Genomic DNA, 64,803 nt, shown 5'->3' on the forward strand with positions numbered 1-64,803 from the left:
GAATTGTAACAATCTGGATAACACCTAGACAGCAGTAAAGTGATAAAAAGATCTTGTAAACCTAGTGATATGTGAACCTAGACATATGATTCCATCATGGGACATACTCAGATTGTAATGGCCCTATTGATACAACTTGCTAAACCAAAATAAATCACATTACAGCTTAATGTCTGTGTGCTAAAACATGCTCTGGTTTTGGCTCAGCAATTTATAAGCCATGGTTCTGGGTGTTGTATGACACAGGCAGTTCTGCATATGTAGAATTACGACATCTGGGATTTAGTAAGGTAGCTATATCATCTGCTCTAGTGCAAGCCATTCCATCTATTGCCTGTGGATTCTCATGGACTAGGATACTGATAGCTGAGGCTGAACTTTGTAGCTTGGAGTCTGAAGGTAGCTAAATTCCCCATAACATTATGACTAGGCTATTTTCTTCCTTAAGTGCTTTGCTGATTCTGCTGTTGTCGGAATATTGCATTGTGACTGCAGTTCAGGGCAACTTCAGAGGCACTTTCTGTCCTGAAACACAAGAAGCTTACAACTATTATTTCTAGGAAATCTTTTAGTTGCATCACTCATCCCATGACAGATTTTGAAATAACTCATTTCCTAGCAGAGATTAAGCTCAGAAAGTTTACAAAATGTGTAAGTGAGAATTAAGCCACAATGCAATATGTGAAACCAGTTTTTGTGATTTATAAGCCAGAATATTGGCTTATATTGACCTCACGGCTATATGGATCCCTGGAAGCATTGGGTACAATCTCTGGAGAACCCCAGAAGTTGTGGGTTTTAATATACGGATACTGAAGAGCAATCATATTATATAGATTTTAATTACAGTGGAATATAAACAACAATTTCTTCTTCCCCCCGCTTTTTTGTTTTTGGCTCTGTGCAGTTTTTTTAGAGTGTAGTTCTTGGCCTGCCACTCAAAGGCCAAATATGGCCTTCTGTTCAGAAATGCTGCCAGTTCCTGGGTTTAGTATATTACCTGAACATAACTGTGATTTATTCAGTAAAAATAATTAAATAAGCATGAGCCATTTATGTAATTGTACTGAATTTTCATACCACCCAATAACAGTAATTCTCCAGGTGGGATGGACAAATGAGATATAGTCATGGATGGTGATTATGATTTTACCTGACTGCAAAGGAATTTAGGCCTAAGATTTATGACTTGTGAAATAAGGCTGTAGCCAGTAATAAGGAGATTGTGGACTTTCTTCTGAATAAATGTTCTGTTTAAATTAACCTATGGAGATATTGATGACAATTATTATTTTCTTCCTTTAAAGCCAAATTTAAAAATAGTAAACAATTGTAAAATACAACTGCAGGACTGTGCAAGTTTAGTCTACAGCTAAGAGGTTTAAATGCCATTTCTCTCTTCAGTGACTGAGGGTAATGAGCTTCCTGCACTTAGAAAAGTAGGTTATTAGGAGTTGCTATTTTCTGCGTAAAGTGCTTTACTACCTGAGTTCGGTAATTATACTGGCTGTCTCTGTCACATATTATATAAGCTGCCCTTAGATGCTGTCTAAGAGTAAATATTTGGAAGTGCCTAAGACCTAGCCATTTTAGAAGATTGATTATTTATTTTCTATCCTGTCTTTATTTTTTTTTAATAAATAAGTCAAGGCGGTGAACATACCAAATTTTCCCCACAACAACAACCGTGTGAGATGAGCTGGGCTGAACAAGAGTCACCCAAGGTCACCCAGCCAGCTTTCATGCCTAAGGCGGGACTAGAACTCTCAGTCTCCAGGTTTCTATCCCATTGCTTTAACCACTGGACCAAACTTGCTTGTTAGAAGCCAGCAGTGGAGGTTGCAAATGGTGATCATATGACCACGGGATGCTGCAACTGTCGTAATTGCAAGCCAGTTGCCAAGCATCTGAATCATGATCATGTGACTGGGGACGCTGCGATGGCTGCAACTATGAGGAACGGTCATAAGTGCCCTTGTTCAGTGCTCTTGTAACTTTGAACGGTCACTGAACGAGTGCTTGCTGAATGAGGACTACCTGTAATTAAATTATTGCTGACTTTTAATAACTTGTAATATCCTACTTGAATAAAAGTATATATTGATAATCAGCTCTCTCCCTTTTTTTAAACGAATGTGTGTGTGTACACACACACACACACACACACACACACACTGTGTGTCATTTGTCTAGCCATAGATTTGTTTGGAGGTAAGGCAACTATTTTAAGTTTGGTAACTTGGATTTTTCAGGCAATCAGTCTGCCATAAGAAGTTTTTATGGAATGTAGTTTTTAAAGCTGTCTGCTCTTGCATCAGAGCTCAGCATATGACAATTTTTCAACCTTGTCTGGGCCCAGAAGCTAAGCAAGGCCTAGATAGTAATTTTGATGGGAGACCACCAGGGAATTCCAGGGCTGCTGTAGCATACTGTATGTAGGAAGTTAGAAGTCCCAGAAGAAGTGAATGGTAAGCCACCTCTGTACTGTTGTCAAAAAAGCAAAACGTTATGTGTCCGGATAGTTTCATGAGGTAGCTTTTCTTGAGTGGGCCTTCACTTCTACCTTTCTTGCATCAGATCAGAACGCCCATAAAAACTTGCAAAGTTTTAAGGTGAATTAGAAATGTGCAATATTGGGAATAAACCAGTGTGAAAAGCCTGTTCCAGGTTCTATCAGTGAAATGAATGCCATCTTGCAGGACCTCGGAGATGTGCCTTGTCTGTGGCTGCTCCTGCCCTTTGGAACAACATTTCCTGTGAAGTCTGTATGGCCTTAAACCTCTGGTAGTTTTGAAAAGCCTTGAAGGTCTGTTTTTTTAAAACAGTCTTTGGGACAGTGTAGTTTGTAAACCCATTTGTTGATCTACATTTTATGGCCATAACCAGTTTTGTTATTTCCCCAACAATAAGATCATTTTAGCAAACATTGTTATATGCATGATTTCTCTTGCATGATTTATCTTGCCTTGTTGTTTAAATCATCTATGCTTTGTAAGGTGCCTAGAGTTGCTCTTGAGACTAAGGCAGCGTCTACATTGATTAAATAATTTTAATTTTTTATTTTTTATTCCGCCTTTATTATTTTTACAAATAACTCAAAGCAGGGAACATATCTAATACTTCTTCTTCCTCCTATTTTCCTCACAACAATAACCCTGTGAGGTGAGTTGGGTTGATAAAATAAATAAATAATGCTGTCAATCAGGAGTATAGAACTTATAACTCTCCAAATGTTGCTGCAGATTCCCAGTCTTGAATACGATGAAACCTATTTCATAAAAAGATAATTTGCTATCCTTTTAATTTAAGGGTTCATCTGACATTACAGTTCTGTATGTACTGTATGTATGTACCTGGTTTCACTTTAACCTTTGGATTTAGATACCTTCTACTGATGTATTCTCTTCTGTTCAATGTCTCCAGTTAATTTATTCTGTGTTTCAGTGTGCAATAATGGATCAAGGACAGAATTCAGCTATGCAAGAAAATGCAAATGCCAAAGCAATTGAAGATGAGTACAAGAAGGCTTTTGTGTTTGTTAATAAAGCTTTGAATGCAGATGAACTGGGTCAAATAGAAGAAGCAATAAATTATTACATGCAGGGGATTACTCACTTACACAAAGGAGTTAGCATTCCATCAGAAGGTCTTGAAGGCACCAAGACCCATTCAGTACCTGTTAGGCAAATGCAGCAAAAGATGAGAGAAACTTTAGAGAATGTTAATTCTCGTTTGAGACTTCTAGAGGAAAAATCCCAAGAAAATATCACTGCAGTCAGGTCCAGTATAGAGATGCCCAAGTTATACCCATCAATTCCATCCAAAGGAAAGACTGAGAGGCCTCCTGTGCCTAGTTCATTAACATCAGCACTTCAGCCACTTGCAAGCAATGGAAATACTGGATCTACAAGCCAAGGGCAAATGGCTGCAGTGAGTCCATCATCTTCAATGCCCAATGAAGCACCCCCTGCTTATACTCCAGAGGCCACTGATGGGCACTATACTGTGTCCTATGGGACAGAGTCTGGGGAGTTCTTATCTGTTGGAGATGATTACTATAGCAAATGCACTCAGCCACCTCCTGTTGAGAATTTTGGAGTAGATGCTGATGAATTAATCCTCATTCCCCATGGTGTGCAGATTTTCTATGTCACCCCCGATGGACAAGTTAGCGCTCCCTCATATCCTGGATATCTTCGCATTGTAAAGTTTTTGGATACAGATAGTGCAGCAGCCCAGAGTCGTCCTCCTGCTTTCCTTCAGGTAATGCCTGCTTTGCTTGTACTTTGATCATAGTCTTCCCAAGCCATTAGGCAGGATTTCTTGAGGAAGTGGCAGCAGTTGTTGGGAAGCCACAGCTGCTCTGCTTGTGCTTTAGGGAATAATTATTTTCCAACTGTGTTCATATGAAGACTTTTTGGAAGTTCCACATTGAGAAGTGTTTCCTAAGGTGTGTTTTTCAAGTAAGGCAGTAGTGAAGGCCAACAGGTCTGGCCAAAGCAAACTCAGTGTGCAAGCTACTATGCATTCCTGAGCCCCATACATGTAAATGAATTCATTGCATAATTCTTACACTGAGGTTTATCTTAATCTTGACTTGCTATTAAATCACCATTGATAAATTTGCCCTACTCTCTACTACCTGTGAAGACCTTCAGCATTTACATTTTGCTTTGAACTTCAGTCTTCATGCAGCTTTCTAAGACATGACAATTCTTTGGAAGCGGTGAAAAATCTTCACAGCTTGAGCTAGTTATAAGTACTGGATTCAGCTTTCAGTGTGTATTGAGGAAATGCTAGAAGGCTGCTGTTCAAGCAGACATGTCAACTCAAAGGCTACCTAATATGACTTGGTATGAATCAGACCACTATACTGTAACCCCAGACCATCTATATACAATTCACTGGCTTCAGCAAAAACCAATACAAAATACAATGATAGCTTCTTGTTAAGCCTCTGCTAGAAAAGCCTGTCTTTTAAATATCTTCTAATACACTTCAAGGCTGTATCAGTTGAATAGAAGATTAAATATATAATTGAAGAGCTGAAGGCCATATTTGGGGATAATATCTAGGATACAGTGAGGCATAATTGTAGCAGGTTAAATACATCGGGAGCGTTTCATACTCTGAAAACTTACATGTGTAGTTCTGAAAATAGCCTTGCAAATGTAATTCCTGGTCCCCTTCGACAGAGACCTACCAAAATATTAAAAAGCAGCTATGAAACTATCAGATTTGTTTACTATATTGGTTCTTTAATTAAACAGTGAAAATTTTTGTATTGTTCATTAAGAACTCAATCCATTTGGCTTTCTCTCTTCCAGGTTTGTGACTGGCTATATCCTCTTATGTGCAGCCAGTCACCTGTTCTCTCATGCAGCTCTGGAGTCTACATGTTCCCTGACATGATGTCACAGGTATCAGGATCCTATGTAGGCGTAGTGTTGTCTTCAGAACTTCCAATTGCTGACCGAGGACTATTTGAAGATCTGCTAAAACAAATGACTGACCTTAGAATACAGGTAAATGCTTGTCTCATGCAGTTGTTCCACAGAAGAATTTTAAACAGTGTACTAGAATTTCTTCTCATGCCATCTAGCATACATATTGTTGGACAGGTCTGTGTAAATCTCAGTTATGTAGTGGCCCAGTTGACAGGAACACGACAAAGGGATTTCTGAATGAATACAGTGAAATTGTAGAAGAGTATTGGTTCTATAATTCAACATTATTTTTAATCTATTGCAGTTTTTTAAATTATTGTCCTTTTATTGATTTCTGGTACAAGGTTTAATTATTGGCCTGAGTGATGAGTAAGCCACCAGAAGTGTAGTTATGCATTTTTTCTTAATTAAATTATTTTTCTTTTCCTCCACCCCCACCCAAAACCCCTCTTCAGGTAGATACAAGAAGATACAACTACAATAAATATGATGGGAATAGTCCAGTTGATCATAACAAAGCAAAGATTAAGCAAAATCTGTTGCAGATATTTTTAAAGATCTCTTTAAACCAGACATTTCTAGATAAGATTATGAAGATGTAACTTAATTTTCCCTTTCACTTCATGAATGGATTAAATATTAGAAGTGTTAGGATGGTAGGAAATCCAGCTGATGGTAAATGGAAGAGACAGTCTTCCAATATGTATATAAAAGCAGATCATTAATAGTGATTTTAACTTTATTGCCACGCACTATTGGTGAAAATAGTAAACTTTAAATAAGAAACCACATTCTCCTTTTAGTTATAGTCATTTGGAAATCCACTGTTTAATAGTAAACAACAATTGGTTTAATTACAGTTTATTTTTTACTTCACTATTTAACTTTTACTTGATTATTAGTCACCTTGGGTATTATTCTTTGGGTATTTAGTCACTTGCATGCTTTAAAAAGGATAATTTTGTATGGCAATAGTACACTGTTACTGTGAAAGAATGCAGAATAGATTCTTTGTTGAGCCTTCAAACTGTTGATGTCCTTGATATGGTACTGCAGGCTCCAAGATCCCGTGAGGGAGTAGGGTTTCCATCAGGATGCCAAAGATCTTACAAAGAGCTTTTTGAGGATTTGTTAAAACAGAAATCAGATCTTGGAACTAAGGTAAATTTGAGGGCTATGATTTAATGATGGTGGCAAAATTTTACAAATTGCCTTTGTTTTGCAATGTGCAGTATTTACTTACTGTAGAATACATATGTCACCAAAAAGTTATTTTGTGAGCCAACTTTATTGAACCAATAAATATTAGATATATCTAAAAGAAAAAATGAGGATTTGGAGAATGATGGTTTGGCAATCTGCGTAAATTTGCCATGTTTCAGGGAACCAGAGACTTGCTTAAGTAGCTCCATTGTTAAGGGGACTATTTTTATCCTCCCTCATTTAGGGTTTATATCTGTGGGTTTTCTATGATATTTATTATAGTTTTTTTATATTTTTATCTGCTACAATATTTATTGTTTTTATCTGATCGTTGTATGCTGCCCAGAGTCACCTCTGGTAAGATGGGTGGCTATATAAATTGGATTAATAAATAATTGTTTAGAAAAACACATGCTACTAGAAAAAGATGTCTGAGATAGTTCAACTCAACAACAATGGAATAGTTAAAAGAGTTGCATGACAGAAATTATGAGATGGACATAAATTGGTAGTAAGAACTCAGTAGAGACACTTTTCAGTGAATATAGACCCAAACTAGATCTATCTCTAAATACTAGGATACAGTTTAAGGACAGGTGGCACTGTTAAGTTTAACTGGTAAAATATTTTGCACAGTGTGTGAACCCAGTCATAAAAAACATTTTTTAACCTTGATTTGTTGAATAAGTCAGCTGCCAAGATCACAGAGTGCGCTGTGCTATAAATCATGTCTAGTTTGTCATGATATATGAACTGAGCTCATCAGTCCTTGTGCTTCTACAGTGTATAATACTGTAATCTTCTCTGACCTATCAGTGAAGTTTTATGTCTGCATCCTCCTCCATTCTCCACTGTTTAAGTGCGTGGATTAGGAGTCTAGTTCACACATTGTGTTAAATTTAAACGTAGCTTGTTTACTTTAGCATGTTGTGGGAATTTCTTAAACCAGTTCCTACAATGAGCCATATTTAAAAACTACTTCAATTTAAAAACCACTCAGAAAATGGATGAGCAGTTCTGTTTTGACAAGAGTTATGGGACAGTTCTAGAAAAATGTCCATTTTTATATTTTTAAGAATGATCTTGTAATTTTTAGCCATTAACAGTCCTGGTCAGATGGCTCGGTTTTTGAAATGTTTGTTATCAGATTCAATATTATATAATATTTCAGTTACTGTAATGTTTATAAAATAAAAAGAGAATGTTATGCCAGATCCTGTTAATTCTGAATGACCAACTAATAAAATATTTTCAAAATACAGTAAATATATCTTTTCAACTATATGGCATAATTAAATGTTGGTCTGGCTTACCCAGTATCTATTTCTGTTTCACAGTAATTCATTTGGTGAATTTACAGAGGATTAATCATTAATGTACACTACTTGCTTATGTTTGGGTCCTGTTGTCACCTAAAGGCCATTTTTAACCAATAAGCATATATGCTAACCAATAATCATCCATAGAGAAGGATGCCAATCCAGCATTATTAAGCAGCCATATTGTCATGAGCACTGATGGTGAGCAGGAGGGGGCCCCTATCCAGGGGGGAAAACGCATGCGTAGTAGTGAGGAGTTGAGCAGTCATTCAAAGAGACACAGAACAGACCTGCCTTGACTTTTGGGGTTTATCTGTATGGGTTTTGTCACACTTCTTCAGTTTGTTAGGATTTTCTGTCTAACGAAGCAGTAATAAAACACTAGAGACTTATTCCTCGTCTCAGCATGGTTCCTGACTGTTAGGACACATATTCTGTGAATGTGCAAATATTTAATGAATGTGCAAAATAAGTTTTCTATATAGAATTTACATTGTGATGTATATACTCATTAATGTTTTCTTGAGGAATAATGTCAAAATAATGTAGCATTTCTGGAGATTTAATTGATTATAGCATAGACAATGGTTCCACACTTTATCTCACATTCAGTATATTCAATACCTAAATAATTAGTCTTGAAATGAATTTGCCCAGACATTTGTTTGTTTGTTTGTTTGTCAAATTTTTATCACTGCCCATCTCCCCCCTAAGGAGATTATTGATATCTAGTTCTTTATCCAAAATGTACAGCTGATAATTTCTTTGACAAAAAGGGCCATCTAACTATCACATGATTGCATTTGTCCTATTCCTGGTTGTGCCAGTGTGAGAAAAACCCAGAATAAATAGAATGAATGCTTTTATTTTGATTGTGAAGGCAAAACACATAGAAGTTCATTCACCCTTCTTATTCTTGCTCCTGGGGGTGGGGTGGGGAAAAACCAGAATTTCATCTTCCAGTTGTGAACAGCTGAACAAAGGCTTGCGGTTTTAACAACAAATACAAGCACTGAATGAAATAACAAAGGGCTTTCTCCTTAATCTGAAAGAATACTTTCTATATAACCTTTCTATTATACATAATTAAGAAAGTATAAATAAATGTAAAGCAATTAGTAAACAAATACAAGATATACTCTGCTTTAGAAGCTCTCAATTAAAACTAATTAAAACAAAGATGGAGAGTACGTGGAGCTCCAGATGTTAACTGAAGTAGAACATCTGACAACCCCTCCCATTGACCATACTGAATGAGGTTGCTTGGAATTATTCTTCAGTGACATAGGTTCTTCACTTAGGGCAATCAGGACAAAACACATAGGTAGTAATAGGTAACTGAGTAACCTTCCACATCAAGGCTTCTAGAGGGAACCTCTTCATGTAGAATGATCTTCTCTGATCTGGTGATTATCAGATGTATTGGAATTGAATTCCAGAATTCGACTTTGATATTGATTCTAACAGTGAACATGTTATATAAAAATATTCTAAATAAAATTCCTGATCATGATAATTTAGAATTACGTGATCAAGAATGCAGTCTCACAATGTAACTGTCTAGCAACTCTGAGAAACATTACTTTTTGAAGAATATATAACCATGTTATCTGTGAGAAGATTACAAATTCTGTAAATTGTATTAAAGTATAATGATAATCAAATTATTAGGGAGGAAGATTTTTAAATCTGTAAGCGTATGATGCAATACTTTTGTCAAATTTGGTAGTATTCTAAAATGTGTAATTTTATATATTCCAAATCAGAAAACTTTATCGTCACAATGTAAATTCTCTGTAGGATGACATGATTTGTAGCTAATTTAATAGGAGGGCTAGGAGGGCCTTTGTGCAACTTTGTGTTGTGCGCCAGTTACGCCCCTTCCTGGAGCAAGAGGCCCTTCAAACGGTCGCTCATGCCCTGGTTATCTCCCATATAGACTACTGTAATGTGCTCTACATGGGGCTACCCTTGAAGAGTATCCGGAAGCTACAGCTGGTGCAAAATGCAGCCGTGTGGGCGATCTTGGGTTTCCCAAGATCAGCACACGTCACCTCTTTGCTCCACGAGCTGCATTGGTTGCCAGTATGCTTCCGGGTCCAATTCAAGGTGTTGGTTATCACCTTTAAAGCCCTATATGGCACGGGTCCAGGTTACCTAAGAGACCGTCTCTTCCCCATCACATCAACCTGTCCCACCCGGTCGTGCAGAGAGGGCATGCTACGGACCCTGTCTGCAAGAGAGTTCCATCTGGCGGGGCCCAGGAGACGGGCCTTCTCTGTAATAGCACCTGCCCTTTGGAATATCCTTCCCCCAGAAGTGAGATTGGCTCCCTCCCTCCTGGACTTTAGGAAACAGCTAAAGACCTGGGTCTGTAATTATGCCTGGGGCGGGAGAGAGAGTAGCCATTCCTGGGGATGGTTAGTTTCTTAGAAGGACCCAGCTCTGCCTGCTAATCATAAAGAACTTCCAGCCATCAATGTTTTTATTGTATTTATTGTATTATGTATTATAGTGTTTTACAGTTTTATATTTTTATTTATGTTTTATTGTAAACCACCCAGAGTCCATTTTGGGAGATGGGCGGTGAAAAATTTGATAAATAAATAAATGTTTTGCTTTGGTTTTCTGTTGTTTTATTTTTGTGGATACGTTGTGGATACTTTTGTGGATACTTATTTCATACTGTTAGCCTGCTGAGGCTTCAAGTGATGTGATCAACCTTGGTCAGACTGTACGTATTCAACCAGCGCCTGAAGAGAGGGACCGAGAATTACCTGACTGGAGTGAGAAAATAGCTCATGGCATCTTATCAGGTACTCTCAGACATAGAAGTAAACATCAGCCTTCAGATACTATATGTTGCAAATTTCCAAGTATGGCTGGGTATTTCTGGAGGTTGTAATTCCAGTGCATTTGTATGGTACTATGTTGAGTAAGTCTGCATTGATGCTTAGTTTAATCTCTTGCTATTATGCCAATATAAATTTTTAAAACCGTAATAGCTAATAAACAGTGGAGTGCATCCAAATTTTAGTAAAACCATGTTATATTCCTATAAACAGAAATTCCAGCCAAGCATGATTTGTGTTCATTATTAGTTCTATTAGATGAAAAGATGGTTTAAAAAAATCAATAGATACGTTTAAAAAAAGAACAGTTGGCTCCAGTCTTGCACTTCAATCCCAAAGTGCCGTCTTGTTGGTGGAAATATCTATCATTTGATATTAAGATTTATTTTAATAGATTTGTAAGCATGAGTTGTATTGAAACCTGCTCCTTTAGCTGCTTACAGGTTTGGCTGAAGAAAAATTAATGTGCAGTATGAATATCTTCCCTAAAAATTTTCTTGGTCTAATTTTCATTAGCTGAAACTCAAGTTTGATTCTAACATACCAGTGCGGCTCTGAGGCAGGAAAAAAGTTAGCATAGATAGTCCTCCCTTATTGTCCATTCATTCAGCGACTGTTCAGAGTTACGACAGCGCTGAATGATGGAACTTACGACTGGTCCTCGAAGTCCTGACCATTGCAGCACACCCACAGTCACATGAGCAAAATTTGGAGCCACTCGAGCCCACCCACATTTATGACCACCTTTTGGCTGCCTCCCTACCTGTTGCCACCAGCTGCCCCCACTGCCTGGCCCTGCCCACTGCACCACGTGCCACTACTGTACTGGCCAGGGGCTTCTTTCACACCAGTGCAGCTGGGTCTTCTCTTGTGCCCTGCCCAGGGCCTCTGTCTGCACCTCATGCAGGGCCTCCATTTGGGCCCCACCCAGGGCCTCCATTCATGCACAAGCCAGCTAGAAGTGTCCTCCTTTTGCGCACTGAGCTTCTTTTGCAAACAAGGCCCTGGCTGGGGCCCGAATGGAGGCCCTGGGCAGTATGCAAGAGAAAAAAAGGCCCTGGCTGGTGCAGTAGCAGCATGTGGTATAGCAGGCGCAGCAGCGGGCAGGGCTGGGTGTGAGGGCAGCTGGGGGCAGCGGGTAGGCAGGTGGCCAAAATGTCAGAGATGGGGGGAGGTAGGCAGGTGGGGGGAGTTTCATCATACGGAGTCCCTTACCAAGGCTTGGGGCTGGGAGGGACCAAGCCGGGAATGGCTTGGATTGGGGTGGGTCCTCGCCTAACGACTCCTGGGATTTGGTTAACAATGGCATCAGGGACTGCTGGAACTGCTATTGCTAAGCAATGTAGTCACATGATGTCATGCTTTACAACTGCATCACTTAGCAACATAAATTCCGGTCTCAATTACCATCGTTAGCCAAGGACTACCTGTACTGGTACACTTTTTGTTTTAAAATGTGCGTCTTAAAATGTTTTCAAATAGGTAATAAAAGTTCTTTTTAAAAGATGGCAAGAAAGCCAAAATAATTCCCTGACAGATCAATGACTAAAAATCAAATGGTAATCTAAAGCAAGATATATATCTAGAAGATGCTCAACTCTGTCAGACCTCTAGGAGTTACTGATAAAGAAATATACACCATGACTTAGAAACAATCGCATGCCTGTTTTCATTTTGCAGAGAGATTTCTTGGCTGACCTTGGGACCATGACATTTGGGGATGGAGGAGGGTTCTGGCTCTTTGGATCTCCCAGTGTTGTAATTTGAATAATAAAAGCTTTGATTTAACAGGAACAAAATGCTGTCCTAAGGACTAATTCTTGATAATGCTACTGCATAAATATTGTTTGATATGTTTTCATAAAGGAGCATCCTGGTTGAGCTGGGGTCTAGTCAAAGGAGCAGAATATACTGGAAAAGCAATCCATAAAGGAGCCTCTAAAATAAGAGAACACATTCAGCCAGAAGAAAAACCTCTGGAGGTCAACCCAGCTGTAGCAAAGGGACTACATGTAGCAAGGCAAGCTACAGGGGGAGCAGTCAAAGTCAGTCAGTTCTTGGGTAAGACATGAAAATCCAGTTTCCTTCAAAAAGTCATGAGTTGCTTAGCATGGTTTATATGTTTTCTATGCTTTATAGTTTCAGATTTTTTGTCTTTAACTTTTTTATAAATATTAAGAAAAAAATCTAGAGTTGAGAGCATTGGACCATCAAGTGACTATCATGTGAGCTTCCACTGAGAAACTAGACATGTTGAATCTCGTTAATTGTTTCAAACTATTTTATGCTTGCTTACACACCATTGACAACTGAAATGTCAATTTCAGTAGTGCTTTCTGTTTTAGTTGAAGGCCTTTGTTCAATAGCAAGTTGTGTTGGAAGAGAGTTAGCCCCTCATGTGAAGAAACATGGAAGCAAGCTGGTTCCAGAATCTCTTAAGAAAGACAAAGATGGAAAATCAACTTTGGATGGTGCTCTAGTTGTAGCAGCAAGCGGAGTTCAAGGTAACAAAATTAACATGGCTATTTGTCAATGCACTGTAAGTTAATTTTTTATATAGTAGTTATCATTTGGTTCTAATAACTTTATTTTTGCAGGGTTTTCAACAATATGGCAGGGTTTGGAATGTGCTGCAAAATGCATTGCTAAAAGTGTATCTAAAGAGACAGTTCAGACTATCAAGTACAAGTAAGTTAATTTTTTTTCCTGTTCTGCAATAGATATATATGAATGTTAGGGAATTACGATTGCATAAAAATGCTTTGTTGAACTTTAATTACTGATGATGGTGGTGCCATGTATTTAAATACATAGTTTTCCCAATTATATACAAATAAAAGACAAGTAAAAAGGCTTTGTCGCTGAAGAAGTCTTCTATTCAGTAGTCCTGTCCCCAAATACCTTTCTTCTGCTATGTGCTGCAATGCCAAAAGTAACATGGACTGAAACACAAATCCTTCAGTATAGCCTCTCTATGTAATATGCCGTAGATAAGGGGAGAATTTAGCCTTTTTATTTAAAATTGGACCACGTAACCCTTTTCTATATCATTAAAGTATTTTTAGTTACTAACCATGATACTATCTTTCATGTAAAAGTCATGGAAATAAAACAGGTAATGTCTAGTAATGCACTATGTTCTCCATGTAAACTGTTTCCACACTGAAAATATTTCCCTTCTTTATGAAGTTCACCCTATCACAATGAGAATTATTACCAGCCTTATTCCTTTTGACTACTGAATGTGTATCAAATCTATGGAGGAAAATGAAAGTGTGTTTAGCTTTAGCTTAGCTTTGACTACATGCTCTATCAATTTCCTTAAGTTCTAAAAGAAATGCAAGTGTTAGCCATAGCTGGTGTTTTTTAATTGAGCTTCTCACAAGTGGTAATAATTTATGAAATAGATTTCTGTGGTAAATACAGAATGGCTTGAAAAGAGATACTGTACAAAACATTAGGTCTAACTTCTGAATAGCCATTAACACAGCTTGCAGATTCTGTTGAATCTTATGTTTCATTGATTAGAGTTTGTGTCATGTGATGAGTCAAAAGAGGTGTAAACTGGGGCAGGGGGCTCCCTTTGAAGGTATATTATGCAAAATTAATAAGCTATATGATATGTGATGAAATTAAAACTTTTTTGGGGCTGCTCAAAAAGCAGAGTAGGCAAAAACAAATAAGCAGTCTTAGCCAAATCATAAAATAAGGGAACTGTAGTGGTGTCCATTAATTAATTGATTGATTGATTAATTAATTAATTTTACAAATTTATTCACGGCCCATCTCACCCCTACGGGGGGACTATTATATATAATAGGTGGAGGGGAAAGATATTTATAACATAAAAAAAGCAATTGTGCAGCCTTCTGGCTCATGTGTGACCAGCATTTTGAGACCATATGAAATAAAGTGGCAGTCACAATGGACGTAGTTGAAAACACTGGTTTACCGGATGGCTAATTGGTGAGGTTCTTCTTCCCACCTTTTCTAGCCTAAGATGCTACCCAAAAAATGTCTGTCTGGCTTATGTAAAATCTAAGTATGCTTGCAAATCAAGATGATTCTGAGGCAAGGGCTGCTTCATAACATACCAGCTTCCTTCTTAATTCTAGTTAAAATTAATTAAAACAGCAAGGGGGGTAGGGTCATGGTGGGTGCTGAGAGAGTTTTTGTGGACACATTGGTGCCCATGAATTGCACATTGGGGATAAAAAGAACAGAGATAACCTGAACCAGAAAGACAGCTGGAAATATTAAATGAAAACATATAGGACTGAAAGAAAACAAAGGAGGATACAGAGTTCTTGAGAGAGGCTTACATCTTTATTTCTGTGGTAGAAAACTTACCAAAGAAATCCAAGCAACTGGAGAGGATCCAGCAATCATTTATTATTTCCAAGGTCAGCAGGCTACAATGAGTCACTGGTCTCTTGCACTCAGATGAGCCAACAGCAAAGGCTACAAGGTTACATAGTTCTTATATAGGATGTTGATCAAAGAGAGTTTGAGCATGTACACACATTTAATAGATCCCAAATGAATAGGAGAACTTGCTTTACAACTGATAGGCAAATGAGATAACAAGGAGACACTGCAGCATTATCCTTTGAAAAACAGAGTTGCTGCTTTGATATACAAGAGTACCAAGTCTTTTACTATTATTCAACAGGCTGACACTGAAATAGTAGTAATAAGAGTGTGGTTAATCCAGCATTCCTGAGCATATTTCTATTCCCTGAGAGGCATAAATTTTGTAGGAATTTGGGATCATTGAAAATGTCGAAATACAGGTAGTCCTTGTTTAGTAATTGCCTCATTTATTTATTTTTTATTTTTATTTATTTATTCAATTTATATTGCCACCCATCTCAAACTAGTGACTCTGGGTGGCTAGTTTAGCGACTGTTCACAGTTATGACAGTGATGAAAAAGTAACTTTGAGACCAGTCCTTGCATTTACAACCTTTGCAGGTCTGTAAAGCAAAGGAGAGCTGAAATAAGATCATAAACTTGTGATGTTTCACTTAGTGACCACTCTGCTCAATGACCAAGTTGCTGTTCCCAATTGTGGTTGCTAAATGAGGACTACCTGTAAAGACAACAAGTATGTCATGGCATGAATATTAAAGAAATACACCATATAGAATACACAATAGCATATATATAGCTAATAAATAGAATCTTTGATTTCCTCCACAGTACAGTGGATTTTTTTTTTTAAATATAGTCTTAGAACAGGGCTTCTCAACCAGGGTTCCATAGAACCCTAGGGTTCTACAAGAGGTCAGTAGGGGTTCCCTGGGAGATCATGATTTATTTAAAAAAATATTTCAAATTCAGGCAACTTCACATTAAAGAGGTGTCATTCTTTATTTTTAGTTTAAGAACGCTGTTCATGCGTATACACGGGCCTATACATGAAATGAATATAATAATTTTGTAACTTGTGGCCTATATTTGAGCCTGAATGTGCAAGGGTTCCCTGAGGCCTGAAAAACATTTCAAGGGTTCCTCCAGGGTCAAACAGTTGAGAAAGGCTGTCTTAGAATGTTTTCCAAACTAGCTGGCTCTCTTCTGGGTTGAAGGCAATTTTTAAAAATGTGTGTAATTGACATGATAGTGAAATTGAGATAATTGAAAGAGTTACATTTGAAAATGCTATTTAATACAACTTGAGCTTCTAAAGTCCATTACATTTGTACTGTATCCTTTTGGGCCAAAATAATTGTATAGCCCAAAAGCATTCCTTGAGGGGCAGGGGGGAAGCTAAATAATATTTTGTTCATGTTAATTTTTGTTTTTATTTTAGATTTAAAAATAGCAAAAGTGGAGATGAGAGTTCAGTGGTCATTAGGAGCAAAAAGCAATAAGTAACTTGCAGTTATCTACAGAAATTCTTTTGGTAATCTTCTTTTAAGTATTCACACCTTCTCAATGAAATATATAAGCAATCCTTTTCAAATGGAGAGCCACATCAAAAATTTCTTTCATGCAAGAAAACTATGGCTTAATTAACTGGCATACAATATGACTAGTATTTTCCTTGTCATAATGTATGATGTTAGGAGTGTTTCTGTGGCCTCTCATATTCTATTTTGTGTTTCTATTAGCAATGGGTAGATTAGATTTTATTTTAGGTATATTTTATTTAGACAAGAAGTATGGCAGTTGTAAAAATGTATAGCATGATTTTCTGTGGATTTAAAATGTTCTGAAAATCTTGCAGCAGTAATGTGAACTAAGTAATAAAGTAGACTATAACAAGGTTAAGGTGTTTTTTAAAAGAAAGATTCCCTAAAGTCAAGCTGGACTCCTAATAACTACATGGACACATCCATGTCATTTTCTTAGCAACAATACAGAAATGGTTTGTCATTGCTTTCTGGGATATTTTTTGAACTTCCCAGTCTAACTTAGAGCCATGGGCTTTCCTGGTGGTCTCCCATCCAAGCACAATCATGTTCTGACTTGTCTAATTTTTGAAATCAGACAAGATCAGCCAGGTCCTTGCACTATCTTTAGTGAACATTAATCATGGGGTCTCTAGATGTTTCTCCCTCTTATTCTGCTTAACTGCAAACATCCTGTACAAAGTGCTGAGACATGAAAATGGCAGAGTATTCATCATGACCCAAACCCTGGGCTTTCATGCTGCACCCCAAAGTCAGATGCATGAATGTAAGTCACATGCTTAGCACTGCAATATGTTGCATCATTCCACCCCCTCCCCTGCTCCATGGACACCCATCATCTCAGGCTAGTGTCTTTCAAATGTACTTGAATTCAGTGCTGGTAATACTCCATCAGCATTAAAGTTGCATCATTTTGTAGGCATCAAACTGGAAAGGGCTACTTTAGTTCTTTGGATACTGTGGATTAACTGATATAGTTTATTAGCTCACTAGCTGCCCAGAGTCACTTGCTGAGATGGGCGGCTATAGAAATCAGTCAAACAAACAAACAAACATCTAATAGACTATGTGTGTAAAATATATGAGATATTCTCAATTGAAGCGAATATTTGTAGCTCAGGGTTGAACTGTGGAGTCCTTGGTGTTCTCTGAGCCTTGTTGTTTTCTTGCAGACGTTTCATTGCCAGACTAGGCAACATCTTCAGTGTGAACAGGGAGAGGGTCTTGCTCTCTGTTTATATACCATGGTTTGCCCTGCTTGTGTTGGTAGGGGTGTTGTTCTCTCCTTGGGAGTTCCTTGATTGGGCTGTTGTTTGCTGCTTGGTTGACTGAGTTAATAGTTCCTTGATTAGGGTGCATTGTTCCTGTGGTGTTAATCCTAGTGTTGATTTTTGCATATCTGGGTGCTGATTGCTGGCGAGGAGGTGTTCTGGTCCTTTGGCTTTTCTATTGTCTCTTTTGAATGGTATGTAAATGTTGTTTACCTCTATGTGTCTGTTGATGGCTACTTGGTCCAAGTGCCAGGCTTCCAGGAATTCTCTAGCAGTTTTGGATTTGGCTTGGTTTAGAATGCTCACAGTTTCCCAGTTGAAACTATGGTTGAGTCTGTCCATGTGTTGTGAGATTAAGGAGTTCTCATCGTGTCTCCTGACTGCTAGTTGGTGTTCATGGATGCGCTCTGCTAGTCTTCTGCCTGTCTGTCCTACATAGTGGCTGTTACAGTCTTTGCATTGTATGTTGTAAATAACTCCTGTTTTTTCTTCTTGGGCTATTGGGTCTTTTGGCTTGCTTAATAAGTTTTGAAGAGTTTTAGTTGGTTTATGTGCTACGGTGATGCCATGTGGTTGTAACAGTCTGTTGGTGGTTTCTGAGATGTTTCTGATGTATGGCAGTGTTATCCTTTTCATAGTTTCCATTGGTTGGGTTGTAGTGGGTTGGGTGGTGAGGCACTTTTTGATAAAGTTGAGCAGGTATCCATTTTGTCGGAAGATGCTGTACAGATGATCTTTTTCTTTTTCCTGGTGTTCTGGGTTGCTGCAGTGTGTAAGTGCTTGTCTGAATAATGTTCTTACACAGCTTCTCTTGTGGGAGGTTGGATTGTTACTTTGGTAGTGGAGCACTTGGTTGGTGTGGGTAGCTTTCCTGTAGACTTGTGTTTCTAACTTACCATCATTTCCTCTACTGATGAGGATGTCCAGGAATGGTAGTGAGTTGTTGTTTTCTTCCTCCCTTGTGAATTTTATTCTATTAAAGATGTTATTGATGGTTTTGTGGGTTTCTTCCAGTTGTTCCTTTTGTATTATGACAAAAGTGTCATCTACATACCAGATCCATACTTCGGGTTGTTTGTGTGGGAGTGCTATCCTTTCCAGACGCTGCATTACAATCACTGCTATAAGTCCTGAAATTGGTGATCCCATAGATATTCCTTTTTTCTGTTGGTATATTTCTCCATCAAACTGAACGTAGGTTGTAAGGCAGAGGTTGATGAGGTCCATTATCCTGGGTATTTCTATTTCTCTGTATTTGGCTAGGTCAGGTGTGTTGTGCAGAACTGCAGCCATGGATTCTTTCGCTAGTGCCGGGTCTGTGGATATTCTCATTTTCTCAATACAGGTAGGTCTTGATTACTGCGGTTAATGAATCCTATAAAATGGTTGCATTATTCGACTTTGCACTATTGTCAGGGCAGCCACGCTCTGAATAAGACACAGACTCACTTAGAAGTTCTAAGGATTTCTGGCTTTATTAGAACGGAGTGCGTGCAAAGAGAAAGACGGGAATCCTTATGTGGTGACAGGGTGCCCTGTTTATACTTTGCTGGCGGACGTTGTGCTTCTCTACCCTCGAGCCAGGACCAGATGGGTGCTTGGGACTGCGATGCGTCAGCTGATGGGCGATCCCGGCAATCTCCTTTGTCTCCCTGTCTTCGTCCGGACCGGGTGCGTCCCTTGGGGAAAATGGGAAGGTGTTTCCCCGATCTTCCGATAGGCGTTAAGTCCTGTCTGATGGGCGCTCCCATTATGTTGGATATTCCTCTGTGGACATGCGTGCCTGAGGGAGGTGTGAATGCATCCCCTGGGGGAATGGGAAGGCGTTCCCCCTATCTCTTTATGGGTGCCAAGTCTGGTCTGAGGGGCTTATCTATTGTGTTGGGGATTCCCTTCTGGATATGGGTGCTTGGGGGATGTATGAGTGATTTAGGGATTATGCTTATCCCTTCCTCTTACCTAAGGGATGCTTATCCCTTCCTCTTCCCCGTTGTGATGCACATATGCCTTGCAACGGGGGACATGACAACTATTCGACGTTATATTTCTATGGAAAATAGTGTTATTGGTTCCAGCCTGACCAAATAGGCAATGAAAACATTTAAACATAAATTTTTAGGTTTATTAATGAAATGGTAACAGTAAAAGATTAAAAGAATACTTACACCTTAAATTTATTTTTAACAAAGTCACAGAGCAGTTATAGAAAGCTAAAAAGAGTTCTAAATATCCTTCCTATCTATCCTCTAAATAGATAGATCTCATACGTATCTAAAATAAATAAGTGAGCAAGGGACAAGCTGGAGGATAACCGATATCCAAATTGTACCTGCTATCTCCTGTATTCTGCTGTAGTTCTTCAAAATGAGTTTTTTTTCCTGAGCTTTCCTCAAACGGAACCTCCCCTTTCTCCACTTTGCACACACGATGATTAGCGTCTAAAATCCCGAGGGTGACTGCGCAACTGCTAGCCTTAACTGCACGTGCGCTAGCCTCGAATTAACTGAATTTTGGCTCACATTAAACACAACTGGTTATCAATTTATAAATCACACTAAATTGAATATCGCACTATTTGCACTTGCACTAATCGCAACCTACCTGTAGTTTTAGCTATATGTATGAGAGTCCTAGTCCCGCCTTAGGCATGGAAGCCAGCTGGGTGACCTTGGGCCAGTCCATCTCTCTCAGCCCAGCTAACCTCACAGGGCTGTTATTGTGGGGAAAATAGGAGGAGGCAGGAGTATTAGGTCTGTTTGCTGCCTTGAGTTATTTATAAAAATAATAAAGGTGGGATAAAAATTAAATAAATAATAAAATAATAAACAGTAATGATACTTAAGACTCTTCTGAAACCCTGAATTTCTGGATTAATATCAGTTTACTTGTTGTTTGGCCCTGGTTCCATCTCATCTCCTTGAACTTTCTGCTGCTTGTAACTGTTCTTTCTTAAGCTGTGTCCATATCTTATGTTTTTGATCTTATTCTTTGTTTCAGAATAAGGCAAACCCTAATAACAGGGTGGTTGTTGTGGGGAAAGTAGGAGGAGGCAGGAGTATTAGGTATGTTCGCCCCCTTGAGTTATTTATAACAAATAATAAAGGTAGGATAGCAGAAAGAAGAAAAAGAAAGAACGAGTGTTACACAGATTAGTCTGTTGATTATTTAAAAACCTTGTATTAATTTTGGTTTCTTTTGATTGGTTTTATCATAAATTCTGAACACTTTCTGTATCTACACATATTAAATATAAATATTTTAAATTACATAAACTTCTACCCACTATAGTGGAATATATAGTTTTGAGATGGTGTGAATATGCTTTCCTTGGCTGTAGGTGAATCAATTCTTTTATAATGTTGGTGTTAATGGCTCATTTCAAGGTGAAATTAATACAACTAGGAATGATTTGCTATCTAATCAAGCTGATTAAATTTGTGTTGAACAAGAAGCTTTCGTCCTATCCCCAAGAATGGAATACCATCTTTAATTCCAATCCACTTTCTTCCATGTAGTTGTAAAATGTGTTCTGAAGAATTTAGTTGGGACTTGGATGTGTAAACTAGATCAGTGTTGTTTATGAACCCAACCATTATTGTTTATTCAATTAACTATGGCTTAATGAAATATGGAAAGCTACCTTAACCTTCCATGATGAATCCAAGAAGGTATTTTTCTAGCACATGGTCATTGTTATAGATGGATCACATTGATTGCAGTGATTGGAGAGAATTAAATGTGATTGTACAGCAATGAATTGAAAAACAAAAATTCATAATAACAAAGGAAATAGATCCACTATGAACCTGAATTGTAATGGCTGTATTATATACCTAGAGTGTTGATTAATTTAAGAAACCCTTATTTTTCATAGTAAAGCTTTTTTTTAAAAAAAAAATCCTTTAATTACTGTCCTTGAAACCTTAAATTCATTTTCATAAAGCATTTATTATGTCTAACAGCTTTAACAAAAATCCCACATCTAATTTAACTTCATTTTTCTGGATGGAATGAAGTTTTTCATCAGCTGTCTGTATAAGTAAAAACTTGGCCATTGTATTTAAAAACTATAAAAGTCCATGCTTGTGTAACACTTAAGGCCATGATTTAACTACTATCCAATAAGCCAAGTAACTGGGTTTGTATCTTAAGCCATAAATCCTGATTTACAAAGAACAGTTTCTGATTCCAGAATGTGTGTCAAAATCAAATAAACCACAACATGGTGTAGCATTAAATGTTAATCAGACCAAGTCATATACTTTCCTGAAGGAAGGAAATAGAAGTAATTAAAAATGGGATGCATTAGCACTTCTGGTGGAAAAACCATTTAATTGTTCTTTTCTACTTTCAAAAGTCTTCAAGAGGGTAATCAAGCCAATTCCTATATTCTTAAGAGTAGATTTTTCAATTAATGATGAGTGGTGTGTGGCTTATGGGAATACGTATAAAGCAGCTTTCCTTAATTGTACTGTACTAAAAATTAAGTCTTCCATGTTCCTTCTTACTTTAAGGTATGGGGATGATGCTGGCCATGCTACGAATAATGCTGTGAGTTCTGCCATCAATGTTGGTGTGACAGCTTTTAATATTGACAATATTGGAATCAAAGCTATAGTCAAGAAAACCGCAAAGGAAACAGGCCATGCAGTCCTGGATGAATATAAGATTACAGGAAAGGATGAAAATAAAGCTGTGGAAAAGAAAGAAAAAATGGATGAACACTAAATCCATGCAAATGAATTGCCAAAAGCCTTAATATATGCTTAAATGAAATGAACTAACAGACTTGGTATTTTTATAATCTTAAACTATCTGGACTTAATTTATCAAACTTGAAGTTTAACTCTCCTAAAAATTATTCTTTCTGTTTGCATAACTCCAGTACTGCAGGCTCCCCCAGCCCAGTGCTTTCCATACGTGAAACCAACTTCTAGCTAACATGGTAAAACTTGAAGGCCAGTACATCTGGAGGGCACCAGGTTGGAGAAAGCCACTTTAAACGAAAACTGAATTTGCAGTAGCGTTTAACTTGCACAAGAAAACACCGCTGCTTTTTAAGATGTAAAATGGAATATTAGAATTTAGTTTGATATATACTGTTTTAATAACTTCTACTTTATTTTTGTCTGAATCTTACTTCAGTAGTTAGTTAAACTGTACTGTTTGATTAGGTAGCTTTGAACTTCATTACACAAACAACTGATTAAGCTATCAAATTCTTGATAAGCTATCAAAATCAGTTCCACTTCTTCAGAAACCAAAGATTGATATTGCAACTATTAATGATAGTTTCAACAATAGTTTAAACCAGCTTTATGAAATCCTAAACTTAATTGGAAGAGATGGCAAAAGTCTTGACTACTTTTATTGGCAAAATTTGATTTTGATGTAACTGAATTCTGTGAAAAGGGTCCATTTAAGGATGAAGAAAAAGCTTTATATTCTATATTTATTGTAAGATCAGTTATTATAAATTGTTTTATTGAGAAGTCTGTATTATTCAGAAGTATACCCTGATGACTTGTAAGAGAATGAAATTAATTTTCTGTTAGGTATTTACATTTGCTTCTCTTTATCTAATATGAAAAAGCAGTTGCTATTAATGTAGAATCTTCCAACTCTTAGTGGTTGCTTCTGATTTTGACATTGAACTTAATAGTGCTGATCAAATGTATAGCAAAAATATAACACATCCACTGGTTAAGGAGCTAAGCACTTGAAATGACTTATGAATTTAAAATTATAAATAAACATAAGATGCATATTTTGGTTACCTGCATTTTTATTTACATAACCTATTCCTCATTTAGCAACCAAGTTCTGTTCCAACAATCAGGTCGTTAAGTGACATAGTAGCTAAATGAACATGTGACAGAGACGCTCCAAAGATCACTGGTTGCTGCCATCTAATTCAGATAAAGTTCTCTTGTACAGCTGTGCCAGCATTACTCTCACTGCAGCATGTGGTGTTGTCAGGCGCATGAACTTTGGTGGCAAATGTGCACACTGATCGCAAAATGATTTTTTAATTGCCATTTTTTACCATTGTGTTTGCGCATGGTCACTAACTGAGGTAGTCCCTAAATGAGGATTGGGTATAGAGAAATCAGTGATTGTAAGTTATTTAAACTGTAAGAATAAATTATATGCATTAATTGTCTATCACAAATTCCTCTAAGAGCCAAAGGGGGAGGAGGTAGAAGATGGACAACAGAAAAGCAGTATGATTCCTGTTAATTCTTGCAGATTTAAAAAAAAGGAGCAAAAACAATGAACATGTGCAAAGTATAAGTGCAAAATAGCAATAACCTTTGCATATTCAGTTTGCTTCAAATAGTGATCTTTAACAATTATTATACATTAATAATAAAGTGGCTAAAGCAGTGCTCGGATACAATCCAAAAAACGATAGAATGATCTCAATTCGAATTCAGGGCAAGCCATCTAACATCACAGTCATCCAAATATACGCCCCAACCACAGATGCTAAAGAAGCTGAAGTAGAGCAGTTCTATGAGGATCTGCAGCACCTACTGGACAACACGCCTAAAAGAGATGTTATTTTCATCACGGGAGACTGGAATGCTAAGGTGGGCAGTCAAATGACATCTGGAATTACAGGTAAGCATGGCCTGGGTGAACAAAATGAAGCAGGACATAGGCTGATAGAATTTGCCAAGACAACTCAATGTGCATAACAAACACTCTCTTCCAGCAACCTAAGAGACGGCTTTATACATGGACTTCCCCAGATGGACAACACCGAAACCAGATTGACTACATCCTTTGCAGCCAAAGGTGGCGGACATCTATACAGCCGGTAAAAACAAGACCTGGAGCTGACTGTAGTTCAGATCACGAACTACTTCTTGCACAATTGAGGATCAGACTAAAGAGATTAGGGAAGACCCACAGATCAGCTAGATAGGAGCTCACTAATATTCCTAAGGAATATGCAGTGGAGGTGAAGAATAGATTTAAGGGACTGGACTTAGTAGATAGGGTCCCAGAAGAACTATGGACAGAAGTCCGCAACATTGTTCAAGAGGCGGCAACAAAATACATTCCAAAGAAAGAGAAAACCAAGAAGGCAAAGTGGCAGTCTGCTGAGACACTAGAAGTAGCCCAAGAAAGAAGGAAAGCAAAAGGCAACAGTGATAGGGGGAGATATGCCCAATTAAATGCAAAATTCCAGAGGTTAGCCAGAAGAGATAAGGAATTATTTTTAAACAAGCAATGCGTGGAAGTGGAAGAAGACAATAGAATAGGAAGGACAAGAGACCTCTTCCAGAAAATTAGAAACACCGGAGGTAAATTCCAGGCAAAAATGGGTATGATCAAAAACAAAGATGGCAAGGACCTAACAGAAGAAGAGATCAAGAAAAGGTGGCAAGAATATATGGAAGACCTGTATAGGAAGGATAATGTCATGTTCCCCGTTGCAAGGCATATGTGCATCACAACGGGGAACATGCACATTAGGTAAGAGGAAGGGATAAGCATAATCCCTAAATCACCCAAGCACCCATAATCCAGAAGGGAACCCCCAACACGATAAGCCCTTCAGACCAAGCTTAGCACCCATCAAAAGGCAAGGGGAACGCCTTCCCATGTCCCCCGGGGATGCGTTCACACCTCCCTCAGGCACGCATATCCACAGAGTAATGCCCAGCATAATGGGAGCACACATCAGGCAGTAATTAACGCATATCAGAAGATCGGGGAAACACCTTCAGAGGACACACCCGGTCTGGATGAAGACAGGGAGACAAAGGAGATCGCCGGGATCGCCCATCAGCTGATGCATCAAGGTCTCAAGCACCCATCCGGTCCTGGCCCGAGGGTGGAGAAGCACGACGTCTGCCAGCAAAGTATAAACAGGGCACCCTGTCACCACCTAAGGATTCCTGTCTTTCTCTTTGCACGCACACCGTTCAAATAAAACCAGAAATACATAGACCTTCTAAGTGAGTCTGAGTCTTATTCTGAGCGTGGCTGCCCTGACACTTGGACTGCAAGAAGATCAAACCAGTCCATCCTCCAGGAAATAAAGCCAGACTTCTCACTTGAGGGAATGGTATTAAAGGCAAAAATGAAATACTTTGGCCGCATAATGAGAAGACAGGACACCCTGGAGAAGATGCTGATGCTAGGGAGAGTGGAAGGCAAAAGGAAGAGGGGCCGACCAAGGTCAAGGTGGATGGATGATATTCTAGAGGTGATGGACTCATCCCTGGGGGAGCTGGGGGTGTTGACGACTGACAGGAAGCTCTGGCGTGGGCTGGTCCATGAAGTCACGAAGAGTCGGAAGCGACTAAACGAATAAACAACAAAAAAAGATCAGATATTTGGATGTTGTTCATATCATCAATGACTGGTAATGAAAATGTTCTTATGCTTGTTTGATTGTTTTCACTGTCAAGACAGCTGTAGAAAAGACTTCTCCGCTTTTCTTTACACCAGGTTGGTGGGCAAGAATATGCTATAATATAGCCAAACGATCTGAATTCAGAAGTCCATCTTATTTCACAAGGAAGGATGGCTATTGCTGTCCTGTACTGTCTGCTCACACCTTCCTTTCCTGAGCTTATCAGAGCTAAGCAAGTATATCTGTGTCCCTGGAGAGGAGTTATCAGCAAGTGTATGTATATGTAGGCTTATAAAAAGGCAAAACTATATTTGAATTGATATCAACCCTTGGTGACTATCCATGCAGCCTTCTTGGTAGTGTTACATGATTTTTTTACTTAGACTGTTTGGCATTGCCACCTTCTGGGATGGTTTGTTTATTTCCTTATATGGCCAACTGAGGTGGAATTTCTGGGCAGACCCCCCTTCATGTACTAAGCAAGGGCAATCCTAGTTAATTTCTGATAGCCAACATCTTGATGTTGCTATCAATAATTTGGTAGCGCTTAACTGATCTTGGCTGATCTCAAAAAAAAGCTAAGCAAGGCCTCCCTAAGGAGTATGAATGGGAGACCACCAGAAGAGCCCACAGCTATCAGAACTTCAAACAGCATCCCGGCAAAAGACTTCTGCATTGTTGCCAGTAACACGCGGAAATGAAGTGGGTTGTGGTTCCAGACGTCCTTTTCTTTAGGGCGCTTTCTCCCTCTGTCCTTCCCGCGAGAAAGCAACTCTTCCACCCACCGTTTAAAACCACAGAAATAGATGCGAGTACTCAGCAAGCCGTCGAGAAATTTATTGCCCCCTCGGCAACGGGCACCCTCGAAGCGCCTCCACCTCGCAGCGTAAAACCAGCCCGCGCGTTCCCCCTTCCAAGAGACAGGAAGCGCGAAGGCGAGAACTCGGCTTTGTGCCGTCGTGGGAGAAGGGAGCGTTCGAAAATTCTTGCCACGTGACCGGCGCTGGCGCTCCACCCCGCCCTTTCTGGCGCCTCTCCCTCGCGCTCTCCAAGGCAATGAGGACGCGCGGGGGCAGCTGCGTGTAGGAAGCCATGGGGGAAGGAGGCGTTTCCGGCGAAGAGCTGGACTTCGAAGGCGTGGAGCTAGAGCTGACTCAAGAGAAGCAGATGAAGTGAGTCCTCTTGCCAGCAGCGCTGCGGACATCTGATGTGGATGACACATAAGCGCCCTGGGGTGCGGGGGGTTGATGCTAACCCAAAGGGGTGCCAGAGGAAACGGCGCTATTCAAATGGAAGGCGCTTTTTTATCGCCACGCCCTGTGCACCTTCATGTTCTGGAGTTCGCCTAGAGCTGCTATTACTTTACCTGTAGAGTAACGTTGTGTTGCTTTTTTAAAAACTTGATACAGTATTCTTAATATGTTGCAATAATAATTAAAAGTTGAGTTAGACCACTTTATAAAAGCTTCGTGTTTTATCTCAGTTACAAGAGCTCTGTAGGGAGAACGGTGGGCTAAGAATTGTTCTTGAAGCTATAGCAAAAGAGAGGTTTGAATTTGGGACTTTCCAAGTATATTTACCTGCATGTTTCTCCAGTACAGTATAGTGTGTCTGAGTGACAGGACTTAAGCTACACAATTATATTAAAATTATGGAAATATTAAAATAGTTGATTGGTAATTCTGGTATGGCTCTTAGCTATCCTACAATCTACAGGAGGCTGTTTCACAAGGTCATGTGAAGATGAGGCAAAATGCCATGGATAAGTAGCTATGTCTGGTCAGTCTTTTCATCTAATTTTGTCTTCACATAATCGGTGTCTTGCTAAGGTAATAGAGTGCAGGCCACATAGGGCCTTCAGCTGTGCTTGGGGAGTAGGGGGCATGCCATCTTCCCCTTTTCCCCATGCCCTGCTGATCAGCCTTCAGTTCATCAGTGGAGAGCAGGTTGCTTTCTTCCCTGCTACTAATGGCAACTGGCAAACAGGAATCGGGGACAGTTACATTACACCAAGAAAAAGGGCTGAGGCACCTTTATCTTCCACTAAATCTGCTCAGTGTCACAGCTATAATGTGTTTTTAATGTCACTTGGACTATGTGCCACCTGTGGCTCATTGTAGATTTTATCACTAAGTGATGTAACAATTATAATAATTGTGCAGTTGTGTATGGAAGTATTACTTTCCTTCTATCCTTAGCTGCTAAGTAACTAGTCCTAGCTACTTGGGCCCAAAATAAACATAGGAGAGCTATGTTCAATTAGATGCAGCCTAACATAGACCAGTTTTCTTCCCCAGATCATCTAACCAGATGCCAATAGGATGCACACAATTCAGTCCAGAGCACTACCTCAGAGAATGCTTTAAGATGTCTTTTATTATGCTGGCAGCACACTGGCAAGGTGGAAGTGCATGTGGAGAGATGTTTCCAGTGGCAGAGTTATTTTTTGTTTTCACAACTGTTGAAAGCAATGGGAAAGAATATGGTTAGATCAGATCCACGACTGATTTGAATATACCAGTATTTTGGAAGCCGTCACTGCAGCCTTGAGGGGGGAGAATCTGATTCATCCTTACAGTATAAGTCCCTTTGTCGCTGTCATGACAGGTGATTTCCTGTGATTTTTTTTTTGAGCCTTCCAAAAGCCTTCCTTAGCACACAAGAATAATGAGGGCATACAAATGAGTGGTCCTCAGCTTTTTTGCTTTGGACATCCATCAGATTCAGAACATTAAAGAGAAGTAATGAAAGGCCTTTTAAAAATGTTTTTAATAGCTCTGGCTAGGCATGGATATATTGTTAGCTCCACATTTCATTGTTAAATGTGTTTTAAAGACCATAATAGAACATGAGTAATACATTAGGACACAATTACAGAAAAAAACCTCTGCAACCCATTGTTTGGTCTCTTGCAGAGTCTTAAATGTCATTTTACATAGTAGCACCAGCTCAGATCATCCATCTGCCTAGCTAGCTTAATACCTGAATCTCTATATTCAGCAAATACTGGGGGAACAATATGTTTGTCATGACATCTGCTCCACAATTTTATAAACTGTTAATTATAGAGTTTTGAGAGAGTCCTGATGGTGCTTTTATAAGTATTCATAGAATCCTGCAGACATTATCTTGTAAAGAATTTATATTACAGACACGTCATTTTCATATACCGTTGGGATTTGTAATTGCCATACATGCTTTCTCTTTAATACAGAGAAATGTTAGAACTCTCCATATTTGAAATGAACAATACAGTAGCAGAACTAGAGAAAAGACTTAACAGAATTGATGATGAAGGTAAGAGATTATATTTAGCCTCAGCTGAAATGAGTCTTCGGGCCTTCTGTGAATTAAACTTTGGTGAATTAAAAGTAAAGGGCATGTAATAGGTGTTTATGTGGAATATCTGTCCTAACAAGCAGGAACCACGCCGAGATGAGGAATAAGTCTCTAGTGTTTTATTACTGCTACAGTAGACAGAAAATCCTACCAAACTGAAGAAGCGTGAGAAAACCCATACAGATAAACCCCAAAAGTCAAGGTGGGTCTGTTCTGTGTCTCTTTGAATGAGAGCTCAAATTCTCGCTACTACGCATGCGTTTTCCCCCCTGGATAGGGGCCCCCTCCTGCTCACCATCAGTGCTCATGACATTATCAACCCATATGTTTCTTCATGCTCTAGAGCACAGAAATATGGTCTGCTGGTATTTTTGTTTTTGTCTGGCAGGATTTCTGTGAGTAACCACACACAGTTTCAATAGCATTACTAGCTCTCTCTCCTGAAGGTTGGGGTGCTAATGAAAGGAGTGTTCTTTCTTGTCCATTTTTCTTTCTACTTCCCATGATAGCATAACAACTGAAAACTAGTTTCTTTGGGGAAACTTTGCCCATTAGTCAAAAGGCTCCAACTGTCCTAACAGTCAGGAATCACGCTGAGACGAGGAATAGGTCTCTAGTGTTTATTACTGCTACATAAGACAGAAAATCCTAACAAACTGAAGAAGCGTGGGAAAACCCAGACAGATAAACCCCAAAAGTTAAGGCGGGTCTGATCTGTGTCTCTTTGAATGGCTGCTTAATTCCTCAGTACTACGCATGCATTTTCCCCCCTGGATAGAGGCCCCCTCCTGCTCACCATCAGTACTCATGACATCAACTCTGATATCCTGGATCTAGTCAGCAAATCAGAAAACTTTCCAGTGGCTGAACTCATCTTCCTAATCAGTTTGAATGATAAAGACTGTGATCAATTTTCACCCATTGATTTATTGTACTACTCGTTAGCTCTGTATCCCACCTTTCATTCAGGTCCTCAGAGTGGTACTTTCCCATCATAATAACCCGTAAGGTAGTTTGGGCAGAGAGTGACTGGCTTTCTGTAGCTGAGGGTGGACCGACACTCCTCCCACTCCTACCCCAGCAGCTTAACCACTACACCACGTATATGATGTTATGCTAGAGGATTATAAGGGAGAGGACTTATTTGGCAAAGAAAGATGAATTGCCTTTACTCGGGCCTCTTTAGCTCTGATAAGACCAAAAACTAGATGGTTGTCTGAACAGGACACACAAGAAATAAAGACACAAGGGTTGGATTTGTACAAAATGCTAAGCTAAAATACAGCTCGCTAATTTGTGTCATGTGTTGTGTGACCCAATCAATGTTGTTTGCTTGGGTACCGATGTCATTTATCCTCAGTATAAGGTTTTTTTTAATAGAAACAACAGCTTCAGAGGAGAGAGAAACCAGTTTTTTGTACCATGGTAGTCCTTCAGGTTCAAAGAAGACATGCTGTTGTGCAGTTCATCTGTGAACATGGAGGTGGCTTTGCAGTCCTAGTCTAGAAGCACAGAGTCTAGCACTGAAAATTTGTTCAACTTCAACTGTAGATCACTGTCTTTGTGCGCCAGAGAGGGTTTCTTGAATGATTGTATGGAGGCATTTCATCTGTATGTTCAAGCGGCAAAGGTCAAAGAGAGAGCCAATCAGCACCTGATGTATACTCCCTCCTTTAGACCGTGGACAGCTCATGATAGCATGAAGCCAAGAATAGATTGAACAGGACTGGAGCTAGCACACAACCCTGCTTTACCCCATTGGAAATGGCAAATGCAGCTGATGTATCACTGTTGTAAAGGACCTCTCCTGTCATTCCATCATGGAGCAGCTGAATCAATTTCATGAATTTTCTTGGGCATCCATAATGTCTCAGTATGATCCAGAGAGCCTCCCTGTTTACAGTGTCAGATGCCTCTGTCAGGTCAATGAAGACAGAGTAAAGAGGCTTGTTCTGCTCCATGTACTTCTCCTGGACTTGCCTCATGGCAGATACCGTGTCTGCTGTACTCCGTTCTGGCCAAAACCCACACTGTGCCTCTGGTAGCTTCCTTTCCAAGACTGTGACAAGTCCATTCAGGAGAATGCAGGCAAAGATCTTGCCTGTGATGGACAGTGAGATACCCCTGTAGTTTCTGCAGTCTGATTTGCATCCCTTATTTTTATAGAGAGCCATGATGAGGGCATCATGGAAGTCATCAGGCATCTCCTCTGTGGACCAAATGTCTTCCAAAATGTCTTGGAATGCCTGTATGGCATTTGGGTCTAGTGCTTTGTACAGTAGATCTCAGCAGGAATGCCATCTTGCCCTGTTGCTTTATTTGAGTTCATCTGCAAGATTGCTTTCATGATCTCATCAGTAGAGGGAGGCAGGTCTAGGGCATCCAAGACTGGCAGCTGAGGAATCTGCTGTAAAACATCAGGATTAACTGTGGACGGCCTATTGATTAGGTTGGAAAAGTGTTTAAGAAAAGGTAAAGGTTTCCCTTGACGTAAAGTCCAGTCGTGTCCGACTCTAGGGGGCGGTGCTCATCTCCGTTTCAAAGCCTTGGAGCCGGCGTTGTCATAGACACTTCCGGGTCAAGTGGCCAGTATGACTCACGGAACGCCGTTACCTTCCCGCCGAAGCGGTACCAATTAATCTACTCACATTTGCATGTTTTCGAACTGCTTGGTGTGCAGAAGCTGGGACGAGCAACGGGAGCTCACCCCGCCGCGCGGTTTCGAACCGCCGACCTTCCGATCGACAGCTCAGCGGTTTAACCCGCAGCGCCACCGCGTCCCTGTCGGAAAAGTGTTTAGCCCAGCGTTTTTTCAGTTCTTCCTGGTCTTTGTTCAGGCTTGACCCATCAGATGACAGCAAGAGGGAGCATCCTGATTTAGAAGGACCAAAAATTGACTTTATGGTGCTGAAGAACTCTCTGGTGGCATGGATGTCTGCATAGCATTCCACCTGCTCAGCCTTTCTCTGGCACCACACGTCCTGCATTTCTCACAGTTCCACCTGCACTTTGGGCTGCAGGTGCTTAAACTTGTCTTTCTTTGGGACAGATGATGGATTGTTCTGCCAGTCTGCATAAGCGTTGTTCATGGCCTGGAGGGCTGCTGAAGTGGTTTTCATCAAACCAGTGTTGATGCGCCCAGGTTTTCCATCTTAGTACCATTGTTGCAGTCTGTGTAATGGTATCTTTAAACTGTGTACACTTTTCAGAACAGGTTCCTACAAGCAGTAAATTGCTGGGGAGTTTTTCATTAGGTACTTCTTGGAAGCATTGGACTTGGCCTGGGTCTTGCAGTCTGCTGATGTTGAATGACTTTCTGATAGTCCTTGGTTGCTTACGATGTAAAGGGGCTATGTGCAGATGTCCATGTTGAGGACTGACTGGACCAGCCTGTGATCTGTCCAGCACTCAGCATCTCACATGGCTTGTGTGATAGCGATGTCTTTAAGGTCACACTGATGTACTATGACAAATAGGTGCCAGTGTTTGGACCTGGGATGCATCCAGGCTGTTTTGTACTTGTTCACAAGTCTGAACTTCGTGTTAATGATGCACAGGCTGTGCTCAGAAGCAGCAGGCCATTACTGTTTAGTTTTCCCGCTCCATGTCTCCCAAGAACTTGGCCCCAGTTGTTGCTGTCTGTCCCCACCCTAATGCTGAAGTCACCCAGAATGACGAGTTTGTTGCTGGTGGGGGTTGTTCAAATAATCTGGTCCAGGTAATCATAGAAACCTTCCTTGTCTTTGACTCCAGGAAACTTCACAGTCCCCTCAAAGAACTCTGCAGGCCCACCCTCAAACAATTAAGACGACTTCCAACATCTGACACTAAGCAGTTGAATTTTATTATCCCTGTGGTCTTTGCATCCCCACACCTCAGAAATGCAAGCCTCAACTGTTTTGGACTTGGGGGCCTTTTCATGATGAGGCTATTGTAAGACAATTTGTCTTGCACACACAAGTGCTGGAAAGCCCTATGCAACTAGAGAAGATTGATGATAGATCCCCTCAATCTCAGAATAAATCATCACAAAAATTATTGCAACTGCATTTGACTGCTTCCTTGCATGTCCCAATTGCTTTGGAGAGAGACTGGTTACAAACACATAATCACAATATTCATTGGGACTATTTTACCCCTCTCAACATTGTAAACAGCACCTTTTGCAAACATTGGGCTATTTTCCAACTATACTTATCTCACAGCAGCTTGAACCTGCCACTTACTGCTTGAACAGGAGCTGAGTCTGGGAATACCCCCAAATTGTGCACCAATCCCAAAAAGGGCAGTGCAGTCCCATTCAGAACCAATGATGGAACCACTCCAGACTTGTGGGAGGTGGGGGTCCAAACATCACAACTACTAAGACTTGTCAGACTTAAGCCCAAGCCTGTTTTTCTTCATCTACACCCATACATCCTCCGACTACTGGGACAAGATCTTGATAGCATTACCTGGTTGGCCTGAGATTGAGATACATAACTGGGTATCACCAGCATACTGATGAGACCAGACCCTGAACTGATGGATGACCTCACCCAGAGGCATCATGCAGATGTTAATTAGAAGGAGTGAGAACATTGAGTTTGAGGCACTCCACATAAGAGGGCCTCTGATCAGTCTCTCCCAACCCCATCAATACCAGCTGGATCTGACCATAGAGAAAGGAAGAGAACCACCTTATCACTCATTCCCACAGGCAGTCCAGAAGGATACCATGCTGAATGGTATTGAAAGCTACCAAGAGATCAAGCAGAACTAGGATAGTAGTACCACCCCCATCCTGGTTTTCCAAAGTTCATTAACAAGCGTGTCCAATGCCATCTTGGTACTATGCCCCAGTCTGAAACCAGATTGAAAAGGATCTAGATTGATTGATTGATTCAATTTATATTGCCACCCATCTCAAACTAGTCACTCTGGGCGGCTAAGATAATCTGTATCTTCCAGGGCCCTCTGATGCTGCAGTCTGATCATCTTCTCAACAATATTTCCCAGAAAGGGAAGGTTGGAGACTGAATGAAAATTATCCAGAATAGTCAGGTTCAGTGAAAATGTCTTGAGGAGAGGGCATACCACCACCTCATTCAAAGCAGAAAACAACAACTCCTCCTCCTCCTCTTTCTCCGAGAAGCAGATATTACTGCATGGACCCAAGTGAATGTCACCTCATGGGGTGCATTTCACCAACCAGGAAGGGGATGGATCTAATACAGAAGTGGTTGGATTCATCAGTCTAAGGATCCTTTCTACTTTCTTAGGAGTCATAGGATCAAACTCATCCAGAATAACAAGACAAGACCACACTTCCCCCACCTCAGCAGGACTTGTCCAGTCAACTCCAAGCAGATCTGACATACTTGGTCTGCCAGACATTGGGCCAAGGCTATCCCTGCTAAGATGGCTTGCTTGCTGTAGTTGCTTCCTTTCCCTGCTGCACCACAAGACACATTTTCTCTGGGGTTTATTACTTTTACAACCATTCTAGTGGTAGTTGATCTGTTTACCAAGATGACTCATTTTATTCCATGTAAGAGGCTACCATCTGCTCTGGAAACTGCACAGCTGTTTTAGGCCACATTTTCCAGTACCGGGACTCAGTTAATCATGTGATCTCGGATTGCAGCTCTCAGTTTATATCCCTCTTCCACTTACTAGACATTCCTATCCATGTGATATTGTCTCATCATGAAGGGGATCAAATGGGCAGATGCAAAGAAGTAATGTGATATTAGAACAATATTTGTGCTGCTACATATTCTATAAACAGGACAATTGGCCTGATTTCTGCTATTTACAGAATTCGAGTTTATCAGCTTTCTGTGTTCCTCCATTGGCATATCTCCCTTCCAAGCTGTTTTTGGATATAATCCACACCATTTGCCCTCCGTCGTTTTTTGACCCTTTATAATTCTTCAAGCCTCAGATTTTCTCCAAGAGAGACAGATGGCACAGCTCCTCTTAAGGGCAACTGGCTTTGACCAAGGCTGCATATATTGACCTTTCTTAAATCATGTACAAGGTGACATGTAGAAGGAAAGCAAAGAAAAAAAAATTCTTGGCCTTTCTCCTTTTTAAAGATCACTACCACAAACACAATTCAAGTTATAGGAATAGGGATTTTATTTTTTAAATTTTATTTATTTTATATCCTGCCTTTATTATTTTTATGAATAATTCAAGGCTGCCAACATACCTAATACTCCTTCCTCCTCCTATTTTCCCCACAACAACAACTCTGTGAGGTGGGTTGGGCTGAGAGAGAGTGACTGGCCCAAGGCCCAAGGCCAGCTGGCTTTCATGCCTAAGGCAGGACTAGAACTCTCATTCTCCTGGTTTCTAGCCCAGCACCTTAACTAGACCAAACTGGAGCTATCTTATATTGGGGTGGGCCATTGGTATATTTAGCCTAGTATTATTAACCCTGACTGACAACAGATTTCCAACATTACCAGGGATTGTTTGTTTCCTGCATTACCAGGGATTGAACTGAGATTGTCAGCAGTCAAAATATGTGTTCTAACAGTGAGCTATAGCTATGTCAATGAAAATTCTTCTCAGTACTAGGAGAGAGTCAATTTATCCACTTATCAGTAGGAGAAGAAGTCTGTTCCTTCTTCAGGTGTTCCATCTTCTGTCATGATACAGATTTAGATAGAATTGTTAATTTTTAAGATACAGACAAGAAGTTTAGCAAATATTTTTAAATTATTTGGTGTGTTCAGATTTTATCATGAATACGTGCTTCTCGAGTTTAGATGCAAAAATTTCATGGTTACAATACTGGAGATATTTGGACATACTGAATTAATCAGCATTAAACACAAAAAAATATTTTTGTTTAAGACAATGAATGGAAAACCAGATATCAAACCCAAATAGAATTGAACAAACAGCTAGAAAGACAAATTGGATTCCTCCAAGGAAAGATGGAGCATCTTAGTGGCAACCCAACAGGTATGCTATTGTTATTGTTTATAGTCATGATAATTCTGACAAAGATTCTTAGTATTTGCATATTGTTTATCAAGGGCTTCTTTATTTTTCTTCTTTGTAGACAAATTGGCTTCTGTTCATTTGTTCGATCAAATGCATACGGTAAGTAATTTTACAGGTAAGCATAACTAAATGTTTCTTGGACCATATCATGATTTGAGGCTGGCAGGTCTCTGACCCATCTTAAGTTTTGGTTTGCACTACCTTCCCTCCCTCCCTCCCATTTATATTTTGCCAGCTTGCTACTATTTATTTAATTAATTGATTTATATCTTGTCAGCTGTGACTCTGGGCCAAACATAACAGTAAAAACCAAAACAAATGAAAGCAACAAAAAATAGCAAAATAATACATAGTGGTGCCTAAGGACAATCTAACCAAATTCATACAACAGTCATTTTAAAGATCACATTGACAGGCTCATCCAGGCTCCAAACCCAAGGAACATCTAGGTCTTCAAGGATTTACAAAATGCCAGCAGGGTCGGAGCCAAGTGAATGAATGTATAATGAAGTAATTATAATAATACCATAATAAGCATTCATCAAGGACCCGAAGGACCCATATTTACTATGTGTTTTCAAAGATGTTTCATTGCTCCTTATGATTTAGTGATTACTGTGGTCAGTATACTCAGTAAGCAACAGAATTGTCCCACCCCACTGATAGATAGTAAAGATAGTAAAAATGCTAAGAGAGGAATGGTTCAGAATATAAATTTGGCTGTTTGTATTCTTTAAAAATGAAGGCACATAGTTTTTTTTATGGTTGTTAAGGAGGGTTGTAGAGAAGTGCATGAGCCATGAAATGTTTTGCTTCATGCACAAAATAAACATGTAACAACTTGAAAGTTTGACCATACTATTTGAGATGGGGCACAGTTCTGTCAAACTGAAACCTGGAATATTTTGTTTGTTCTGGGTTTTGTCAAGAGGTATTCAGAGATGTCTTATGGATAAGTAGGGCTTATGCAGCAGCCCATCTACTAATCTTTCCAGTGACTTACCTACTTGCTGCCACATTTGAATTCACGCATGGCCTACCTGACTGATTCATCTACCCTTTCCCCATCTTCCAGGTCCCATCCTTCTTTGTAGCTGCTGCCAGTCCATGCATGCCTCCACTGATATTCCAAAAGCCTGCTTTCTGCATACCTCTGTTTAATCACTGTGACATTGCGTCACCCATGGCCTTGAGTTTTCTATGCTGTCTCTCACCCCAGAATACTTATACCCAGTACATCTGTATTGAGGCCCAAATCCAGACCAAACATGTATGTTTCAATCTGGACATGTACCACTGAATGCTGCCTGTTCCATGCATGGAATGTTTTATGCATCAATAGAGATTTGAATCAGAAACTTTCCCATAACTCACTGTTTAATTGGAGAATCAGAAAGTCTTTTCTAGACAGACAGCTGGCAAAAACAGCAATAAGAACTATTTTTATCGTCAATTGAAATAAAACACCCCAGGCTTGGTTAGATAAATTCTGAGGCTTTTTTGGGATTTTAGAACACCACTGGCTTTGATGTATAATCCCTTAAACAATCCTGAGTTGTGTTTATCTTGCTTCAGGATACATGGACACAAACATTTTAAGAGGAAAAAAACAAGCATTTTTCCTCTTAAAACTTTCAGAATTCTGAGAGTTCTTTAGGCTTACTTCTTGTGTGAGTAGTTTTCTAACTGAAGGCAGTTCTTTAATCACTAGTGATTATCATTCATACTTACACTAGAACCACCATATCAGAACAAACTTTCTACAAGAAATTGGTTTCCCCTCACATTTTGGTTTTTTCAAAAATTCCAAATATGTTGGATGTCTTCCCAGCAAGCTGGACTGGAACAGATAAACATGCATTCAAGTATACAGGACCTTCCTTCTGATTTATTATAGAAAAGTTAAGAAGCCATTACAAAAGAAATCCAGCAGTTGGTGTGTATCAAATGTGAGTTCTATTTATACTGCAAATGATATCAAGTTCTTAAGTTCTTTTTCCTACCCATTCTTTGTAAAAGGCTATAACTGACTCTTTTGTGGGAAAGAGACAGTTTCTACCTGTTCATTATTTTGGTAACAGCCAGGTCAAGTATCAGGTTGTTTGCTTTTGCAGTGTGACAACTTGCTCTCATAAAAACTATTTTGGATTTTCCCACAGATACTTTACCTGCAAAAGTCAATATTCTTGGGTTAAAGTAAAATTTGTGCATTTAGATATCACAGGGATAAGCATAATTGAATCAACATATAATCTTCAATGGTAATGAAAATTCTTGGATGATAAATAAATAAGGAAGCAGGTTGCAGACGGTCATTTTTGCTGTTTGCTGTATGAAAGCAACATCTTTCTGAGTATTTTTTTCTCTGTGTCTTAGATTGTTGATTTTTACCAAACTTACTTTTATTTCTAAGGACATCCTTTCAGCTTGTTTTCTTACAAAAGTGGTATTTATTTATTTAATTAATTTTTATCCCACCTTTATTATTTTTATAAATAACTCAAGGCGGCGAACAAACCTAATACTCCTTCCTCCTCCTATTTTATTTGGAGTAAGAATCTAGAAGCATGGTTCAAGTCAATGGAGAAGAACTGATAGGCATAATAGATGTGGAGAATCGGATCTGCCTGTTCAGGTTGGGTGGTGACATTGCTCTGTGCTAGTATCAATGGCAATTCAAGGACATCCTTGTTGTGAGCTAGATCTAATGGGAAAGTTATTTCATGCCCCATAAGTTTTATCTTATATTGGACTAATTATCAAGCAGTCACATTGCAATCTCTTGAAGCATGTTTTGTTGCATTACAAATGTTGTTATAATTAAGAAAGATTGCAGGAAATATATAAAATATTATTCAGAAATTAAATTTGTTCAATTGCAGGGGAAACTGATCTTTTTTTAACATGATATTGCTTATAATAAAACAACTTAATAGAGAAAGACTGGTATACAAACAAAGATGTGAGTATTGGATTGTTTCTATGGACACTATTTCAACAGCACCACCTTCAAAACATTCTTATGGGGAATAGCTGAAGAAGCTGGGTGCAAGGCATAAATATTATTATGGTAATTTACTGCTTTCTGTAAACCTAGATCTTATAAATCTCTTGTTATGGGATCTGGGTTTCAAGAAGGAGAATGACGGGGGTGATGGAACTAATAACCCCATATTTATTTGTCATATGGCAGTACATCATACATACTACAAATATATTTAAAAATTGGGAATATAAAAAGGTATATAGAAAATATACATTGGTCATAGGGCAATTATAACTAAAGCCTTTTTTTTTTCTAATAACCTGAAATATAAGGTTGTGTTTTCTTTGTACATACATACACAAATCACTTTATTTCACTATGAATTTGCTGGGTAAAATCGAGCTAAAAGTGTAAGAATTTCCTCAGAATTGGTTAGTGCAGTCCTTGCCAATACTACTCATTCAAGCTCAAATCCATGCCTCGTTAACTGAAATTATTCTCCTAAATAAAAGATAATCATATTTTTAGGCTGATTATGAACTGACAATTAGGATTCCATGCTAAACTGCAGGTAATCTCTATATATTAAAAGACCTTGTCCAGTCATATTTTTTAAAGTGTATCACTGGGGGTGGGGTTCTGAGAAAGGGAGTAGAGCTTACTTAGAAGGGTGTATGCAAACCGGTATCTTGATTGGAGACCACTGTTGTCTGGATTAGGGCTGCAGGCTGGCATTCCCTACATCTGATATAGGCACTGTCTTTTTCATTGAATCTGTAGGAAACACATATTATCTCCTTATTTTTCACCTTAAAGATATGATTGCAAACTTTAATTTACCTTTCCTCAATACCTTATATCTATTATTTGTCTCATTAGCCAGCGGGTTTTTTAAATCATTATTCATTGTACACTACCCATTTCTGAGATCATATAAAAATAAGATTTTTAAGTCTACTTTCTCTTGTGTCATATTCATTCTGGGGAAAACTATTTTGATCTTGGCTGGGCAGATGTATGCCTCAATATGCCAAACAAGACTTTGCTCCAGGTATAAGTGATAAGAACTCCAAGGCTAAAGTAGTAAACAGTGTTCTATTTATGTTTTGAATATAGCCATTTTGGTATAGAAGTAGTTAAGTTGCACTAAATACCCTTTCTGGCATCTTTACCGGGTATTTTCATGTTTTCAGCCTTTTCCCACTCTTTATTTAAAACTGTAAACCGTAGGCAAAGATGATTTGAACATATGCAGCATTTCCCCACTACCATTTTGTTCCTGTGGGTTTAACATTTTGCTTGATACCGAATTCTTGCATGCTCTCTGTAAACCTTCATTGATGTAATAAAGATACTGCTTAATATAGAATTCTAGTTTTATTGTAAAGCTTATGCTATCCACCAGGGGGCACATTGTATTTACATATGTACCAGGCTTTGGGGAAATCTTTTGTCTCCTGATATAGGTTGAATATACGGTACTGGGCTCAAGCCAGGTAACATTAAGCATTTCACAGCCCTATTGGTCTGAGTGAATGTCATGGGATTTAAAATACTTTGCCATTAACTGTGCTGTGCCTATTCTATTTTGTGTTTCATATTTAGAGAATCTTTCTTTTTACATGCATACATACATAGCCAGCATGCTGTTGCCCTTTGGAGTAAGGAACATTATGCAAACTACACAAAAGGAATAATAAATAGTAAGCCATAGGAATTAAGGCATGAGATAAGAAAAGAAAATACAGCTAAATTGTTTTATGCCACCATTCACTATACTGCTCCATTCCTTTTTATCTTTGCAAACCACCCTTTCTTGCATTACAACCATACACCACTTAATATATTGCTTTTTGTTCTTTAAACTTTCTTTTTCAGAATCTTGTCAACTGTAACCAACCATGACTTTCTTGGCCTTCCCTGTTCATTTTACCCATTACCCATATTTGTTTTGTAGTTCAGTCCTCATTTTATTCTTTCCATATGACCATATCAATCAACATTTATTTTGTACTGAACTTTTAGTTTGACATTTAAGCCACATTCATTCAAAATCCATAAATTCTTGACCTTATATCTCCTTGTTTTACTGAACATACTTCATAAGCATCAGTTTCCCATTGCATCCAACTTTTATGTTTTTCCTGATACACAGTACCTGGCTGTCAGTTCCAAAACAAAGTGGGCAGAAGCATGCTTATCTACAAATTCATTTTCACTTCTTTCAAAATTCAGCCATTCCTCACAGCACAACATATGCTATTGACTACCTTTCTATCAGCATTTGCGTATCTTAGCATTTCTCTATCCATCTTCTGATCTTTAGTAAATGTTCTGCCAAGGTACACATATTCATTTATTTACACTGATTTTTTCACCATGTATATATAGCTTGCAAATGTAAACTTCATTTTTCCTGTCAAACATAACCGCCTTGCTCTTTGTTACATCTATTTTCAGATCCATGCTCCTCATTGCATAATACTGTGTCTAACCTTCACTTGAAATCATTTGCTTATAACATGGCATCATACGATGCCATGTTACAAGCAAATGATCTGCATACAAAAGTACACATTTATGTGTCCAGCCAACCACTTTTAGTGTCACCACAAACACTCCTTATACATTTATTCATTAAACCAGGTTTCCCAAATTGTGAGGTGTCTCTCCCTTGGGGAGGTGCAGACAGAGTCCAAGGGAGGTGTGAAGAACATTTTAGTTAATAAATCACCTTTCCCAAAGTTTCATTGTAATGTTTTCATTTTAATTTGCGTTCATTTTGGTGTTTGGATTTTTAGGGGAGGTGTTTACATTAAGATTACACTAAAGGGAGGCATTATGGCAAAAAGTTTAGGAACCTCTGCATTGAAACAATCACATGGACATCACATAACCATGTCTTAATCCCCGATCAACATTGAACAATTTCCTAAGCATTTTGTCTATTCTCAGCATACTCTACGTTCATCAGGTACCATACTTGCTACATTCAGCAACTACCCTGTAGTCCTTATTCACATAAAACCTTCCTCTATTCACTTTATCATACATTGTTGTGAAAAAATACAGTAAACAAACTTTCTCATAAGGATTATTACATGACGAATAAACATTCAGTTAAATACATTTTGGGTTTTGGTGGTAGAAAAGTCCAGCACCTTTATTATTCCTTTCTTTACATTTAGAACTCCTAATGTACAGTATCTTACAGATCTGACTGCTGACATCATATAAGCAGTAGTGGCATAGCATTATAGTGTTGTTAATCTAGAGATTGCCCATTCGTATGCCAGGAGGGGACATTGTTCCATCTCTGGCATATTTACATTTTATTTCAAATGTCATGTTAAGGAGCCAGTTTGGTCTAGTGGTTAAGGTGCTAGGCTAGAAACCAGGAGGCTGTGAGTTCTAGTCGTGCCTTAGGCATGAAAGCTGGCTGGGTGACCTTGGGCCAGTCACTCTCGCTCAGCCTAACCCACCTCAGGGTGGTTGCTGTGGGGAAAATAGGTGGAGCAAGGAGTGTTAGGTATGTTCTCCACCTTGAGTTATTTATAGAAATAATAATGGCAGTATAGAAAATAAATAAATAACGTACTGTACTTCCACAATTTTATAGTAGCTTTCTTCTCCTGAAGCATGAAAGTCAAATTTGCAGTCCTATATGGAGGGTCTTTGAATTGTATTTTGAATACTAGGGCAATATTAATAATAATTAATTACAAAATGCTGCTTATAGTGCCAGTTCTGGAATATACTACATTATTAAGAGTATAATTACTGTATGGCAGGGTTATTTATTATTTATTCATTTATTTAATAATTTATGTGGCCACCCATCTTAAAGCAATTACTCTGCATGAGGTACAAAGATTAAAAATCCAATAGTTAAAAACAATAGCCCATGACACTGAGGTAAATGATACCTTCCAATCATAAAATTATAAAATCATAAAATCACATCAACAACAGAGCCTCCTGGCCCAAATGCCTGGGGAAACAGCCAGGTCTTCAGAGCCTTACAAAAGGCTAACAGGGTCAGGGCCATCTGGATCTCTAGGAGATGCTGTTCCACAAGGCAGGGACTGCCACAGAGGACACAACTCCTGGGCCCAACAAGATGACATTATGTAATAGAGGGGACATGGAGTTTGCCCATTGTGCTAGATCTGGTGGGTTAAGCAGAAACAATGGGAGAAGGTGGTCCTGCAGGTAGCCTGGCCTTCTTAAGCTTTTTGTGCTATGGATCCTTTGAGAGTCTGATGAAACCTATAGATGTCTTCTCATAAAAATGTATTTAAATGCATAAAGTAAAATACATACAAACCAATTATGTTCGCATATATGTTGTTGCAAATGGAATTAAAGCTTCCATAGCTCACTTTACAAGGCAAAGATACACCTTTCTCAAGGACCACCAGAATACTCCAAAACTAAATGTCAGAAGTTAGTGAAAGTAAAGTTGTAATTTTTTTCTCATTAAAAGTTCATGGACCCCCTGAAATCTATTGATCTTAATCTACCAGGTTAAGAACTCCTGCTGTATGGGTTTAGAAAGTAGAAGTGTGAGAGATTGTGGGAAAGCTAGGAAAGGAATGGAAGAGATAAAAGGCAATTCAGCCCAAGTGGGAGAAATCTGGGAAGCATTTCAACTTATTCAGAGACTCTGTCTTAAGTAACTCATTATAAATGAGGTTGAGAAATTTCTATTGGAGTTTCCAAGATTATTCATCCCAAACAAGCATTAAACATAACTTACTGAAATCTCTGTAGTCCTTGGCCTTGCCCAGCTATGTGGTGCTTGATAAGAAACTTCATGTAACAGAGAATTGCTGAGCATTTTTAAGCAGCCTACACTGCAGAAATGGTGAAATCCTATTCAGTTATGTGCAAACATAAAAATATAAGGTCAGAACATATTAGGGGTTAACACTATTAATTACATGGTTTCTAATTCTGAATTGTGAGACTTCCTATCAGGCAAGCTATAAATCTCTCTGCTTCCAGAAAGCTATAAATCTCTCTGTTCCCGCATTCAGGAACTAGCTAACTGCAGAGATTTCAATAACTTGATAACTGTTAAATGAGTTGCTTTTTTTGTCAATGGGAAAGAAGACATATCAATCTTCTAAATAAGATTTATTTAGAAATCAAATCAGTCTTCCTCTGATTTGATGTTGCCTTCTTTGTATTCTCTTGTAATGTAGTGCTTTTTTTTTTAATGGGGCATACTTTATATTGTGTTTTTCCTGTGTCAACTGCCAAAAGCTGTTTGAATTGTGACAGTATAGAAATATGTTTAATAAATAAACTAAAAAAAATATGCAGATGATCTGCCTGCAGAATAAAGAAATCAAGCTCTGTGTGTGTGTGTGTTTGTGGCCAGCGAGCCCAGGGTTTAAATCTTAAGCCTTTTCCTCTTGACCTTCCAAGGTTGTTCCTAGCCTTGAGATTGGAATGTAACTTATCAGAGTTTATACAACTCAGTGCTGGTTCTATTTTGCCATCTTCAAGCCTTAACACCAACTCTGACATGTCTGTATTTAGGGAAAGAAATCACTGTAGATTAAGACTCCCCTATGGTATTCTTTAATATTTAACAATTCCATTTCACTACATTATGTTTCCAGATAGACACACTACTGTATCTCCAGATTTTGGGCCCCAGAGTGATACTTGTGGGCAATATTGTGCTTAGTATCCTCTGCCAGAATCCTTGTCCCACCTTATTTTTTATTAGATTCTTTTAATTATTAAAAAGGGAAGCTAGTATGTACAAAGCAAAGCACCAGCTTAAAGTGTAATCTTTATTTACAAGGATGTCTCTAGGCTCCACAGAAACTCATTATTTGGTAATTAAGTACCATGCTCCGTGCTTTATTTGGAATAGTTCCATGTAGAGAAATATTGTTTCATTTTTTCTATCAGATTTCATTCCATTTGATGAAAAAGACTTTGCTTTCAAAATTCTTTCAGAGAAGATAATTTTGACGAAATTCAGAGGGTGGAAGGTGGTATTTGGACATGGATTAGCTAAAAGGTTGCCAATGTTTGTGAGAGAGAATGTTCTCTCCTGCGTCTTCCTGGCTTCCTGTGTTCCTGTAAATCCTAAGAGAAGGGAGGAAATGCATGCAGCTAAGGGGGGCGTCATTGTGGTGGAAAGATTAATAACTGACAACAACAGCAATAGCATTTGCTGCCTCTCAACAATCATATGAATTCAGAAATACTACCAAGAGAATTCTGAAAGCAAGCACCCTGAGAATACAACAAAAAACCCAGGTCTCTTTTATCAGGCACAAAAACTTTTGAGAAATTGTAAAGCGGATTTCAGCAGTGCTGAAAATGTGCCTTCATACCCAGAAATAAAACAATTTATTAAGATGGTAGAGGGTACTTGGAAGGGGCAGTTGAGAGCAATCTTACCAGTTTGCTTTCTGGTGTTTTGTGACTGGCTGGGCCTGTCTAGGCAGTCATTTTGTGAGAATGTCACTAATATGCACTCAAAATTCTGAGTGTGCCTCTGATCAAAAAAAGTTGATCCCTGTTGCAGTTGGTTTTTCATTTCAACTCTTAGTTTTCTCTCCATATTGTTCAAAAGGACAGGTTCTCTTGGGTCAGTTTCTCAAACCTTGTGTATATTCTTTTTGTTCTTTATACATGGACTAGATTGCATCAGGTTTAGCTGGGTAAATGAGTGTGTATCTTTGCTAAAAATGGCTCTCATACTGCACTGGTATCTGTGTTTTTTTTTTTAAAAACTGGCTTTCTTTAGAAAATAAGTGTTGGGGTCACTGAGCCTCTAAATATTAAACAGTCCTTTAACATTAATTTGTCCACATCTCCAAACTAATAATAAAGGTGAGTTCACTAACCATTTTGTGCATTGTTTCAGCGTATTCCTGAGTGAGAGCACCATAATCTGTCAACCTCTAAAATACTTTCTTCAAGTATATTGGTTTGGCTTCTGTCCCATTAAGTTTCTTTTTACTTTGTTTAACAGCTGTAAGTTAAAATGGTCAGAAATGCATGAGATATCAGATGAGGACATCATGTCTTTCAAAATATGTGCTTCTGACCATTTTTAATTTTTTAAGAAATACTTTTTTAAATTTCAGAGGTCAGAGGCTCCATCTAGTGGCATTACTGTTGCCAGCCCATTTTAAATCAATATTTTCCCTTCTTTTTTCTCCTCACCTTTGCATCAGAATTTGAAAGTAGTGACATGCTCACCTATGTTACTGAAGAGCTAAATTGTACTGCTGTGTCTGGATCAGCTTCCCCCAATTTGATACCTTCCAATTATATTGGAATTCAGCTTCCATAATACTCAGCAAGCCTGGCAGTGCTGGAAGGCATGACATGCCAAAGGCTAACCTTGATACAGAATAATGTTCAGTATCTGATATGTTTTGCTCTTTACAATAACTTTCCTATCTTAAACGTAATTTGCTTTATGCTTGTTGACAAATATTTTGGGGAACAGAATTCTGCTCTTTGCATTTCAGTGCTTTCATTGCTCATTGTGGCTCATATGGCAAATATCTGTTCAGATTGTGATGATGTTCAGAGTTCAGCTTCTCAGAACCAAGACATATCAAGCTTGACAAGGACTCTTCCCTGGTTGATAACTGCCTCACTTCTGATGGGAGAACCAGAAGGAAAGTATTAGCAGATATCAAAGAGTCTGGCAGGTTTATTTGGAATACTGTAAAATGAGAGTATTCTATTCAAAAGGGAATCATTTATAATTGTGTGAGATTTGAATTTATTATAAGAGGAAAAAAATAGCTTTGCATATTTCCATGATGTATATTACTTCCTTATTCTAGAGGATGAAAATTAACAGCTTGCTGTAAATTGTAGGATAAGGTTTGAATGCTGTGGCTCTGGTGTCAAATTCCTAACATTTAAATCATCTGGGGATTTATTGCAATATGTCAACATCTTTTTAAATAATATGTGATCTTTGTCTACATCACTGTAAATTCTGATGTGTGATTTTTAAACCATTTTGTTTTCTTTTGGAAGGTTCAAATTTAGACAGACTTGTTTGATGGAAAGTATAAAATAAACCCATAAATAATTTATATACTATGTTCATTTCATATATCCTATAACTTTGAAATTGTGACGGGTTGTACAATAAACTTTCTGCTGAAGTCCCATTATATTGAGAGATTTAGAATGCCTGCTTACTTTGAAATAAATCCTCCTGTATTCAGTGGGGCTTAGTCTCATACTTTTACTTGGAAATAAGTCTTGATGAACTCTGTGGAGCTTGTTTCTGAGTAGATATCTATAGGATTCCACTTCTTTATTTCCATAGTGATAAACTGGTGATCATTGTGTCTATTGTGAGTACAGTCAGAAGGACAGTAGTTCCTTCCATTTAACTGTTTGCAAAACAAACTATGGTCATAACCAGGCTTGTGTACTATTTCTTCCCTTTTCATGGGTCTGGATTTTGTGCAGGTGTATATATCTCCAAACTACATTTAGTGAGAAATCATGGGTCAAATTTGTTTCAGATCATGGATTGCTGTCAAATCATAATTTTAATAAAACACAGTTTCCTGAAATTGCACATAACAGGGAACTGTTGGGAAACCTTATCTTTTCGTCCTACTATGTGGAAAAAGAAGGGAGAGCACAGAAGTCTGTGTCTGACTCAGATTGCAATATTTCATGGTTTCCCTTTGATCTGAAAAGAGCCATCCATGAGATTTTGAAAAATGAAAGAGCCAAGGCAGTGTTTTACTCATGAATATGTTGTTGCTGAGTAAGGAAGAAAAACATAAAATTCTGTAGCTGCTGCGTTGTGATGCAGCATTTACTTCAATTGGGGGTTATGGATTTATTTATGGAAAATACCATGGTTTGCACAACTGGGAAAGGACCAAAAAATAACAAACAGAGGCAAAGCTGTTTTATTAAAACTTGGACACTAACACTTTGTAGAGAAGAACTGAAAGTAGCACACAATCTATCCTGTTGTATTGTCTTTGCATTTGCTTGGGCAGGTAAATAGGAGACTTAGAAATTATAGCTTATCACTGGGTTTAAAGCATGTAATGACAAATTCTAATGTGCTAACAGCCTTTTTTATTCTATAGAAGAATAGCAGTAAGACTGAATAACATATGGATTTTGTTTTATTTATATATTTAATGCCAGGATTCTTTAAATCAGTTTCTTAAAAAACTGGAAAAGGAGAAGAAGAGTCTCCAGAACCAGCTGAAGGAGTATGAACTTAGACTGGAACAAGAGGCAAAGGTTTGTATTCTCTACCACAGCTCTTTTAAAACACATTCATCTTCTGGTGCTTCATGGTTGCCTGTTACATTGATGAAAATAATTCAGTCACTGTATAATATACATAGGCGCACATACGCGAACATACAATTCTGGACTATGCCTATTCTCTAATTTTCTGTTGTATTCACTTATCTGTTCTTTTGGAACTTAGGCTTACCATAAAGCCAATGATGAACGCCGTGCATACTTAGCAATGATTTCACAAGTAAGTCTAAAAATCTCTGTAGCCTGATAAGAAAATATTTTGTCCTAAACCAATCATTACTCTTTTCTTTCTGAACTTTCCTTGTCTATTTTAAGCTGATTCACCTCCTAGCCAGAAAATTCTGCAAAGCTGACTCAGCTGGAATGCTGGAGGGAGATGTTAATCAGTCTTGCCATTTTTTTCCCCCTTGTAAACTTAAAGATTGGATATACAATGTTATTGATCCTCAACCCTCAACTAATCTGTGTATTGTATTAAAGTTTATTGCTTGTACGCTGATAAATTTTATTGTTCATTATTCTTTTGCTCCTGGCTCTTTCTCTCCCAAGTCTATTAAAATTAGTGGAAGCACTGCATTTGTACAAGAGCACCATGTTGTGGAAGATTTTATTTCACTATTGTCATGTAATGAACCTTTAGATGTAACTTTTTTGGGATTTTTGCTTCAGTTTGCAAGTAGGAATAAATGTACCTATCTTACATATCACCAGTCCATGATATTTCCATATATGTAAATTCATAAGTCAGTTTGGGTGTAACTTGCTTTTTTTTTTAATGTAGAAATTCAGTGTTTGGAAGCATATGTTTAGATCACCAAAATCAGATTACCAATGGTTATTTGCTTGCTTTATCTTCCCAGCATGCTTTGCAAAAGTCCTTGGTGGAACCTGACACTATTTTTCCACATAGTAGGACCAAAATGGCATTACACACATACACACACACAAGCACACTCTTAAGGTGTCATAGGAGGAGAGCAGTGTTAGACTATGGTAGCCAAAAATCAGGAGTCTGATATCAGATTTTCAGACTAACACGTTTCATTAAAAGGCATAAAATTTAAAATATATTTCAGTTATTCACATTTTTTTTAAAAAGAGTCTTTGAAAGTGAGAACAACAATTGAATTCCATTTTTAAGGATAATTTCCATCTTCAAAATCTAAAAGTATATAAAGACCCAGTAGGCTTTCCTTTACAAAAATAGGATGCATGATTCAATAGCTTAAAATTAAGTCTGCCATGATAATTTAATTTTCTTCAAGCAGCTTACAAAATAAATTCTTATAAAAATATAATTAGCAACATAAAAAGGCATAACACAATTACAGAATATAAAAATAAAATTACTATAGTAATTTTAGTAGAATATTATTTCTACTTAAAATGTTTTCTCTCCTATAGCTATCTGCATAGTTTCTGAAAGGGAAGAGCATTGACTGTCCATAAGTTAGGGAACTACACCTAGTATCTTTCATGATTGGGCATTTTTGCTGGAGCTACCAAATTGAAGCTTAGCAACATTTGAAGGGCCACAGAGGACTCTTTTCTAAGCTTCAATATTCATGAGTGTCTTTTCTAGAGTATACAGTATTTAAAATACAGGACAAATATTTTAGTTAATTTTTTTTTTAAAAGTTCACAGTGGAAATGTCAGCCTTTAGATTACAAAGCCTAAACCCTTTAGAGCTTTAAATATTAAACCTAGCAGTTTGAAATGTTTCTGGAATCATATGAATTGCTACTGCTCAGTTTGGGATAAGAGTATTGTTTTAATGAATATTAAAAAAAAGGTAAGTGTTTATAGTGAAAGCTAGAGATGGGCCATATGTCAGCATTAACATGCCATCACTTGTATTCCCCCAGTCAGTTCTATCAGTGAGGCCTTGCTTAGGGAGGGAGGGATAATCACATTTGTTTATGTGTTTGTTGGTTTTAGTAGACTTATATACCTTTCCAGTCACAACTGACTCTGAGTAGTATTTGCAATATATTGCTGTATTTTGAGCAATAGTTTTTAACCGTGGAAACCTGGATCTCTTAGAAGTGTTCAGGATTGCATGTTCTCTGTTTCTTGTATTGTTTGCAAATGTATATTCTTCAATTGTGCACATAAATGAAAACAGCAAAATGTCTTGGGACTTCCTAAAGATTAACAAATGTATTATTGTAATTCTTTTCATGAATCATAGCTTTCTTCAACAGATGCACAAAGTATAGTTTTTGAAAATATATACACACACAATTGCTATGGAAAGGAAGCAAAATTGTGAACGGAGAGGCAAAATTACCTTAGTTACTATAAACAAAGCAGTAGTTAGTTATGACAATCACATTCATGCATTATGTTATTTTATTACTTAATTATTTACTATGCTTTTGTAGGAGAAATTTCTCCAGAGAGTTCTTTAGTAATGGGGGTCAGACACTATTAACAGTACCAGAGGCAGCTGAGGCTACCTAAAAGGGATTGGAGATACAACATTTCATAGAGGCTTATGCAAATTATGATATACTTATGATTGGTGCACTAAAATTAGTAATTGGTTACAATAGCATATTTGATTGGATATAGCAGAATATCATGTGTTCAGTGAGGACAGAATGAGGTAATGTGGCAGTACTCCGAAGAGTAATACTTGAGTTTGACTAAGGCCATGTTCTTTCAACAAAGTTGCTATTGATGGGTTACTTTATCTCCCAGGGATCTTGTTTAATCAGTGCTGTTTTTGTCTCTTAATGTTCTAATCTATGTTCGTAGTATTGAACTGAACTGACAGTAATTTTCCCTGGGAAGGAGGATGCAGGGAACAGGTTAACTTTCTTGTCTTGATTAACACCATACATTCTACTTCATTTATATGCTATTCCAAACATAACTAACTCTGAGCAGCTTACAGACCTTTAATAAGATTGAAGCTGTATCAGCAGAAATACTTTGGAATAACCCACACGTATGAGATTCACCCATTAAGAGGAATAATAACAAATACGACCCTCATATTCCAAAGACTTGCTGAAAAAGCCAAAAAAAGTGAAACTTATCTGATGTTGGAGGCAATACTGTTCTAGGGATGTGGCTCAGTGAACAAGAGGGCCTGAGCCCAAGATCCCGACAGATGGCACTCACTAAAGCTCAGGATCTGGAGACAGCCCTTTCTTCCAGGTCTTGATGGATGGGCAAAGACTTCTGGGAATAGGTGGTCTATTGGGAATGGTCAATCCAATCCCAAATGACTCTGGGCAGCTTACATAGTTAAAAGAAAAGAATGTGTGTGCCCAGAGAAAACACATGTTAAGATAAAAAATCCACCAGTAGCTCAATAACCAACCTAACCCCAAGCCTGGAAGTGCAGCCATGTTTTCAAAGACTTGTGGAACACTTATAGGGTGGGTCCCTTCTGGATGTCCAGGGCAATGCTATTTCAGAGGGCAGGCACACTTCTGGAGTTCCACTAGATTACATTATTTGATAGAAGACACCTGGAGCACCCCCACTATACCTGATCTTATGGATGGGCAGAAACTACTGGAGACAGGCAGTCCCTCAACCTGGCCCTATGCCATTAAAGGCTTTTTAGGTGACAACCATCCCTTGAATTGCACCCAGAAGCAAACTGGCAACAAGTGCATCTTGTGGAGCATCAATGACATATGGGCATGTTAAGGTGTGCCCTTCCCTGTCCTCACCACTATATTTTGGTTCAGCTGTAGTTTCCAAGTAGTCTTCAAGGGCAGCCCCAAGTGAAGCTCATTGTATAATCTAGCCATGAAGTGACTAGGGCGTGAATGGCTACCTGGAGGGCTATCTGTTCTAGGAATAGGTGCAGTTGGTGCACAAGATGGACCTATTTAAAAGCTTTTCTGGCCACAGCTGCCACCTGATGATACTGGACCCCAAACTAACAGGACTTTACCCAGTGGTTTTATGTACATATTACATAAAGGATGGATGAGAGTGTCAAGCCTTGATGCATTCCACAAGTGAGGGGCAATGGGCATGAACTTTCCTCCGTCCACCCAGTTAATACTGACTACAGAGAAAGGAGGAGTGGCACCACAATAGAGTGCCTCCCAAACCAAATCCCTGAAGTCAGCCTAGAAGGATACCATCGTCAAAGGTATCAAAAGCTGCTAAGAGATCAGGGAGCACAAGGATGGATGCACCACCCCCATCCTGGCTCCGCCAAAGGTTATCAACAAGCATGACCAATGCTGACTCCATGCCGTATCCTGCCCTGAAATCCAATTGGAACAGGTCCGGGTAATCTGTTTCCTGTTCTGCAACAGTTTCCTGATCACTTTCTCAACAACCTTCCCAACAAAAGGAAGATTGGAGACTGGACAATAACTGTCCAGAAAAGTTGGGTCCAGTGATGGCCTCTTGAGCACCACTGCCTCCTTCAAGGCTGGAGAGACACCCCCCCCCCTCCCTCAGAGAAGCACCATTGCATGTTACAGGTCCTCTCCTGAGCCGACTTCTCAGGAGGAATTTGGATCTAATAAATTGGTGGCTGCACTCATCATTTGAAAGACCTTGTCTACTTCCTCAGGTGTCACAGGATCAAACTCAGTCCAGATAACTCCACAAGATAAAGCCACCGGCATCTCACTTAGACCTGCCCAGTCAGAGTTCAACTCTGAGCAGATCTGAGCTACTTTGTCCAGCATTAATATTCATCACAGTGGCCCTGTGGCCCATTCTTCCCTACCAGGGAATCAGTTTACTTCTTTTTCCAAATGCTGGCCATTTGAGGTCAGTGACAGAATGTGAAATACTCACCTATTAGTTTTTGGTAATTCTCATTTCTGATTATGGAATTATGTCAATTTATTCTTTTATTCAATCTATTCTTCATCCAGTGTAAAATGTAGTGACGAAATGCTGAACAAAGTCTATATTGGAGGGCAAGCAAATGTAATATTCCCTGAAATTGCAAGTTAGATAATTAGTTTTTGCAACTGTTGCCAGAGTAGCTAAAGAGGAAATTTGGCATGTAGGGCTGTTGCAGGCTTTGGTCCTAATGATTATAACACTGTGATGTGATTTGTTGCTGCTGCTTAATACAAGCCTACCACCTTAGCTGTGGAAAGGAACTGACTTTGTTCAGGATGTGTCAAACTTTTCAAGGCAGGTAAGTTCAGGAAACAAGAACCACTGGATTTTTAAAAAAAGACTTTTATTAGTTGTTGGCTACTCTAAGAGAATCTTGAAAACCTGTCAAAACCATTCTCCAGCTCAACTTACATTTCTCATGCTTCCCCCTTTTATTTGTTTGAGGTATCTCATTTGTAACAATCCTGTTTCTTCCATGTTCCCAGGACCAACTGGACATTCCTATCACAGGGTGGGTTGTAGATACTGATTATACAGTATTTTTAATGGTTTTAGCTAGGAGTTGTAGATGACACGTACAACCACTTTTTCATGTTTCTGGTTCTTATTCTCCCTGTTAATGCAAGCCTGGAGTGAAATTAATATCCCCATATCTGAAGTCCAACATGCAATTTTGTTTTGTGCCAGATTCCTTTAATATCAAGCTGATGTGTGGGTGTACAATATCACATTTTCAGACCCTTTCTGTAGCTAGAATTGTTTGGTGTGCCAGTCTGAGTAGTCTAGGAGTAGGTTTAAAGTTTTTTTGTTTTATGAGAAAATGTATAAATAGCTGTTTCTAGGTTTTTCTTGTAATTGGAATGTCTTCTTAGTGTTCAGAACTATAGATCTGTAGTCTAATAATATTCTTTCACATAAATCAGTAAGCCTCTGAATAACACACACGCACACATGTATATGTGTTATTGTGTAATAAATATATATTGTCTCCTATTGTCTAAAAGAAATGGTTCTTTAAATAGTGTTAAAAGAAAATAGATATATTTTACCTCTATTACACAACTGCCATTCATTTCATTGTGTACTAGTGCAGAGAGAAGGCTGTAATTAGCCATGAATCTATGTATTTAAACCAGCAGGCAAATGGTTCACTCTGTATAATTATCTCTTGTCTTATAGAATGAGGTGCATTTGCTGAAAAACATTTCCCTTTGTAAGACTAGCTCTTAGTGCATTTGGATTTTTTAATAAATACACATACATTGCAGAGTGAAAAGAAAGAAAAGAAGGAGAGAAATAAAGTACTGTATCTGGTCAATGGACATCTTTTCTATTTAAATTCTGTATTCAGCAAACACTTAACTGTCATTGAAAGCATTTGGTTCAATCTTTGGACATTCCAATGCCTGAGCATTGTAGCTGGATTAATGACTGATCGCTATTGAGATCTAAATGGCTTCTTTTTCTTTCTTTTTTCCTTCCCAATTTGTATGTTATTGAAGGAAATAGTTATGTTCTATATCTTCAGTAGAAGTAAAATCTGCTGTTAAGAGTTGTTAAGATAGGTGTTTCTATTAATGAGCCGGCCTAGATGGTCTATAACAATTTATTTCTCCTTTATTCTTACACAAATCTTTCAACAGTATCTTTTCAACTGATTCCTGAATGTGCAAGGATATTTTTTATTTATGTAGAGTGCAATGTACCTACTCCTTCTATTGGGTCTATTCCTTTTGAATAAATTGTAGCTTTCAAGTATTGTGTGCCAATCATTGGTGGTATCAAGTTTCAGTAATGCCTATGACATCATAGTTGTTTTCCTAAGTTAGGATTGCTAGTTATCTAGTATTTCCTAAACTCTGTTCATTGGTATGTAAATATCTGAGGTTTTGAGTGCCAATCTGTTATAGGGTCCTGTAAACTGAATACTGATCCTGATCTCTTCCTTGTCTCTTCGTGTCCTGCTTTCTTGGCCCCATCCTTGGCTGTGTTTCAGTTCTGCACTGTTGCTATACACCTCCTTTTATTCTAGTTTAACACCCTCCTGCTATTTTGGTGAGCCCCTGCCAAACACTCCCTTCATTTTAATATAATGTATCCCATCCCTTCCTAGGAGTCCTTCATGAAAGTAGCATAGGCCGTTGTTGTAGAATCCAAACCCATATTGGTAACTTCAGTTGTGTACTAGTTGCTGACTTTCAGGATCCTCTTGCTCTATGATCTTCAACTGGAAGGATTGATGAAGAAACTACCTACGGACCAGGTCCTTCACCTTCCCTCCAAGGCCTCATGGTCTCCAGAAATATTTTCAAGGTCTCTTCTGTTTAAAAACTCCTATACCATTTCTGTCACAGGTCTTACAACATACCACTGCTGAGAACCAGAGCAGTATATGGAAGCACTGTTGATTTAATGACAGCAAAGGAATATGTTTTCTGACAAAACTGGCAAAGTGACACTGAAACTTTAATTTCCATCCTTTCATTTTTCCCCCCATTCATAATCATTTTGCAAGTGTTCTTTTTAATTTTGTCTTGGTGTGTCAACATTTTCCTGATGCATATTTACAAATGTACTTTATATCAGGCTGATACAAATAATACCAGATAGCGATTTGGTATTAAGGAAGTCTCAAAAGATCATTAGACTAGATTCGCACATTGCCCTAAACCATTGAGATTTGTTTAGTTTGTCTTGGGTTTTGTTTGAGCCTAGCAATTGTAGCCATTCCCTTCTTATCCAGCGTACCACATTTTTTTCCTCCTCTTTCACTTTGAATAGTACTACTGTATGCTATTTTGTCTGAACTATAGTAGCTTGTGCTTATTCTGCAAGCCAGAATTGGAAACCCCAATATCTTAGGTAGGGATCTATTTCATTATCTTCTGCTCCCAAGTTCATGATTGGGATTTATCTTAACTAGCCCTTAGTAATATCCTGCAATAACCATTTAAAGTGAGCCACATGCCAGATATTTTTGCACAGTTTTTGGATCACGGTTCAAGTACTGCTGAAGTATATCTAGTAGGCATGTAGAGCAGCCTTCACAAACCAAACATTCTGGACAGCTATTACAGATTTCCTTATCCTTGACTGTTGGCCATACTTTTCAACCCCTGGAATTCCAGACCATTGGGGATGCAAAATATGTGGAGGTAGTACTGAGGAAAGTTCACGTAGAGTAGGGTTTAACCTATATTGATTTTTGCAGATATCAGGATCACTAAAACCATTAGAGAAGCAGAAAATTGATGCAGTTGAAATGAAGAGGGAAAACCAAGTTCTGAGGTAAATAGTTTAATGGTTTAGTGGTTTTATTACTCACGGTAAGATGCTGGACTTGGAGCAGCGTGACACATCTCCAAATTATCACCCCCTCTGACTTTGGACCTGGTACTTCTTAGGCCAGTATCTCACAAAATTACCTAATGCTGTTCACACAGCACACTAAGCTAGAAAGTGAGTTGTTTTGTTTTATCTTTGTTACAGTTAGTTACAGTTAAACTTGGACCCAAGGAGATGAGATTCAAGTTCTTATTCCAGAGTTCATTAGAATGAGTTCTTTCTTAGCCCATTTGTCACAGGGTTGTTGTGGATATAAAGTTAGGAAAGACATCGTATATGCAGCCTTGAGTGTTCAAAAAAGGCAGAGTACCCTTGAAATAAATGAATGAATGAATGAATAAATAAGCAAGCAAGCAAGCTCAGCTATGTTTTATTCAGCAAACCCTAATTTTAAAAATATAGCTTAATATTGTGTGTAAACTTGGGTTGTGTATTGCTTCTCAGTCCTAATGCCCTGATTCTATTTGTGTCCATAACATTTTGCATTACCTTTGAAATAGCATATTCTTTTGCAAAATCATTAAATTAAATAATGAACAACCTGTCTATATTTAAGTTAAAACTTACCTTAGTACAAGGCAAAAACTGGGCTTTATGGATCTGTTGACATGATGCTACATTCAAGCTTACATTTCAACTTTAAAAACAGCTGAAACCAAAATCAGAACATAATGGTTTATCTTCCTTAATACTATCTCAGCTTCCTACTTTTGAAGACATTAGTTCCTACCTTATCTGTAAAGTTATAGAGGTGGTACAAATCCCTTTTGTATAATAATGTGGATAATTTTAAGATGGCACTATGCCACCTCCTAATTACTTTATGTAGGTTTGTAAAAGTCACACTCAGTCTTTTAATTATATAGGTACCACAAAAAGCTTTCTCTATTATTAAATATTCATCATGAAAAGAGAGCCAACCCATTTGAAGGGCCTAGAATATAAGACTTATGCAATGTGGTATTTGTGTGTCAGATCTGCTAAAAGCAAATAATTGTTACATTCATGATTACCCTTAGAACTAGAATTAAGTCTCTCATTTTGAAAACCAAATCTAGTCCTCTCACCTTTTATAGTTTAAAAGCCTGGCTAGGCACAGATTAAAATCTTTTTGGTCAGTTGTTTGGGCTTTTCTAATTAAATATGCTAGTGTATTTATAGTAGAATAGCCAATATTTATAGTAGAATAGCAAAAACAGCTGGTATTTTACTACTATTTCGTAAACATCCCTTTCACAAAATCAGAGATCAATGCCTTAGAGACCTTCAAAGCAGTTTATTAAGAACTATTTGGATGTCAGTATTTGTACCAACCGTCTATCTGGGAAAAAGATCCTTAGGATATAGAAACCAGTTGTTTCAAACGTTGTTATAACAAGGGTGTCCACAGGGTATGGTTAAAAAGTCAAGATGGTGGCCACAACAGTGTGATGAAAGCTCCACCTATTTTTTATGAGTGTCGTGTGTAAATGTAGAGTCATTTTCAACTTCCTTGACTCTTACATTCTGCAAATCTGTCCCAGGCTACTTTTCTCTATAAGCCAACTATGAATGCCAAATTTAAGGGCAAGCTTCTAAATGCAATATGCTGATAGGCCTATCTAGTTTTCATACAAGCAGCATGCTTGCTTGGGAATAGCTCAGAATATGGGTAGCTTATGCACTACAGAACATAAACACTTGGGAAAATACTTCCTGCAAAGAATACTTGAGGATATTTTTAAAAATCAGTCTCTTTTATTGCCTAACTGGAGGAAATTAAAAGCACTCTCTTTTTACTGCCTTGATTTTCACACCTTGCTAAGCCACAGTTTGTTATAACCAAGGATTATTGAGCAAGCCATCACGGTCTCATATGTTAAGCCATAAGCCAACCATAATGGCCTGGATTCACACATTGCAGTAAGCCCAAATCAAACAATGTCATGGCTTAGTGTGATTGAGGTGCCAGACCTGTTTAAACCATGATAGAAGGAAAACTTTGGTGTCCATGTTTAGTGCCTAGGTGCTTCCCTCCGAGAGTAAACCCAGTATTGCACAGCTGGTATTCCAGGAGGATTTTGAATAAAACATTTCTCTGATCCAATCCAGTCTTAGATTAAATGGTAAAAATGTGTTGAATGGGCAGGGGAATGAATACATGCTTCTACTGAAATTGGAGGCAGCAGTGTTAAAATATATTTTTTAAAAGGAGGTGGCTGTTATTGTAAAATTGTATGCATCTCTTTCAAAACAAGTCAAAATCTACTTTGTCTCCCTTCTCAAAAAATAAATGTTCCTTTTTTTTTTTTTTTGCCATCTGCAAGTGAGAGTGGCCATTTTGCTACAGCCCTGCTATCTAGTAGTGGTATAGCAATTATCAAGAAATGTCAGTTTCTATAGCAACAAAGGCAAATGAAAGTGTGTTTTCTGAATTTTCTTCTATGTTTTTTATTTTTTAGGAGACGGTGTAATATTCCAAGAAATCAAAGAATACTGGACCCAAAGAAGGGACCAATTAAAAAAACAGCAGGAGTGAAGCATCTTCCAAAACTGAAACTCTGATTTCTTATTTTAGAATTTCTGCTTTTATGATTTATTTTCCCACTTGCAATTACAGTAAACACAAAATGTTATTTTAAAATAGTATTTTAAAGCAAGGTTCCTCAACCCAACCATAGAAGTTACTGGGTATGATTTGCTAGTAGGAGTATGTTTATATATCTCTTAGATGCACAATATATTTATCACTACTGAAAAGATATTGCTACCAGTTCTGGTCCACAAAAGTCCAGATGGCAGAAAAGAAGATTTTCTTATATCAATTTGGTGCTATCTGATGATCATCCGTATTTTTGCCATCCCGATCTGGTAGTTCTATGAAAGGAAATCTCTTTTGGAAAAATTATTTGCTTGTTCTTCACTTGCAGAGGTGGTTTCAGGCAAGAGTGACTTAGAAGCAACAACTGTTGCTATTATGCTTTCAGTTATGAATTAGTGGCTACTTCTGGCATCTTTTCTCCTTTTTCCTAAAGTGTAGGGCCCATATATGAAGAAAGAGTGAAATATCCCCCAACCCTTGCAGTAGTGGCTGCCACAGTTGGCTGTTCCCACAGATAAGATGTCCCATAAGAAGCCAGATTATTTCAACAAAGGTAGAGTTTTTTTGCCTGACTTTGGAAGACAGGCAAATACAGATGAAGATCAGAGTCTTTTTTCCCTTAAATCTAAATAATGTAAGGAAGTATGTTTTATTTATCTCTCATGTTTTTCAATACCAGCAACAAATAAACTACTTTCAGGTAAATGTTTTAATTCATTGATTACAAAATGCAAATGATATTCACTGCATTTTTATTCCAATGTTTATTTCAACTATTTCACTTCAGCAACTTTTGTCTACTGGAAAAATGGTATACTTTTTCTAGTTTTATTATTAGTAGGTCTTATTAGCAATTTCTTCAAGAATTTGGAAAGTCTTCTTTCTGGCTGGATTTCACTTTTCAGAAAATCTGTTGAGCTGTTCTCTTAGGCCTAATCTACCTCTTAGTTGTTATAATATGAAAGGAAAAAAATGACTTCAGTAAGCAGCATTGAACTTGTTGGAGCAGGTCCAGAAACAAAAGCGAGAAAGACAACATTGCAATGATGTACTGTATATAATACATCTGACTCACTTGATACACTATTGTATTTAGAATTGCTACTATGAGGAGTGAAAGCTTGCTAGAAGGCTGCCATTTTCAGTGGCAGTTCATGTTCATAGTTCTCACCTTGGTGCATATTTCCTAGCAAAAGGAATTCAATTGCCTTGAAAAAGATAAATTCTACTTTATGGCTTATAGTATCATGTACAATTAGTTTCTATTTGCTGTTGAAATGCAAGAAGCTGTAGAAATATTTATGTGTCTGCATTCCACACTGTAGTTGGCCTTCTTTTGACAAGCTGAAGTGGAAGCAGGCACAACAGGCATTCAGGGACACAAGAGCTTTTGAAAAGTAGATTTATTATAGAAAAGCCAGTGTAGCCATTGTGAAAGAACTTCAGCAGTGCTGTGTATTGAACGCAAGCTCTATTTATAGTGAAATCAAGGTTTACATTCTTACAGTTCTTTTCCTCCAGACTGCACAATACCTCTGTCTTGAAGCCACTCTCTTTTTGGAAGGTGGGATCATTTCTACCTTCTACCTGTTCCTTGTTTTGATAATGGACTTGTCTGGGTCGGGCTATTGTCTTTTGCCTTTGAAAAACTGTCTTCCATGCTAAGCCAGAATTCAGATGTGCCTTGCACAAGCTGGATACTCCAGAGTGGGAGTGACTAAAAAACTCTAAAGCTTCCTTTATCACTTGGGCAGATTCAGTACTCTGACTGGTTCTTATTTGGAATCAAAATGAGAAGCCATACTTTTTCACTTGCCTTCTAAGACTGGCATTTCATGAGGAGGACAATAAACAGCACAGAGTTTTTATTTGGATATCATGCTAAACAAATCAAGGCCTGATTCATCCATGGTTATATGCCATAATTGTAGTTTGGATCGTTCTTGTGTGAATCCAACCATTGTGATGTTTCTATTTGGTAGCTAGACCTTCATTAAAGAACTATGTAAACCAAGAACAAAATAGAAGGAATTTGATCAATGTGGAGTTATGGGGGGGGGGGAAACCCCTCACTAGTTAATTCGCAATATAATAGTTAATTTTGCAATAGTTCTTACATCATTTTTTTAACCTAGAAAATCTCAAGTTATATTCAAAAAACATTTCAGAACAAAATTCTCATGGATTATACTAGTTTAATTCATATATCATTCTGAGTCATAAACCATGGTTTACAATTTACAATAACTGAATCTATTCATCATGTTAAGTCATAAAACAGTCCCCATTATGGTTTACCAAGTTCTATAAACTCATTTATTTTAGAGTAAGTTTTCTTAATTGTGATAGGGAATGCCTGACTGGGTCACACATCATACTAAGACAAGGTGGTTTGTTTGCTCTTGGATGAATAAACATAATTGTGCTGGAAGTACACATTCTTTCAGGACTACATAGAAACCGTATCCAGAACATGTTTTTCCCTTTCCCTTTCTTTTGAAGTTGGCAGAACTGTCATGTTATTGGGAAGCTATGTAGCACAAGCTGTTACATTCAGGTTTTTCAGGAATTGTTGCTGAAAACAGCTATTGACCTTACTGTAATCAACAATGCTCCTTATATGGCAGCATTCCTGGACCATTTTCTAAACCTGTATTCTTCACTCCCAGCCAATAAAGTACAAGAAGCTCTCAGCCTAATGAAGCACTCAGCTATTTCTTTTAACTCCACTGACACTTGAGTTGAAGAAATCTGGCATAGTTTTCATGAGAATTTCTTTATAGCAGTAGAAACTATTTGTGCATCCTTAGAAATAGTTGGCTAGAATACCGTTTTTCTAAGAGGTTAGGTATATGTTCTCAGAAACTTATTGGAATACCGGGCAGAGCAAGAGAGGGACTCCTGGTTCATAAATTCACCAAAAGCAGTGGGAGATGAAGTAAAGCCTAGATGATCAAACATTTGCTCAATTGGAAATGACTGCATTTACACATCCTGCTATGCCAGCAATCCCAAACTATGGTGCCCTCCAGACGTACAAACATAAGCTCCTGGAATTCCCTAGCCAGTGTGGCCACTGCTGGGAATTTTGGGAGTAGAAGTCCACAACTCTGGAGGGCTTCAAAACTGGGGGAAGGCTTGATTAAAACATGTGGTTTGATTGGTTTGGGCTTAGCAGAATGTGTGAACTCAGCCAATCATGGAGGAAACATCTGCAGGGAAAGGCTCAAAGTGTTCTATACAGATAAGGTGACATTCCCATCTCCCCCAAAGTATAAACCAATCAAAACTGGGTAATCTTACTTCAGATATAGCAATGAGACCACATAAACTACAGCACTTGGGTGAAAGGGAGGTTGTGTGACATCCACACCTCTGCCCTCCAGTACTTCATAGCGTTCAACTGACACACAAAACTAAAAACTTTGATTAGTAAGCTGTGGTTACCATGGTCTCCATCTTTCTTGCCATTTACAGCCACCATTTCCAAAAGGTGGAAAATGTAACCAATACTTTTTATTTATTGTGCTTTTAGCCTGCTTTTTTCCACAACTTCCCACAGCTTTAAAAATCCATAATATAACACAAAACTAAAGATTAGCGAAACAGTGTGTTACATTCTTGCTGCCCCATTATGCTATATATATCATATACATATAGGGGACGCAGTGGCGCTGCGGGTTAAACCGCTGAGCTGCCGAGCTTGCCAATCGGAAGGTCGGCAGTTCGAATCCGCGTGATGGGGTGAGCTCCCGTTGCTAGTCCCAGCTCCTGCCAACCTAGCAGTTTGAAAACATGCAAATGTGAGTAGATTAATAGGTACCACTTCGGCGGGAAGGTAACGGCATTCCGTTTAGTCATGCTGGCCACATGACCACGGAAGTGTCTATGGACAAACGCCGGCTCTTTGGCTTTGAAACGAAGATGAGCACTGCCCCCTAGAGTCGGACACGACTGGACTTCATGTCAAGGGAAACCTTTACCTTTACCTATCATATACGTATACATATCATTATTATATATGTACAGATGGTGTTCATCTACACACCATATTTAAACACTGAATATACATGTTCTAGCTCTTTAAAATGTATTGATGTCAAAAAGAATATTTCTTTAGGGAGAATCCATATAAATGTAATAGGGACAGGTTTACACACTGTGTTAATCCTTAGTTTGTTTTAGCCTTGAGTTGTACAAGTCATGATCTGGTACAATAGGATGCATCACAGGCCATGATTTATAAAACACAAGAATTGTGTTCATTGGACATCCAATGATACATACTCCTTAGCACATCATAACCTACTGACCACAAGGGGACAGTACAGCATAGATAAATAATTAAGTATTTACTCTGTATCCCCTTTTTATCACTCTGCCTGCTCTTTCTGTAAAAGATTGCTAACTTCTGGCTTCCTTCCTAGGCATCCATGCACAGAGCACATGGATGTGGGTAGCTAGCTGCTAAGCCCTGGAATTGTGTGGTAAAAGTTTTTACTGGAAAGAATGGGCGCAAAAGGGTATAATTACACTAGAGCAATTATTGTTTAAGGATTACTTTAAATCTTTTCAGCAACTGCAAACAGAATTTTCTTTACCATCAACACAGAAATGGAGGTATATCAGTTAAAACATGTTTTGACAGCTCAATATGGAGCTGATACTTTAGCAGCTTCTAAAATACCTGATATATTGCTAATACTGAAGAACTTTATCTCAGAATGTCAGTTCTTGTTTGGTTTCTTTTCTGTATTTAGCCAGACCCAGGGTGGGGCAGTGATTTTCTCTTCAATCCTTTCCTGGTTCCCCAGTGGGCTGGTGTGGAAGGGAGAACCAGTTTATAACAAAGGGATGGTGGCAGCAAAGGGACCTAATTTTCCAGTCGCTGTTCACTCCTAGGTGCAGGTTACCTCAGAACCAAAGTACCTCAGAGGGAGGGGCTGGTTTGATCCTAAGGGCATTTTTTTCCCTTATTACAGTTGGACACACACTACTTCAAGAGATACAGGATCCTGCCACACAAACAATTGTA

The 64,803-nt window shown here is 38.4% G+C and overlaps 2 protein-coding genes across 5 annotated transcripts in view; both read left to right on the forward strand.

Annotated features, from left to right (window-relative positions):
- SPART (spartin) overlaps positions 1-23,052 on the forward strand; it is a 24,126-nt gene extending 1,074 nt beyond the window's left edge. Inside the window, exons 2-9 of one of the 3 annotated variants that reach the window (XM_063305690.1) lie at positions 3,445-4,263; positions 5,328-5,525; positions 10,662-10,785; positions 12,688-12,882; positions 13,167-13,325; positions 13,419-13,509; positions 16,634-16,726; positions 22,522-22,594. In XM_063305690.1, the coding sequence (XP_063161760.1) occupies positions 3,454-4,263; positions 5,328-5,525; positions 10,662-10,785; positions 12,688-12,882; positions 13,167-13,325; positions 13,419-13,509; positions 16,634-16,694 (1,638 nt within the window). In that variant the 5' untranslated portion in view covers positions 3,445-3,453 and the 3' untranslated portion in view covers positions 16,695-16,726; positions 22,522-22,594. Of the gene's footprint in view, positions 1-3,444; positions 4,264-5,327; positions 5,526-10,661; positions 10,786-12,687; positions 12,883-13,166; positions 13,326-13,418; positions 13,510-16,633; positions 16,727-22,521 lie in introns of all 3 variants that reach the window. The other 2 variants (XM_063305691.1, XM_063305689.1) reach the window with 2 other exon arrangements.
- Positions 23,053-27,424: 4,372 nt separating this feature from the next.
- On the forward strand, positions 27,425-60,441 carry CCDC169 (coiled-coil domain containing 169). 2 transcript variants are annotated; one of them, XM_063304445.1, is made up of 9 exons: positions 27,425-27,550; positions 29,593-29,675; positions 36,564-36,674; positions 36,775-36,815; positions 48,880-48,978; positions 49,172-49,225; positions 57,054-57,130; positions 59,629-59,939; positions 60,053-60,441. In XM_063304445.1, exons 1-8 carry the CDS (start codon positions 27,471-27,473, stop codon positions 59,729-59,731), a joined length of 648 nt encoding a protein of 215 aa, XP_063160515.1. In that variant the 5' UTR covers positions 27,425-27,470; the 3' UTR covers positions 59,732-59,939; positions 60,053-60,441. The 2 variants fall into 2 exon arrangements, with proteins under 2 accessions (XP_063160515.1, XP_063160516.1); XM_063304446.1 differs by lacking the exon at positions 49,172-49,225.
- Positions 60,442-64,803: the final 4,362 nt, after the last annotated feature.

This window comes from Candoia aspera, chromosome 5 (genome assembly GCF_035149785.1).
Source record: "Candoia aspera isolate rCanAsp1 chromosome 5, rCanAsp1.hap2, whole genome shotgun sequence".
In the NCBI taxonomy this organism is placed as follows: Eukaryota; Metazoa; Chordata; class Lepidosauria; order Squamata; family Boidae; genus Candoia; species Candoia aspera.

What these genes read in the sequence shown, in the direction of transcription:
- CCDC169 (XM_063304445.1), top strand. Translation starts at nt 27,471, where the DNA reads ATGGGGGAAGGAGGCGTTTCCGGCGAAGAGCTGGACTTCGAAGGCGTG. An exon ending in ACTCAAGAGAAGCAGATGAA is followed by an intron (nt 27,551 to 29,592) that starts GTGAGTCCTCTT and finishes TCTTTAATACAG; the next exon opens with AGAAATGTTAGAACTCTCCA. An exon ending in ACTTAGCAATGATTTCACAA is followed by an intron (nt 49,226 to 57,053) that starts GTAAGTCTAAAA and finishes TGATTTTTGCAG; the next exon opens with ATATCAGGATCACTAAAACC.